We start from the raw sequence: 72,089 nt of genomic DNA, 5'->3' as shown, positions 1-72,089 counted from the left end.
CTATTAGAGGTCTGTTGAGACAACGATAGGTGCATGTGGGCCCGATTTCTTAGGAGGTTCTACCACAACCTCCTGGACACCACTATCTGTCCTGCCAAACATACTCTTCATCATCTTCTTCTTCATAATCGGCCCAGTTCTGATCAACAACTCGCTTTCCAAGCCGTTCATGAATGCTTCTATTTTTTAAGCATCGATCCACATCATTGCATTGATATTCAATTCGATCATGGATAGACCGATGATTGACTTAAGATTGCCTAAACTCCCAATATTGTTTATTACATTCTAGGCAATTATTCCTAGTAGGTGTCGGCACAAAAATGCGTCGACGCACGACAAGCCACAAGGATCAGCTTGATGGAGCTGGAGATCTGCTTGGCTTCAACGCAGGGGTAACTGATCCTACATATTCCTCCTAAGACGTGACAGTCAATTTGACCCTGCAATTGACAAGGATAGAAAGTTTATCAGTAATTTAAGGTGGAACATATTGGACTTTGCCTAGACAGTTTCAAGTGTGCCGCTTTAGGAGCAGCCAAAGGAGAAAATTGACTAAATAGCCGATACGTACAGAAATCGGTTGTTACGGACAGTAGAGCTCATGGATCGTGATTGATTTTATGTTGATAAGTACAATGCCTAAAGATGTAAATGAGATCATCAGCTAGGTGGATATTACCAGTGTGAATCATTGAACTGATGAATCTAATCAAGACAGGATAAAACATGCAAACAAATCGACTATCTGATACAAATCGATCTACAAACGCTCTGAATCTAATCTGTTACTATCAATAGTGAGGTTCGACTAGATCGATGGCAGCTATAATGATAATAACAAACTAAAACCTTAGAATCCATAGAACCATCTATACTTTAACATGCTTTCCGAAAGACATGCTATATGTGAAGGCTCAGGCGAATCGACTAAAATAGCCGATTCAGGTGAAAAGTACCACAGCATGTGAACAATCAACTATTTCACATGAACAAACCTATGGACTCCTTAGACTTAACCTGCTATCTCTAATAGTGGGGTTCGACTGGATCGATGCAGCCGTGAAAAAGACAATGAATCAAACCCTTAAAGTACACATAACTATTCACACTTAACAGAATCGTGGACGCACACTGTAGGCGTTAACGCACAGGTGATCGGCTATTTAGCCGATGTAGGCATTGCAAACAGCTAAGGTCACGCCTAATCAGGAACAAATCTACTAACTAGCATCCTCCAATCTATAGTGCCATCAGTGGGGATCAATCGGATCGTTACAGCCATAATGGTGAACTATAAACTAGATTTAACTAGCCAACAAACCTCTTCAAGATTATACATGCCTTAACTGTCTACTATGCACGATCAAGATCAAAATAGAATGGTCTGATAAAACATAACCCATCACTCGAAGTAAGAAACATCGTGTTGTAACAAAGCAAACAATGGACTAAAAGGATATAAGGCTGATCTACATTGATCTTGACTAGGCGGATTGATGTTGCTGCAAACTAATAACAATGAAAACATCAGCAAGATCGGTAACTTAATGAATCTACCCGAAGGACACCACCCTTAGAAAGAGCCGATAACTTGACCTTAATCTAGTTCGAGTAGTAGAGGTTGCCCGGATCGATGCAGCCGTACTTGAACTGAGATAAGAGTCGATAACTAGCTTATACTAGAGTTCATAGTGGAGGTCAACCAGATCGATGCAGCCATACAAACCAAAGTATAAACCATGATGGTACTTACAGACAAACCGGAGGTTGGCCGGACCAATCCAGCCCTACTTGCTGAAGAGCTCACCTAGATCTACTCTACTCCTACTCCTAAGGGTTGCCCAGAGCCAAAAAAGGTAAATTGTATTTGATTGATTGGATCTGTTTTTATAGTAGCCGGGGTCCAGTTATTTATACCCAGAGCCTAAGCATAAATCCTACTCAAGTACAACTCATTACAATCTTTGGTATAAAAGAAAACATTCCTATCTTAAGATAACTTGGACCCTAATCTTTCCCTTTTTGTAGAGTCCAATATGTATTTCCCGACGCCAACTATGGCTCATTATTGTTATCTGCTGACGTCATTCAAAGAGAGTTGATTCTAGTATCGCATCTAAATCAGCTGATATCAATTCTTATGCAATCGATTCCTTGATTGGCACAATTTTGGAAGCTTTGAGTTCCCGCGTTCTTCTTCCCAAATTCTCGTGTAAACACATGTCCTCGAATTTTGGTATAAAAATTATTTTATTCCAAAATTCCTATTTATCTATTTCCCACGCCGCAGCTATTTCCTTTCGAAATATACGCATGACTCCTGACTTCCTAGTCTGAGTTTTATATAATATCCCAATAGTGTCTTTTCCAACTCACTTGGCCCATTTGCTTTCCCCTTCTTTCTCGAGCAAATCCTACTAGCCAACGCCGCCATCACCAAAGCCTCAACCCTAGCAAATCTTCTGCCCCATTAAGCTTTTATTTGAGTGATCTTCCTTAGATTCAAATCCATTTTGGCTACAATGGCGACCAGCAACCACGTCCCTGAGCTATGCTTCCAAGTCTCCATATTCCAAGTACTGGTCGCTACCTTGTATTTCCTTTCTTCTCAAATTTATTTCATCCGATTTCTAGGAAATGAGGAACAAAATCTAGATTCCATTAGTTGTTGCTCCCAATGTTTATTTTCTTGGGCCCATGGGTGTCTCTGATCCATCTAATTTTATCCATCAATAAACCAACCAAATCCCCTTCAAACAATCTATAGTGGATTCATCCTCCTAGAGCACCAAAACTTCCTTCAGAAACTAGAACAAAATGCCTAAGGGATGGAGAGACTAGTTTCGTTGGGTATCCAAGAAAAAGGCTAGAGATTGGGAGGTTTATGATTTGAATCAATGTTTGACACTCTCATTGTCTGGAATGGAGAGGAATGATTCACTCCTGATTTCTGCATCTTACTTCTGGTCCAATACCCTAAACCCTTTTGCTTTTGGTCATGGTACAATGACCATCACTCTGGCCGATGTTTACATATTGACCCGCCTTAGAATAACTAGACTAATGCAGCCTTATGATTACTTAAGTGCTAGGTTCCAAAAAATTGGCCAAGATATCAGACTACACAGGATGGGCAAGTTACATTCTGAACCATATTGGAGACGGATCAGTTGTCAGCAAAAGAGAATATGTGGCTTTTCTAAACATGTGGCTAGAGAGATTCATCTTCTATGGGTCATCTTGCGGTCCTACTCACAGTCACAAACTCATGGTAGAGCATCTGGCAGTAGGCAAGGATATTCCTCTTGGAAGGTATCTGTTAGGAGCTGCTTATCATCTGATGCACCTAGGTGGCTGCTCAATTGCTAAAGAATGAACCAGTGCATGCAATTAGTGGCCCTTGGTGGTTGATACAGCTATGGCTAAACCTATATATGCATAAGATTATATGGCCTGATCTCATAAACCTGAGTTCTTCTTCCTCCAACTTTGATAAGGAATATAGAGACGAAGAAAGAAGAGCCCATCAGTGCATGAGCAATGGCAAGGCTACATCAGCCATAACAATTGATGTCGATGTTGGCCATCTCTTCAAAAAGTTTTATAGAGGATTTGATGCAAATATATTGACTTGGCTACCCTATGATGAGGACAACAACAATGAGCTTGTCCTCCAATTCATATTTTGATTTGAATAAGACTGTTTAGATGAAATGGCAGCTACAATATTTAATTCCTTTATCAAACCTTGCGTTCTTCCAGCTGAATTTTGTCATGGCCATGGTAAAATGGCTACAGGTTCCTTCCTTCCAGGCAACCTTCCAACTTATGAGTTTTACAATCCGTCCTTTGTAGCTCATTAGTTTGGTCAAGGTCAACTCCCCCCTCAATTGTTCTTCAAAAACACATTGAAACCAAGAGAAGGTATCAGTGAGGTGATGGAAGCCTCTAGAGTCTTTCAATTGGGATCAGATCTTCCTTCCCTTTGCTTGCATGACTGGATCAGAGTCAGCTTCTCTTCCACTCTCTTTGACTCCTGGTGGCAAGAATGGCACTCCCATCTTTTCTATGGGTTGGTCCACCCTATGTGTATAGCTCTAGATGGGGAATTTGCTTCTGACAGAGAGATAACTTACCATTTCTTTTAAGAAAATTATTCGATGAATTCTCTTGCCAACTGTTCTAACCGACCCTTTCAGGACACTGAATTCGATTCTCCAAGCTTGGATAGGAAGGGGCATCCTATAGATTATCAGCCACCATGCCCAGTTTCAAGAATAGGATCGGCCGCACCTTCACTAAAGAAATTGATGAAAACTCATGCTGCCCCCACGATCGTGATGTATTAATCTTCAAAGCGCAAGGCGATCCAAGGGGCAACCCAAAAAGTCGTTACTAGGAAAAGACTTTGTAGACCAAGACCATCAGCTGCTTAGGTAAACAATCCATATTCTTCTCAAACTAATATTCAACTTCTAATCCTATTTCTTCATAGTTATCAAACATTGGTCCCAATCTACTCTGGGTGCAGAACTGCTGTCCTAGGTGTTTGATTCAGCACCAACTGGACCTTCATCGGCCAACCCTCAAAAGGAGCCAATTTTGGTTGAAATAACTGATGCTTCTAAGACAACAGAAGATGTAAGTCCTTCCATTTCACCCCCTGATGATGCCAAGGCATTTTCTTTAACTTCTTAATATTATTCATTTTTGCCCTTCATCTAACCATTTATCATGCTAGATACTCTTTGAGGAAACACCCATGAAAGAGCAGGAGTTTGGCAGTCCACCCATTGACAACAATCTTGTTGACATTGAGAATGATCCTGTTGTTGACACTCATACTGCCGATTCTGTAGTTCAGCATACAACTGATGGTAAGAAAATCATATATCCCTTCTATCCTTCCACAATAATAATGAACTAAATTTTTCCTTGATATTTGTAGATACCAATGTTGAAAGTTCAGAGCTGATTCAACTAGATATTATTGATGCATCATCAGTTGTTCCTCCTCTTTAGATAGAGGATGCCATAGAAAAGGTATTGTATCCACTTCACCGTTCATTTTGTTATAAACTGATCCAAACCTCCTAATCAAGACTCTCTTATACATAGGCACTCAATCTTCCAGCTCTGAGCTACTCTTTCAATCTTGAGGAGTATCTAGATGAAGATGAAATCAGGTCATTAGCCACCTCCTCTAAGGAAGCTTTGTCAAAAGAGACCAGAAATCGGCTAAGGGATATGTTGCCAATGTTTGAGAAGAATATAGTCGATTTGGTCCAAGACACTGATTCAATGCAGAGAGTCTTCTTGGCTATTAAGGGTAATCCATCCCTAGTTCTCTCTAGAGTCTTGTCACCTTTATCCATTATTAAGATCAAGACCTAAAGGTGAAAAAGGCTCAGAGGAATCTATCCGACCATGAAGCTTTATTGGCCAAGAGGAACTCCAATAGGCAAGAGGCTAAGAGCTAACACAGTTGATTGATGATTTGAAGAACTCCCTCAGGATCGACCCAGAGTTGTCCCAATTGGAAATCAAGCATGCAGAACTTGAGAAGGAGCTAGAGAACATGAAGGCTATCATTGATCGCCATAAGTCCAACTGGCTCAAATACCCAATGCCATCAAGCAAAAGAAACAAGAACTACTAGACAAAGTTAGAGAAGGCAGGGCCATTCGCAGTAGCCTCAAGGATATTCCTAGATTAGCCAAAGATGACGAGCAACAAATCACAGAAGTTGATGCTATCCAACAAGAATTGAAAGTAATCCAGGATGTTCTAGACTTATGATCTGTATATCAACGTGTATCTTGTGTAGAATCAACGATAACCATACTTTTTGTCGCCTCATTGTATTTCTTGTTTTTGGCTAAAGAGTTGATTTGAAAATAGCCGATTCCAGACTTCCAACCTTAATCTAATTAAGTCTAAAAACACAGCCTTTATTAAGAGAACCCCTCGATCTTCTGTCCTTAGTCACCCAACGCCGTAATCTCTTCGGCATTAGTGAGGTGGCACTTCGCCTTCTATTAATTACAGTTGCCTTTTGCACGTCTCGAGGCATCCACCTCCTCGCTCCGTGGCTTCAAATACTAGCCGAGGGCTCCAGCCTCAAACACATATATACTCACAACCACTCCTATTTCTTTTACACTTCTCCGCCCTCGCAAACTCTATAGCATCCTTTTTCCCTTATTGTAGATTCAATGGCCAGCAAGGATAGCCGAGGCAAGTGTGCAACGGAGGAGATTCTAGAGGAGAATATACTAGTGAACCAGCGCCTTCGATGCATGAAGTGAGATTGACATCTTCTGTTCATGATGATGAACTATTCTGACTTGTCTATAGGTTTGTTTTGAATGACAGTCTTTGTCCTCTTCCCAGGGCCGGCGAGCCCTCTAATGCTGCATCTTCTGCATCAGCTTCATCGTCGGATTCTTCTGATTCTTACAATGGCAACGACGCTCGGTGTTTCCTCTGAGAGTAGAGGGCATCCTAAGACTGTTATTCCAAGGCAACTTGGGAAAATGGCCAGCTTGAGATCCGCCTTGGGGTTTCTCAAGCCGCCCTTCATGCCAGCCAAAGAAGAGGCCAGTGCTGCACGGGCGCGGATAGCCAAATCCGATGCCATGGTGGTGGGTAAGATGGGTTCTAGGTACACCTTCATTCTAACTTCCACGGTCTTTATCTTGATAGTTCTTCTATTTTTGTGATCGCAAGCCCTGACGGTGCAGTTGGAGTCCCTCCAACTAGCGGTGAACGCGGCCATGGATGCTGTCAATGCTCGGAGCCCCCTCATCAATGCTCGCCTCCATGACAGTTCCAGCCCACATCTAGGAGATCACCCTTCATGGCGTCCGTCATGGTGCATCGGTGGCACTGGCCATGGTGCAGGTCTAGAATAGGGATTGGCTTCCCAATGGGCAACGGCCCTGAGGAGCATGAGGATCTGATCGAAGAATTTGTCGTCGTAGCAGAGGCCATTGTGGACATCACATCTGCTTAGGATGTTGTGAACAAGGTCTTTGATTAGTTTGTATTTTAGGGCAAACTAATGAATAAAATCTTTTGCTCTTCCATGACCGTGTCTCAGTGCAATACACTCTTATATGTCATGATTGTCTTCTTTTTTGCTTTTGCTCTACAGGCGATACATATCGTATCGGCTTTTACATCTTCGGGTTTATTTTTGAACTAAAGGCGATACACTTTCCGGTACCGGCTATTAGAGCCTGATGACTAAATGAATCGGTTGTCAAGTGTTGATCCAAACACTAGGATAATATCCCTTCAAACATTTTTCATCTATCGTTGTTGATAGGTTGCACCAGAACTTTTCAGACCAAAGATTAAACATTCGATCGATCTAAGCCAAGCATCTCATCAAGTAGAACAACCTCTAATAAATTTATCAACTCTAGCTTGTACTCAGGATCCAATTTAGCGCTTACACATGTCGGTCTAGGCTTATCTTCATGACCAATGTTTATTTCCCTTAATCCATCGGTCGACGCGAAGCCATGATTATCCATTAAAACAAACACTAAGAGCTGATTGCTTGGATTGGCTATTGGCCTTCATTACTGATCTTAATGAAGCCTCCTTCCCATAGCTTGCTAGAAAAACACTCAAAGTCTTCGAGCACCCAATACACTAGATCAGTTGTTGCGATACTCAGGGATTCATCAGCGCTGATCCAGCTCAACATCATCTCCTATGCCATTGAATTAAACACTGATGCATGGTTGATGGTACACAGTAGTTTGCATGAATCCAATCATGACCAAGGAGTAAACTATATGAACCTTTTCCATCGATGACGAAGAATGTGGTGAGCAAAGTCTTACTCCCGATTGTCAGTTCGACATTCATTGCCCCCTAGGTCTTAGACGTAGTACCCCCAAAATCCTTAAGCATCATGTCAGTCTCAATCAAATCTTGAGATCCCTTGCCAAGTTTACAAAAAGTGGTGTAAGGCATAAGATTGATAGAAGCACCTCCATCCACCAACATCTTGTTCATCGGCTTCCCATCAACAAAACCTTTTACATATAAAGCCTTTAAGTGCCGATGCTTGACTGGTTTATCGAATATAGCCTGTTGTATAACTATCAACTTGGCAACTATCTCCTCATACTCCAATTCATCAAAATCTGAGTAAACTTCTTGATCTGCTGGAGTTCTTAGTTCTGATGGCAACAGAAAATCCATTTGAATATTAGCCGATGGTTGCCCTCTATCGGCTATACGTTTAGCACGCCACACTTGAGGTCTACCAGATGCTTAAGCCTATTCTAGCTCTCTGTTTCTTAGGCATTCCACTCTTCTTTTCTAGCTCCTTGTCAGACCTCCTAGACACCATTGGCCTTCCTGCCAAACATATTCTTTCTCATTACTTTCTTCTTCAGAATCAGCCTAGTTCTGATTAACAACTCGCTTTCCTAGCCGATCATGAACACTTCTATTTTTTAAGCACCGATTAATGTTATTATGATGGCACTCATCTTGAGCATGGATAGACTAGTGGTTGGCTTGAGATTGCCTAAACTCCCAATATTGCTCGCTGCAATCTGGACAGTTATTTCTAGTAGGTAATTTCAAACCTTCGTTCTAGCAATATCTGAAGAAAGGACAATTCCAATGCGATTCATCTTGCTTTCTTTCATACCTCTCTTTTTCTTACTGATGCTAGTATTCTTGCTCTTCTAACCAACACTGATAATCCTTTTCTTTCTGCCACTATCATTTGTTCAACAAAATTCAAGATGTAACATGAGGCCTTGTTGCCCCATCCTTCAATGTCTATCACTACTCATATCGGCTCTTATGTTGATCACGACACCTTCTAATTTCTCTATATTCATTCAGCCGATATTTGCATTTCAGAATCGACTGTTCCAGTTTCTTTTTTATCTAACTGATGTTAAGACTTTAGTCTTCCCTTTAAGCAACCTAGCATCAACCATGTTCTGATCTCTTGGGAAAGAATTATCATCAACTTTCATCTTACGAGGCATATCAAATTTAAGCCTTCCTTGCTGAATAGCCCTCTATATATGTTGTCGGAAAACTCTACACTCATTAGTGGAATGAGAAGTGGCAGTTATGGAATTTGTAGAACTTCTTGTTCTTCAACTGATTAGGGGGCAACACAACATGATCAGGGGGCAACTTGATTTGTCCCTTATCGATCAAGAAATCAAAGAGCTTGTCTGATTTTGTGATGTCAAAGTCATAGCTCTCTTCGACTTCTCTTCCCCAAGGATTTGGCACCATTACTGTCTTCTTACCACAATTCCATTTGGCCGCAGCAACCTCTTCTTCATCATCCTCATAGTTGTCATCGACTGAATATGGATTATAGGCTTTGGCCATTGTGGTACTTTTCTGGATCTGGTATCTCTGTGTATATTCTAGGAATTGGCAATTGAGCGCTGCCACTCGTTGAGCCAACTGACCTAAATTATGAAACTCTTGTCCCAGTAGCTTCTGTCTCCACGTTGGCAACATTCCTTGAACGATCAAAGCAGCAAGTTGATCATCAGGTCAAGTTCAATGAGAAGCACAAATTTCTAGTCTCTCAGAACCTCTAAAGAAACTCGGTGCCCAATTCAATAGTTCTATGCCTTATGGTTGTCAGATCGGTAATTTTCTTCTCTCTAGTCCTAGTATAAAAATATGTATGAAACTTCTTCTCTAGGTCAGCCCAATTGGCAATGGAATTAACTAGCAGAGATGAAAACCAAATGAAGGCTGGTCCTGATAGAGACAAAGAGAAGAAACAAACTCGATCAGGCCTCTTCAATGGATGCTTTGCCCAACTGTGTAAGATACCGACTGACATGTTCTATTGTGCTTGTGCTATCTTGGCCAGTGAATTTAGCAAACTCCTGGGAGCCTATAATTCACCTGGAAGAGCGACCAAATCATACCATTCTAGATATGGGCGTTTGTACGAGAAGGTCTACCCCTTTGGCTTCAAACCAAACCGATTCTTCATCATCTCGGTCACTCTAAGCAACAACTCATCAGCATTTGAATTTGAATCTCTCTGCAATTGCTGACCCATCTATATATTAAAATTTCGAGTACCTTGATACCCCAGATTTGGAATCATGTGAAGGATGTTGTAATCTGTGCCATAATGATACCCTTGTGGGATCTCTATCTGTGGGTCCTTTGTTGGTTTGCTGCTTGAAGCCTCTAGTTGTAGATGTTAGGATCTATATCTCTATGAATCATTTGAACTGATGGCGCTATTTTTTGAGCCGACGATAGTATCTACCCTGATATGCCAAAATTGACCATTTGATTCTGAACTTGCCCTATCGGCTATTGCACATGCTATTCTGATGATCCAAGATTATACTATATCTGATTAGTAGTAGCACCCTAAACTTGCTCAGATGAGCTCTGAACCACCTAGACATCATCATTACCAGTTGGTTCTATTTCTTGATGGCTAGTACTGGCTTGATTAGTCCCCTGAGTCAACAGATGTAGAATGTTGTAATAAGCTAGCCCTGATGTAGACTAGGCCCGATCTTCCGATAGGTATGATAGCGTCGATTGATGGAGACTCGATGTTCATGATCTAGGCTTCGAACCAAGACTGATTCGGACCCCTGCAACTGTTACACCACTGCTCCATTGGTTATCAACCACGCGAACGCGATTGACCTCGCCGAGAAGGTTTTCCTGCAAGCGAATCAAGAACACAAGCAAGAATGGGATGAATGCAATCTGAAATTGCAAATAAATATGAGGCTTATGAAAATAAGAAGGAGTTCAAGTCTTTATTCAAAAGGACTAATCGCCATAGGCGAACAAGATCAAGAACTGGGGGCCCTAGTTCACAGCAAGCGGCCTTGGCGGCGATAGTTGCAGCAAAACAACGTCTGTTTCACGAGAAAATCAAGAACTAAACAAAACCCCAAACCCTAAGGAGAGTGACGGCTAGTATTTATATAGTCTTGGGCATCACCTCCATGGACGCGCCCCCTAATGGGCCCAAACACGATACACGGTCCAACGGACAAAAAGACGGTGTCGCAGCACCCTGACAGATTCTAGATGCTGACTTGTTTCGACGATTCATGTTGATTCCGAAGGGATTTTGACATGAGACCAATTGGGTTGGCTTCCTTATCCAATTAGCTTTCCATCCATATGTGGATCATCAAAAACGGAGTCCGGATGCATCCTGGGTGACCAGTTTAAGGCAGATTGGTCCGTGGAGCCCGAGCCGGACTCGAACTTGAGTTGGACTGGACTTCCACCATGAAAAAGATGAATTGGACACCCATGCTGGACCTCCTCCTCTCCTTGGCTTGTATGTGATGAAGTAGTGATGTCCTCATCATCCTCCCTTTCTTGAATTGAAGTCATCCTCGACTGAAGTAGATCGTCTCCTCCATTGGATGACAACAACGATGGTTCCGAAAGAAGACGTTCATCTTGGCGCCCCATCCTTCGCAAAGGCGGCTGCCAAGGTGGCTTCCCTATTGGGAATTCATCCTCCTTCTCCTGCAAAAGGTTAGTACCAACAAGAGGCATAGCACTAGGAGTAGGACCAAGTGGACATACAGGTGATGTACAAGTTAAAGCATAACAAGGTTCATCATGATCAGCAAGAACAGATTTAAGAGCAAATAAAACTTCTTTCATGTTACTTGATGATTCATTTGTTGGTTTGCTAAAGTCTTTATCATGGCATTTCTTTTTCTTTTCAGCAAGTTCCTTTTCATATTGCAAAATTTCAGCAGGTGTTAAAGGAAGTAAAGCAATGGTCTTTCTTTTAAACATAAAAGTATATCTATTTTGCCTACCATGATGTACAACATTATTATCATATTGTCAAGGGTGGCCTAACAAAAGTGAACAAGCTTGCATAGGCATGACATCAAAATTCAGCATAATCATGGTATGACCCGATAGAAAATTACACACGAGCAGATTGTGTTACCTTTGCCTTACCACTATTGTTGAACCACTGAACATGGTATGAATGTGGAAGTGTACATGTAGATAAATCAAGAGTCTTGACAAGCTCAGAACTTACCAAGTTATTGCTGCTCCCTCCATCAATTATAGCACGAACACTGGAAATTATTGACAATGAGGAACATTCGAAACAAATTATGGCGTTGTAGCTTGTACACTGGCTCAACTTGTGTACTCAAAACATGCTAAACAAGGATTGATTTGTAGTCTGCAGTGCATGCCACACTATCAATTATCTCATCAGGATCTTCAGCACTATCTCACAAATTTATCTGCATAAAGATCAGTTGCAAGTGCAAATTCATTCTCTTCATCACTAGCACTAGCATACCCACCATCATCAGTAGCAATATATGCGCAGTTTGCTAGGGCATTATTTAGCAATATGTCCCATGCCCTTGCAGCAGGTGGCACACAACTTTAGAAGAGTTGCTAGAGGAAGGTGTAGCAGGTCCACTAGAAGAAGGTGTGATAGGAGAATTCTTCTTTACAGGCGCTGGTGGTATTTGCACATTAGAAAATTTACTCACCTCGGTTGGACGTGAAGGAATGGATGGAGTCACGGATGGAATCATGGATCACCTAGGTTGTCATCCCTGTACTTCCCTTTCAGCTTTAATAGCATAATGATATAATTGGGAAAATCTAGTCCATTCTTTATAGTCAAGAACATCCTGTATTTCACGACTGTAAACCTCCAAAAATCTAGAACACTTATCCATATCATCCTCTTGTATGTTACTATGTGCTAGACCAATTAAAAGCTCCTGATAATATTCCTCAATAGTTTTACTACCTTGATTTAAACATTGCAGTTTTAATCAGTAGATCACGCTGATAGTATAGAGGAACAAATCTTGATTTCATTCGTCGTTTAAGTACAGTCCAGGTTTGAGGTATTTGAGCATTAGCATTAGCATTATTGCAAATATCATTCCACTAGAAAAGAGCAAAACTAGTAAACTCGCTAGTAGCAAGTCTAACTCTATATTCTTCAGGTACTTGATGGGAGCTAAATTTTTATCTTCAGCCATCTCCTAATCTAAATATGCTTCAGGATCAGCAGAACCAGAAAAAGGAGGTATCTTAAACTTAGTTTTAGAGAAAGGATCATTATTACCTTGGTTGTTACCTCCCATACCGCGTCGGTTAAAGTTCAACCGATTACGGTTATGTGCATCCTCAGCACATCGGTGAGCTTCGGCTTCAACCTCCGCGTCGCCATCGTCCTCCTCAAAGAGATCATCATCATCTTCTTCAGGTGTGGTTCAGGATGTCGTTGTTCAACATCTTCAATCCTCTTGGCCAAATTGGTGATTTGTTGAAGGATCTCATTGAACTTGTCATCAAGAACGACATGAAGCTTATTCTTAGAAACACAGTCATTAAAATCTGTAGGTGCGTCCTCGTTTCCTTGGCTGCTGCCTCTGGCTTTTCCTGACAAGGTTAGTAGAAAGGAAAAGACAACACAAATAGTATTATCCCTACCAACTACTTAGGTTGTGGACAAGGAAAAATAAGGCACTCAACTCTCAAGCAGTCTTACCACGGTCTTACAAGTGTTCTTACCAAAGTAACAGGCGGTGCAATCGGTTGGTGACTATGATACCATTGTAGCTTGAGTGTAACAGTTGCAAGCGAACATGTACTTGGTTAGAAGAAAGTGGAGCTTGGACAGGCACAATATAGTAGCAACAAAAAAGAATATTTGCAACTGAATAACAAACCTGAATAAGTATCCCAAGTACTTGTCTTAGTTGCTGGCCTACTCATGTTCTAAGTACCAGATGTTTCAAGTGATGTGAACAGCAAGAATATGATTAGGAACAAGGTAGAAATCAACACACGCAAACACAGCTCAAATGACGCTCTCTATGTGCTCCTCTAGATATTGTTCCACTTTTGCCCCTCTCTTTTTTCTCTATTTTTGGGCTATCAGTTGTTTTTTGGGATTCTTTGACTTTTTCTTTTTCTTTTTTTATATTTTTCCTTCACTTAGGAGCACAAAAGAAGTAACCATAGAAAATATGAGCTTAAACAAGTGAAAGACGTGACCTATGGAATTTTCAGAAGACGTGCTCGAAATCGACAAAGACCTTGTGACCACGAAATGAGGATCTTGTGACCAGTTTTTGACCAAAATAAAAATCTCTAACCCCGACAAAATGGGGATGGACGGATCTGAAATTTTTTTCTAATCGATTTTGATATATGGAACGTCGAAATCCGAGTTCATATGCAAAAACTAGACCAATTTTAAAAACAAACTCTGAATTAGCGGACAAAACAGGAACAATGCGCGCAAAATTGGTCACGACAGCAAGGATTTGATGGAAACAGTGAAGACAAGTGTAACAAATAAGATGGCGTGGACTAGGGTTTGATGAATACAAAGGAAACTCAACAAGACTTGGAGATATTCACGGATTATGATGAAAAACAAAGGGGAAAACACAAACTGGACTCAAAAACGATCTAAAACCAGCAACAAGAACTTGACCTAGGGCACAAACTCAACAACGCGAAATAGAGACAAAATTACACGACACAATGAGGCTATAGGACAGGGAATATGTGATGATGTATATATTTTTTTTGGCTTTTTGTGGACTATAGGTAATGCAAAAATAGTAACAATCTAAAGGGGAAAACAAAGTTATACCTAACAGACAACAAGGTCTCTATACCACTTGATGTAGACTAGGCCCGATCTTCCAATAGGTATGATAGCGTCGATTGATGGAGACTCGATGTTCATGATCTAGGCTTCAAACCAAGACTGATTTGGACCCCCGCAACAGTTACACCACTGCTCCGTTGGTTATCAACCATGCGAACGCGATTGACCTCGCCGAGAAGGCTTTCCTGCAAGCGAATCGAGAACACAAGCAAGAACAGGATGAACGCAATCTGAAATTGCAAATAAATATGAGGCTTATGAAAATAATAAGGAGTTCAAGTCTTTATTCAAAAGGACTAATTGCCACAGGCGAACAAGATCAAGAACTGGGGCCCTGGTTCATAGCAAGCGGCCTTAGCGGCGACTAGTTGTAGCAAAACAACAGTCTGTTTCATGAGGAAATCAAGAACTAAACAAAACCCCAAACCCTAACAAGAGCGATGGCTGTTATTTATAGAGTCTTCAGCGTCACCCCCCTAGACATGCCCCCTAATGGGCCCAAACACGATACACGGTCCAACAGACCAAAAGACGGTGTCGCAGCACCCTGATAGATTCTGGATGCTGACTTGTTTCGACTGATTCCCATTGATTCCCAAGGGATTTTGACATTAGACTAATTGGGTTGGCTTCCTTATCCAATTAGCTTTCCATCCATATGTGGATCATCGAAAATGGAGTCCAGATACGTCCTGGATGACCAGTTTAAGGAAGACTAGTCCTGGAGCCCGAGCTGGACTCGAACTTGAGTTGGACTGGACTTCCACCATGAAAAAGATGAATTGGACACCCATGCTGGACCTCCTCTCCTTGGCTTGTATGCAATGAAGTAGTAATGTCCTCATCAAGCCCAACCTGATCAACTAGAAACCCATGAAACACCTCTTTCATGGTGTTGTGAAATATGTTCAAGAAAACTTCATTATGATTCGACATGGCATCATGAACAGACTTGTTTATAGCTTCTACGAAAAAATGCCTATCTTCAGCTTCATCTGCATCTGTCTAGCCCATGCAGCAGAACTTTTGGTAGTGGATATTTCTAAACAATTATATTGGCATGTGTCTTGGTGTAGGACAACAAACACTTGTTCCAAAATTCTTCTATAGCTTTGCTGATGACATCTTTATCTTCATCAAGTAGGTCTTCATAAGGCACCATAAGGATGTCATTGTTGTTGTAAGCTGCCATGATGATTGTGGGGTCCCACCGAGCATGCCAAAACTTGTGTCAGCACAAAAATGTGTTGACACACGGCAAGCCAGAAGGATATGCTTTATGGAGCTAGAGATCCGCTTGGCTTCAACACAGGGGTAACTGATCTTACGTATTCCTCCTAAGATGTGCTAGTCAATTTGACCCTGCAATTGACAAGGAGAGAAAGTTTATCAGTAATTTAAGGTGGAACATGCTGATCTTTGCCCAGACAATTCCAAGTGTGCCACTTTGGGAGCAGCCAGAGGAGAAAATCGACTAAATAGCCGATACGCATAGAAATCAGGTTGTTACGGATAGTAGAGCTCATGGATCACGATTGATTTTATGTTGATAAGTACAATGCCCACAGATATAAATGAGATCATCAGCTAGGTGGATATTACCAGTGTGAATTATTGAGCTAATGAATCTAATCAAGAAAGGATATAACATGCAAACAAATCGACTGTCTAATACAAATGGATCTACAAACGCTCTGAATCTAATCTATTACCATCAATAGTGAGGTTCGATCGGATTGATGGCAGCTATAATGATAATAACAAACTAAAACCTTAGAATCCATAGAACTATCTATACTTTGATAGGCTTTCTGAAAGACATGGTATACGTGAAGGCTCAGGCGAATTGGCTGAAATAGCTGATTCAGGGTGAAAAAGTACCACAGCGTGTGAACAATCGACTATTTCACATGAACAAACCTATGGACTTGTCAGACTTAACCTACTATCTCTAACAGTGGGGTTCAACCAGATCAATGCAGCCATGAAAAAGACAATGAATTAAACCCTTAAAGTACATAGATCTATTCACGCTTAACAGAATCATGGACGCACACTGTATGCGTTAACGCATAGGCGATTGGCTATTTAGCTGATGCAGGCATAGCAAATAGGTAAGGTCGCGCCTAATCAGGAACAAATCTACTAAATAGCATCCTTCAATCTATAGTACCATCAGTGGGGATCGACTGAATCGTTATAACCATAATGGTGAACTATAAACTAGATTTAACTAGCCAGCAAACCTCTTCAAGATTATATATGCCTTAACTACGTACTATGCATGATCAAGATCAAAATAGAACGGCTGATGAAACATAACCCGTCACTCGAAGTAAGAAACATCATGTTGTAATAAAGCAAACGACAGACTAAAAGGATATAAGGCCGATCTACATCAATCTTGATCGAGTGGATTGATGTTGCTACAAACTAATAACAATGAAAACATCAACAAGATCGTAACTTAATGAATCTACCCAAAGGACGCCACTCGTAGATAGAGCCGATAACTTAACCTTAATCTAGTTCGAGTTGTGGCGGTCGACTGGATCGATGCAGCTGTACAAACCAAAGTATAAACCATGATGGTACTTATAGACAAACCAGAGGTCGGCTGGACCGTTGCAGCCCTGCTTGCTGAAGAACTCACCTGAGATCTACTCTAATCCTACTCCTAAGGGTTGGCCGGAGCCGAAAAAAGGTAAATTGTATTCGATTGATTGGATCTCTTTTTACAATAGTCGGGGTCCAATATTTATACCCAGAGCCTAAACATGAATCCTACTCAAGTATGACTCATTACAATCTTTGGTATAAAAGAAAACATTCTAATCTTAAGATAACTTAGATCGTAATCTTTCCTTTTTTGTAGAGTCCAATATGTATTTCCCAACGCTAACCATGGCTCATTATCGTTATCTGCTGACATCATTCAAAGGGAGTCGATTCCAGTATCGCATCTGAATCAGCTGATATCGATTCTTATGCAATCGATTCCTTGATCGGCATAATTTTGGAAGCTTCAAGTTCCCGTGTTCTTCTTCCCAAATTCTGGTGTAAATAGTAGGCAATCTCAAACCTTTGTTCCAACAATGTCTGAAGAAAAGGCAATTCCAATGTGACTCAGCTTGTTCTCTTTCATATCTCTCTTCTTCTTGTTGACGTTGATATTCCTTCTCTTCTAACCAGCGCTGATAATCTTTCTCCTTCTGACGTTGCCATTTACTCACCAGAATTCGAGATGTAACACGTGGTCTCATTGCACCATCTCTCGATGTTTCTCCCTGCTCATATCAGCTCTTTTGTTGGTCACAACACCTTTTAATTTCTCTATATTCATCAGCTAATATTTGCATCTTTGGATCAACTGTTCTAGTTTCTCTTGCCCAAGCTGATGTTAAAACTTTAGCTTTCCCTTTGAACAACTTAGCATCCACCATGTTCTGATCCTTTGGGAAAGGATTGTCATCAACTTTCATTTTCTAAGCTATGGAATATTGTAGTAAGCCGGTCTAACTTGATCAAGTGGAAATCCATGAAACACCTCCTTCATAGTATTGTGGAATGTATTCAAGAAAGCTATATTATGATTTCAACATTGCATCATGAATAGATTTGTTGATAGCTTCTATAAAGAAACGCATATCATGAGCTTCGTCTGTATCTAACTATCCATGCATCAAAACTCTCGGCAGTGGACATTTCTGTACAACTTTATTATCACGTGTTTTGGTGTATGACAACAAGCACTTGTTCTGAAACTCCTCTATAGCCTTACCAATGACATCTTTATCCTCATCAGGTACATTTTCATAAGGCGCCATAAGAATGTCCTTATTGTTGTGAATCGCCATGACGATTGTTGTCCCACTAGGAGTGCCAAAAAGTGTGTTAACATAAAAATGTGGCGATGTGATCAACACACAACAAGCCAGAAGATCTGAGTGGAACGAGACCAGAGATCTGCTTGGCTTCAACACAGAACCAGCTGATTCTAAAAAACCCAATGATGTGCTAGTCAATTTGACCTGCAATTGATAAGGAGAGAAAATATTATCAATAATTTAAGGTGGAATATGTCGGTGTTGCACCAAATAGTTCCAAATGTATGGCTAGATAGCCGATTCAATGAGGCTATCGACTAAATAGTCGATATCGAGCGTATCCATGAAATGAAGATATTTAAATCAAGGATTATTGGCTAATATTAAACGATAATGATACGAATCAAAATAACTGATGCTCATGGAACATCAGAAAGCATCATTAGCTAAATGGAACATGATAGATATAAAGCATCTAGCCGATAAGTTTGATTTGAAGAGTATAACATGCGAATAAATCGACTGTCTAATATAAATAAAACTACAAATAGTTTTGAGTCTAATCTATTATCATCAACAGTGGGGTTCGATCGGATCGATGTTGCTATGATAATGGAAACAAACTAGAGCTAAAGAATCTATAAAATCATCTATATGTTGACAAGTTCATGAAAACATGCTATATGCATGAGAGTATAGTCAAATTGACTCAAATAGCCGATGCAGTCATAGCAAACAAACAGAGTACATATCTTAATCATGAACAAGACCACTAATTGATAATTTCTAATCTAAAGTCTTACAGTGAGGTTCGACCAGATCAATGTAGCTATGGTAGTGTCATTAGATTAGATCTCATTAACTAGTGAGTTTATTCAAGATTAAAACATGTCTTTAGGATGCATACAATGTTTGATTGGAATAGAGATAAAACAGCCGATCTAGCGGAATTAAGCCATCAATTATAAGATTTGAAGCGTCACCAAATCAGAGGATGACCAATTAAGATGATATGATGCCGATCTATCTCTATCTCAATCGGGTGTCATAATTAATAAAAACATTAATTATAGCAAGATCGATAACTGGTGAATCAACCAAAATTAGCAAGGAAAATCTTACTAATCTTAGCAAATTCGATAATTGGTGATATTGTATTAAACAACAAGTTATTTAACACGAGATCAATAACTAACTTATATTATCGCTCATAAAAGAGCAATCAGCTGATGCAGCTTTACAAGCACAATACAAGTCATGACGGAACTCACAAGCAAGCCGGAGATCAATCAGTCGATGTAGCCCTGTTTGCTGAAGAACTCACCATGATCTACAGTACTCCTACTCCTAATGCGATGGCGAAAGCAAGAAAGATTGTATTGATTGTGTGTTCATTTTTTTATAATAACCAGGGTCTAATATTTATACCCGGAACCTAGATATGAATCCTACTCAAATACGACTCATTATAATTCTTGGAATAAAAGAAAACTTCCTAACTTAATAATAACCATGGATCCCAATTTTCCTTATTTGTAGAGTCCAACACATCTTCCTGGCGCCACTCAAGTATAGCCCATTGACGCCGTCTGCTGACATCATCCATAAAATAGCCTATTCTGACATCACATCTAAATCAGCTGATATCGATTCACATCTAATCGATTCCTTGATGACCCAATCCTAGAAGCTTTGACTTCCCACATTCTTCTTCCCAAATTTTGGTGTAAACACATGCCCCCAATTTTGGGATAAAAATAATTTTATTCCAAAATTCTTGTTCATCTGTTCACCATGTTGCAACCGCTCATTCCAAAATAAACACATGGCTCTTGATCTCTCGGGCCAAATTCTATATAATACCCCAACAGTATCATTTCTAGCTCACTTGGCCTGCTTACTTTCCCCTTCTTTGTCAACCAAACTTCAACAGTCAAAGCCACCACTGCCAAAGCCTTAACCCTAGCAAATCCTCTACTCTACCAAGCTGTCGTTCAAGTAACCTTCCTCAGATTCAGATCCATTTTGGCTACAATGGCAAGCAGCGACCACGTTCCCGAGGTATACCTTCAAACTTCTATCTTTCAAATGTTAGCCACTACTCTGTACTTTCCCTTTTCTTAAATTCATCCCAACTAGTTTCTAGGAAATGAGGAACAAAATTTTGACTCCATCAGCTATTGTTCCCAATGCCTATTATCTTGGACCCATGGGTGACCCTGATCCATTTGATTTTATCAATCAAGAAACCAACCGAATCCCCTTCAAACAATCTGTAATAAATTTGTCTTCTTAGAACATCAAGACTCCCTTTAGAAACTGGCCCAAAATACCTAAGGGATGGAGGGATTGGACCCACAGGGTATCAAAGAAAAAGGCTAGAGATTGGGAAATTTATGAATTGAATCAATGCTTGACACTTTCACTATCTGGAATGGAGAGGAATGACTCACTTCTGATTTCTTCATCTTACTTTTGGTCCAACACTTTGAAAGCTTTTGTTTTTTGTCATGGTCCAATGACCATCACTTTGGCCAATATTTACATGTTGACCAGCCTTAGAATAATAGGATCAATGCAACCCTATGATTTCTTAAGTGCTGGGTCCAAGAAATTAGACAAAATATCATACTACATAGGATGGGCAAGCTATATTCTGAACCATATTAGGGGATTGATCGATTGTTGATGAAAGAGAGTACGTAGCTTTCCTGAACATGTGGCTAGAAAAAATTATCTTTTGTGTGTCATCTTGCAGACCAACTTATAATCACAAATACATGGCAGAATGTCTTGCAGCCGGCAATGAAAACCCTGAGTACTCGATTATACTCAGCATCACTTACCTAACAGGAGGAAAATAAAGACTCCAAGGATATGCAAGGCTTATTTGGCTTGCTAGTTTTTGCCTTTGCAGGAAGCATTACTAGTGGTACATCCTTATGTTCCAAGTTTTAGCAGTTGTTTTTAGTTACTGTTTATACCAAAATTTGGGAAGAACGATGCAGGAACTCAAAGCTTCCAAGATTTTGTCTATTAAGGAATCGATTGCATGAGGATCGATATCAGCTGATTTAGATGCGGCACTGGAATCGGCTCCCTTCAAATGATGTCAGCAGATAACAACAATAAGCTATAGTTGGTGTCAGGAAAGACATGGAGGACTCTACAAAAAGGGAAGGATTAGGGTCCAAGTTAGCTTAAATTAGGGATGTTTTCTCTTATACCAGAAATTGTAATGAGATGTACTTGAGTAGGATTCATGCTTAGGCTCCGGGTATAAATATTGGAACCTAGCTATTGTAAAAGGACATCCAATCAACTAATACAAGTTACATTTTTTCAGCTCCGTGCCAACCCTTAGGAGTAGGAGTAGAGTAGATCTCAGTGAGTTCTTCAACAAGCAGGGCTGCATCGGTTCGGCTGACCTTCGGCTTGTCTGTAAGTACCATCATGGCTTATACTTCCGTTTGTACGGCTACATCAGTTAAGTTCGACCTCCACTATGAACTCTAGTATAAGATAGTTATCGACTCTTGTCTAGTTCAAGTATGGCTACATTGGTCCAGCCAACCTCCACTGCTTGAATTAGATCAATGTCAAGTTATCGGCTCTACCTAAGGATGGCATCCCTTGGGTAGATTCATTAAGGATGGCATCCCTTGGGTAGATTCATTAAGTTACCAATCTTGCTGATGTTCTTATTGTCATTAGTTTTTTCAACAACATCAATCTGCCTCATAGAGATAGATCTAGATCGGCCTCATATCCTTTTAGCCCATCGTTTGCTTTATTACAATATGATGTTTCTTACTTTGAGCAACGCATTATGTTTCATCGGTTGTTCTACTTTGATCTTGATCATGCATAGTAAGTAGTTAAGGCATGTCTGATCTTGAAGAGGTTTGATGGCTGGTTAAATCTTGTCTATAGTTCGCTATTATGGCTGCAACGATCTGGTCGATCCCCACTTATGGCACTTTAGATCAGAGGATGCTAGTTGGTAGATTTGTTTTTGATCCGATGTGACCTTAACTATTTGCTATGTCTACATTGGCTAAATAGCCAATTGCCTATGCTTTAACGCCTACAGTGTGTCTCCATGATTCTGTTAAATATGAATAGATATGTTTGCTTTAAAGGTTTGATTTGTTGTCTTTATCACGGCTACCATCGATCCGATCAAACCCCACTATTAGAGATAGCAGGTTAAATCTTATGAGTTCACAGGTTTGTCCATGTTAAATAGTCGATTATTCACATGCTGTAGTTCTTTTCCCACCTGAATCAGCTATTTTAGCTGATCCACTCGAGCTCTCATGCATATAGCATGTCTTTAGAAAAGCCTATCAATGTACAGATGGTTTTATGGATTCTTCAGTTTTAGTTTGTTATTATCATCATAGTTGCCATCGATCCAGTCGAACCTCACTGTTGATGGTAACAGATTAGATTCAGAGCGTTTGTAGATCCGTTCGTACTAAATAGTCGATTTGTTTGCATGTTATATCCTTTCTTGTTAGATTCATCAGCTCAATGCTATACACAAATAATACTCACATAGCTGATGATTTTACTTGCACCTACATGCATTATACCTGTCAACATAAAATCAATCGCGACCCGCAAGCTTTACCGACCGTAACAGCCGATTTCTTCGTGTATCGGCTATTTAGTCGATTTTCCCATCTGGCTGCTCCCGATGCGGCACACTTGGAACTGTCTGGGTAGGACCAGCTTGTTCCACCTTAAATTATTGATAAAGTTTCTCTCCTTGTCAATTGCAGGGTCAAATTGACTAGCATGCCTCAGGAGGAATATGTAGGGTCGATGGGTCCTACATTGAAACCAAGCGGATCTCTGGGCTCATCCTAAGCAGATCCTTCCAGCTTGCTGTGTGTCAACATTTTTGTGCCAACACACATTGTGGCACACCTAGTGGGACACCACAATCATCATGGTGGTTTACAACAACAATGGCATCCTTATGGTGCCTTATGAAGACCTACCTGATGGAGATAAAGATATCATCCACAAAGCTATAGAAGAATTTTAGAACAAGTGTTTATTGTTCTACACCAAGACATGTGACAATAAGGTTGTTCAGAAATATCCACTACTAAGAGTTATGTTGCATGGGCAGATAGATGTAGATGAAGCTGAGGATAGGTGTTTCGTGGAGGTTGTAAACAAATCTTTTCATGATGCCATATTGAACCACAATATAGTTTTCTTGAACACATTCCACAACACCATGAAAGAGGTGTTTCATGGATTTCTAATTTATCAGGTTGGGCCGGCTTATTACAACATTCCACATCCGTCGACTCAGGGGATTAATCAAGCCAGTACTAGTCATCAAGAAGCAGCACCAGCTGGTAATGATGATGTCCAGATAGTTTAGAGCTCATCTAAGCCAGTTCAGGGTGCCACTACTAATCAGATACAATATAATCCTAGATCACCAGAACAGCATGTGCAACAGCTGATGGGGCAAATCTAGGATCAAATGGTCAATTTTGGCACATCAGGCCAAATACTGTCGTCGCCTCAAAAAATAGCACCATCAGTTCAAAGGATTCGTAGAGATATAGATCCTAACATCTATAACCAGAGACTTCAAGCAGCAAACCAGCAAAGGACCCAACAGATAGAGGTTCCATGAGGATATCATTATTGCACAGATTACAACACCCTTCACATGATTCCAAATTTGGGGTATCAAGGTACCCAAAATTTTAATCCACAGATGGGTCAGCAATTGTAGAGAAATCCAAATTTAAATGCAGATGAGCTATTGCTTAGAGTGACTGAGAGATGAAGAATCAATTCGGTTTAAAGCCAAAAGGGCAGACCATCTCGTACAAACACCCATATCTAGAGTGGTATGATTTGGTCGCTCTTCCTATAGATTATAGGCTCCCAGAGTTTGCTAAGTTCACTAGCCAAGATAGTACAAGTACAATAGAACATGTTAGTCGGTATCTTACATAGTTGGGCAAAGAATCCATTGACGAGTTCCATCGAGTTCGTTTCTTCACCTTGTCCTTGTCAGGACCAGCCTTCACTTGGTTTTCATTGCTGCTAGTTAACTCCGTTACCAATTGGGCTGACCTAGAGAAGAAGTTTCATACATATTTCTACACTAGGAAATGAGAAAAAAGATTACCGATTTGATGACTATAAAGTAGAGAACTAATGAATCGGGCATCGAGTTTCTTCAGAGGTTCCGAGAGACTAGAAATTTGTGCTTCTCATTGAACTTGACTGATGACCAGCTAGCTACTTTGGCTATTCAAGGAATGTTGCCAACATGGAGAGAGAAGCTGCTAGGACAAGAGTTTGACAACTTGGGTTAGTTGGCTCAATGAGTGGCAGCGCTCAATAGCCAATTCTAGAATACGCGCAGAGATACCCGATTCTAGAAAAGTACCGCAATTGTCGAAGCCTATAATCCATATTCAGTCGATGACAACTATGAGGGCAAAGAAGAAGAGGTTGCTACGGCTGAATGGAATTGGGGTAAGAAGATAGTAATGGTGCCAAATCCTTGGGGAAGAGGAGTCGAACAGAGCTATGATTTCAATGTCACAAAATTAGATAAGCTCTTCAATTTCTTGCTTGAGAAGGGACAAATCAAGTTGCCCGATAATCTTTTTATGTTGCCCCTGATTAGTTAAAGAATAAGAAGTTCTGCAAATTTCATAACGCTACTTCTCATTCCACTAATGAGTGTAGAGTTTTCTGGCAACATATACAGAGGGCTATTCAGCAAGGAAGGCTCAAATTTGATACACCTCAAAAGATGAAAGTAGATGATAATCCTTACCCAAGAGATCAGAACATGGTTGATGCTAGGTTGCTCAAAGGGAAGACTAAAGTCCTAACATCAACTAGATCAAGAGAAGCTAGAATAGTCAATCCTGAGATGCAAATATCGGCTGATGAATATAGAGAAATTAGAAGGCGTCATGACCAACAAAAGAGCTGTTATGAGCAAGGGAGTGACATCAAGGGATGGCACGACAAGGCCACGTGTTACAACTCAAATTTTGTTGAATAAATGGCAGCAACAAAAGGAAAAGGATTATCAACATTGGTTAGAAGAATAAGAATACCAGTGTCAACAGAAAAAAGAGAGGTATGAAAGAAAGAAAGCTGAATCACATTGGAATTATCCTTTCTTTAGACATTGCTGGAACGAAGGTTTGAAATTGCCTACTAGAAATAACTGTCCGGAGTGTAGCGAGCAATATTGGGAGTTTAAGAAATCTCAAGCCAACCACCGGTCTATCCATGCTCGAGAAGAGTATCATCATGATAGTATGGATTGGCCCATAAAAAATAAAAGTGTTCATGATTGCCTTGGGAAGCGAGTTGTTGATCAAAATTGGGCTAATTATGAAGAGAAAAGTAATGAGGAAGAATATGTCTGGCAGAAAGTCCAATGGTGTCCAGGAGGCTTGATAAGAAGCCAAAAAAGAAGGGTGCAATGCCTAAGGAATAGAGAACTAGAACAGGCTCAGATATTTGGTAGACTCAAGTGTGGCATGCTAAACAAACACCCGATAGGGGGCAACCATCAGCTAATATTCAAATGGCTTTCCTATTGCCGTCAGAGTTTAGAGCTCTAGCAAACCAAGAAGTTTATTCAGATTTTGATGAATCAGAGTATGAGGAAATAGTTGCTAAGTTAATAGTGATATAGTAGGCTATATTTGATAAGCCGGTCAAGCATCGGCACTTAAAAGCTTTATACGTAAAAGGTTTTGTTGATGGAAAGCCGATGAGCAAGATGTTGGTGGATGGAGGTGCTTCTATCAATCTTTTGCCTTATACCACTTTTTGCAAGCTTGGCAAGGGGCTAGGAGATTTGATTGTAACTTATATGATGCTTAAGGATTTTTGAGGTAATGCATCCAAGACCAGGGGGCAATGAACATTGAATTAACAATCAGAAATTAGACTTTGCTTACTACATTCTTTGTCATTGATGGAAAAGGTTCATATAGTCTACTCCTTGGTCATGACTAGATCCATGCAAATTGTTGTGTACCATCAACCATGCATCAATGCTTGATTCAGTGGCATGGAGATGATGTTGAGCTGGTTCGCGCTGATGAATCTGTGAGTATCGCAACAACCGATCTAGTATATTGGGAGCTAGAAGACTTTGAGTGTTTTTTGGAAAGCTATGGGAAGAAGGCTTCATTAAGATTAGTAATGAAAGCCAAGAGCCGATCCAAGTAATCGGCTCTGAGAGTTTGTTTTAATGGATAATCTGATAGATGGCACAAGTGGTAAGCCAGGGCATGGATCCGTGTCGACCGGTGGATTAAAGGAGATAGACATTGGTCCTAGAGATAGGCCTAGGCTAATGTATGAGAGCACTAAGTTGGATCTTGAGTACAAAGCAGAGCTGATATTTTTATTAAAGGAAGTTCAAACACTATTTTGCTTAATGAAATGCTTGGCCTGGATCGATCAATTGTTTAATCTTTAGTCTGAAGAGTCCTGATGCAACCTATCAAGAAGCGATCAATGGAAAATGCCTGAAGGAGTATTATCTTATTGTTGGGATTGATGCTTGATAGCTAGTTCATTCAGTCATCGGCTCTAATAGCTGATACCAGAAAGGTATCGCCTCTAGTTCAAAAATAAACCCGAAGGGGTAAAAGTCGATACGATATGTATTGCCTATAGAGCAAAAGCAAAAACAAAGACAATTGTGACATATACAAAGACATTACATTAAGACACAATCATGGAAGAGTAGAAGATTTTATTCATTAGTTTGGCCTAAGTACAAACTAATCAAAAACAATGTTTATCACATCCTGAGCGGATGTAATGTCTACTATGGCTTCCGCTGCATCGATGAACTCCTCGATCAAGTCCTCGTGCTCCTTTGGGTCATAGCCCACTAGGAAACCAGTCTCCATGGTATGGAGCTCGTACCCAGTCTGGACCTACATCATAGCCAGTGCCACTGATGCACCATGATGAACATCTTCAAGGATAATCTCCTGGATGCGGGCTAGGAACATCGTGGAGGTGGGTGTTGATGAGGGGGCCCCGGGCATTGATAGCCATAGTAGTCGTGTTTGCCACTAGTTGGAGGGACTCCAACTACACCATTTGGGCTGGTGATCACAAAAATAGAAGAACTATCAAGATAAAGACAGTGGAAATCATAATAAAGGTGTTCCTGGAATCCGTCTTACCCACCACCATGGCATTGGACTCGACCAGCCATGCCCAAGCAGCACTAGCCTCTTCCTCGACCATGTGAAGGGTGGCTTGAGAGACCTCGAGGTAGATCTCAAGCTAGCCATTTTCCTGAGTTGCCTAAAAATAACGGTCCTGGGCTACCCTCCACTCTCGAAGGAAACATTGGGCGTTGTCGCCGTTACAAGAATCGGAGGAGTCTGACGACAAGTCTGGCACAGAGGATGTAGCATCAGAGGGCTCACCGAACCTGGGAAGAGGATGAAGGCTATCATTCAAGACAAACCTATAAACAAGTTAGAAAAGTTCATCGCCATGAGCAGAAGATGTCGATCTCACCTCATGCGTCGAAGGCGCTGGCTCATCGGCATGTCCTCCTCCGGAACCTCCTCCGCCACACATTTGCCTTGGTTATCCTCACTAGCCATAGAGTCGATTGGATCTATGAGAAGGGGGAAGGAAACCTCTATAGAGTTTGCAAGGGTGGAGAAGTGCAAAGGAACAAGGAATAGTTATGAGTATAAATGTGTTCAATGTTAGAGACCTCGATAGGTATTTGTAGCCACAAAACAAGGTGGTAGACATCTCGGGACGTGCAAAGGGCAACCACAATTAATAGGAGGCGAAGTGCCACCACACTAATGCCGAAGAGAATGCGACGTTGATAACTAAAGACCGAAGGTCAAAGGGTTCTCTTAATATAGGCCCTGGTTTTCAGACTTAATCGGATTAAGGTTAGAAGTCTAGAATCGACTATTTTCAAATTGGTGCTTTAGCTGAAACAAGGAAAACAATAAGGTGATAGGAGATATGGTTATCATTGATTCTATGCAAGATACATGTTGATATATAGATTACAAGTCTAGAATATCCTGGATTGCTTTCAATACTTCTAGCTGGATAGCATTGACTTCTGTGATTTGCTGCTTGTCTTCTTCGGCTGATCCAGGAATGTCCTCAAGGCTACTGTGGATGACCCTGCCTTCTCTGACCTTGGCCAACAATTCTTGTTTCTTTTGCTTAATGGCATCAGGTATTTGAGCTAGGTTAGACTTATGGCGATCAATGGTAGTTTTCACATTCTCTAGTTCCTTCTCAAGTTCTGCACGCCTGGCTTCTAGTTGGGTCAGCTCTAGATCGATCCTAAGAGAGGAGTTCTTCAAATCATTGATCAGTTGTGTTAGCTCTTTGGCCTCTTGCCTGTTGGAGTTCTTCTTGGCTAGTAAAGCTTCACGGTTAGACAATCTCCTCTGAGCCTTTTTCACCTTTGGATCTTGATCTTCAATGATGGACAAAGATGACAAGACCTTGGTAAGAACTGGGGATGCATTACCATTAAAGGCCAACAAGACTCTTTGCATTAAATCTGCATCTCGGACCAAATCGGCTATATTCTTCTCAAGCATTGGCAATATGTCCCTTAGCCAATTTTTGGTCTCTTTTGATAGAGATTCTCTAGAAGAGGTGGTTGATGAGCTAATTTTATCTTCATCAAGATACTCTTCAAGATTGAAAGAGTAGCTTGAAGCTAGAAGATTAAGTGCCTATATATAAGAAAATCTTGTTAAGAGGATTGAATCAGTTGATAATAAGATGAACAATGAAGCAAGTATAGTACCTTTTCTAGGATATCTTTTATCTAAGAAGAAGGAATGACTGATGATGCACCAATGGTATCTAATTGAATCGGCTCTAAACTCTCAACATTGGTATCTGTAAGCATCAAGGAAGATTTTTAGTTCATGAATGCTATAGAAGGATAAAATAAATATATTACTTTCTTACCATAAATTGTGCACTAAACTTGGGAATCGATAGTCTAGGTATCAACAACAACAGGATCATTTTCAATAGGAAGACTATCAGACTCCTGCTCTTGTGTGAATGTATCCTCAGGGAGTGTCTAGCATGGTAAATAGTCAGAGGAAGGTGAAAATTGAATAAAATGAAGAATTTTGAGGAGATACCTTGGCAACATCAGGGATTGAAGTAGAAAGGCTCTCATCTCAAACAGTCTTAGAAGCATCGGTTGGCTCAACCTGAAATCGGCTCCTCCTAAGGAACAACCAATGAAAGTTCAGTTGATGCCAAATTAAATGCCTAGGACAACAGTTCCACACCCAGAGCCGATTAGGATGCAATGGTTTAGAACTATGAAGAAAGAGGATCAAAAGTTGGAAATCATTTTGAGGAGAAGATGAATTGTTTACCTGAGTAGCTGATGGTCTCATTCTGCAGAGTCTTTTCCTAGTAATAGTTTTTTGGGATGTCCCCTGGGACCGCCTTGTGCTTTGAAGATTGATATGTTACAATTGTAGAGGAGGCATGGGTTTTCATTAGCTTCTTTAGTGGAGGTGCAGTCAATCCTATTCTTGAAACTAGGCATGGTGGCTGATAATCTATAGGATGCCCCTTCCTGTCCAAGCTTGGGGGATCGAATTTGGTGTTCTGAAAAGGTCTGATAGAACAGTTGGTAGGAGAATTCATCGAATATTTTTTTGAAAAAGGAATGGTAAGTTACCTCACTATCAAAAGCAAACTCTCATTCCAAAGCTATGCATCTAGGATGTATCGGCCCACAGAAGAGGTGGGAGCACCATTCTTGCCACCAGCAGTCAAACAGGGTGCAAGAGAAGTTGACCCTAGCCCTAGTCATGCAAGCAAAAGGAAGGAAGATCTGCTCCTAGTTGGAAGACTCTAGAGGCTTCTAGTACTTCACTAATATCCTCTCTTGACTTTAGTATATCCTTAAAGAACAGTTGAGGAGGTAGTTGACCATGGCCAAACTAACAAGCTACAAAAGAAGGGTTGTAAAACTCATAGGTTGGAAAGTTGCTTGGAACGAAGGAACCTATAGACATTTTGCCATGGCCATGATGAAATTCGGCTAGAAGAACACAAAGGTTTGATGAAGGAGCTAAAGATTGCAGCTGTCGTTTCGTCTGAGCAACCTAATTCAAATCAAAATTTGAATGGAAAGACCAGCACACTATTCTCATCCTTATCATAGGGTAGCCAAGTTAGGGTATCTACATCAAACCCTCTATAAAACCTCCTGAAGAGATGGCCAACATCAACAACAATTATTATGGCCGATGTGGCTTCACCATAGTTCATGCACTAATGGGTTCTTCCCTCTTCATCTCTGTATTCCTCATCAAAGTTGGAGGGAAAGCTCAAATTCTAGAGATTTGGCCTTACAATCTTATGCATATACAAGTTTAACCACATCTATATCAGCCACCAAGGGCCACTAATAGTGTGCACTAGTTCATTCTTTAGCAACTGGGTAGCTACCTGGTGCATCAGATGATAAGCAGCTCCTAATAGATACTTTCCAAGGGGAATCTCAATGCCTACTGCTAGCTGCTCCTGCCATTAATTTATGATTGTAAGTTGGACCACAAGATGACACACAGAAGATGAATTTTCCTTGCCACATATTCAGAAAAGCCACATATTCTCTTTTGCTAATAGTTGATCCGTCTCCAATATGGTTCAGAATGTAGATTGCCCATCCTGTGCAGTCTGATATTTTTTCTAATTTCTTAGAACCAGCACTTAAGTAATCATAAGGCTGCATTGATCCAATTATTCTAAGGCCAGTCAACATGTAAACATCAGCTAGAGTGATGGTCATTGGGCCATGACCAAAAACAAAAGTGTTCAGGGTATTGGACTAGAAATAAGATGCAGAAATCAGGAGTGAATCATTCCTCTCCATTCCAGACAATGAGAGTGTCAAACACTAATTCAAATCATAAATCTCCTAATCTCCAGCCTTTTTCTCTGATACCCTACGAAACCAATCTCTCCGTCCCATAGGCATTTTGGGCTAGTTCCTGAAGGGAGTCTTGGTGTTCTAGGAGGATAGATTCACTACAGACTATTTATAGGGGATTCGGTTGGTTTCTTGATGGATAAAATCAGATGGATCAGGGTCACCCATAGGCCCAAGAAAATAGACATTAGAAGCAACAGCTGATGGAATCAAGATTTTGTTCCTTATTTCCTAGAAATCGGATGAAATAAATTTGAGAAAGAAAGGAAATGCAGGGTAGCGGCCGGTACTTGGAGAATAGAAACTTGGAAGCATACCTTAGGGACATAGTCGCTAATCGCCATTGTAGCCAAAATAGATTTGAATCTGAGGATCGCTTGAATAAAAAGCTTGATGGGGCAGAGGATTTGCTAGGGCTGAGGCTTTGGCTGATGGCGGCATCAGCTATTAAGATTTGCTCGAGAAAGAAGGGGAAAGCAAATGGGCTGAGTAAGTTGGAAAAGATACTGTTGGGATATCATATAAAACTCAGACTGAGAAGTTAGGGAGTCACGCGCATATCTTCAAAAAAACAGTTGCGACGTGGTAAACAAATAAATAGGAATTTTGGAATAAAATCATTTTGTCCCAAAATTGGGGGGCATGTGTTTACACCAAAATTTGGGAAGAAAAACATGAAACTCAAAGCTTCCAAGATTGTGTCAATCAAGGAATCGATTACACGAGGATCGATATCAGCTGATTTAGATGCGACACTAGAATCGGCTCCCTTCAGATGACATCAGCAGATAACAACAATAAGCTACGGCTGGCATTGAGAATGACATGGTGGACTCTACAAAAAGAGAAAGATTAGGGTCCAAGTTATCTTAAATTAGGGATGTTTTCTCTTATACCATAAATTGTAATGAGACATACTTGAATAGGATTCATGCTTAGGAGTTACTTTTTTTTGGCTCTATGCCAACCCTAAGGAGTAGGAGTAGAGTAGATCTCGGTAAGTTCTTCAACAAGCAAGGTTACATCGGTCCGGCCGACCTCTGGCTTGTCTATATGTACCATCATGGCTTATACTTCCATTTGTATGGCTGCATTGGTTAAGTTCGACCTCCACTATGAACTCTAGTATAAGCTAGTTATCGACTCTTGTCTAGTTCAAGTATGGCTGCATCGGTTTGGTCGACCTCCACTGCTTGAGTTAGATCAAGATCAAGTTATCGGCTCTACCTAAGGATGGCATCCCTTAGGTAGATTCATTAAGTTACCGATCTTGCTGATGTTCTTATTGTCCTTTGTTTTTTTTAGCAACATCAATCTGCCCGATCGAGATCGATCTAGATCGGCCTCATATCCTTTTAGCTCAGTTGTTTGCTTTGTTACAACACGATGTTTCTTACTTTGAGTGGTGGGTTAAGTTTTAATCGGTTGTTCTACTTTGATCTTGATCATGCATAGTACGCGGTTAAGGCATGTCTAATCTTGAAGAGGTTTGCTGGCTGGTTAAATCTTGTCTATAGTTCGCTATTATGGCTGCAACTATTCGGTTGATCCCACTGATGGCACTTTAGATCAGAGGATGCTAGTTGGTAGATTTGTTTTCGATCTAGCGTCACCTTAACTATTTTCCATGCCTACATCGGCTAAATAGCCTATCGCCTATGATTTAACAGCCTACAGTGTGTCTCCATGATTCTGTTAAATATGAATAGATCTGTTTGCTTTAAAGGTTTGATTTGTTGTCTTTATCATAGCTGCCATCGATCCTGGTCGAACCCCACTGTTAGAGATAGCAGGTTAAATCTGATGAGTTCATAGGTTTGTCCATGTTAAATAGTCAATTGTTCACATGTTGTAGTCCTTTTTTTCACCTGAATCAGCTATTTCAGCCTATCCGCTCGAGCTCTCACGTATATAGCATGACTTTCGAAAAGCCTATTAATGTATAGATGGTTTTATAGATTCTTCAGTTTTTTTTTTGTTAATATCATCATAGCTATCATCGATCTGATTGAACCTCACTGTTGATGGTAACAGATTAGATTTAGAGCATTTGTAGATCCATTCATACTGAACAGTCAATTTGTTCACATGTTATATCCTTTCTTGTTAGATTCATCGGTTCAATGCTTTACACTAATAATACTCACATAGCTGATGATTTTACTTGCATCTGCATGCATTATACTTGTCAACATAAAATCAATCATGACCCATAAGCTTTACCGATCGTAATAGCCGATTTCTTCGTGTATCGGCTATTTACTTGATTTTCCCGTCTGGCTGCTCCCGAAGCGGCACACTTGGAACTGTCTAGGCAAGACCGGCATGTTCCACCTTAAATTACTAATAAACTTTCTCTCCTTGTCAATTGCAGGGTCAAATTGACTAGCATGCCTTGGGAGGAATACGAGGGTCGATGGGTCCTGCGTTGAAGCCAAGCGGATCTCCGGGCTCATCCTAAGCAGATCCTTCCGGCTTGTTGTGTGTCGACATTTTTGTGCTGATAGTTACTTAGCTAATCATTCTAGGTAAGCACATATGCTACTTTCAAGCATGTGGATAAGCAATCAGAACCATTTCATCCCCTTCTAGTTCTTACTATGGTGCTAGACCATAGTCAAGTCATATCGTCTCACAGAAACAGTGATTTGCGAACCAATGTATCCCAGTTGGGTACCCCAAAACATATGCATCGCTTGTACCCTAGGCACAAATGAGACCAACCCATTCCACTCCTATTGAGGGGTCTAGGTCCCCATCCAAACTTGGACTCCAAGCCCCACACTTGAGACTCGGTCTTAGTATGGTGCTTAGACCGCCACCTTTCCCCGTCTCCAATCAGTCGGTCTGGAAAGAGCCAGAACCCATGACAAGAGGATAATAAGTCTATGACCTGACTACCATCCACAGCAATGGACGGTCCTCAATGGACACAGGTGGAACAAATGCAACCCGAGCCTCGCTTGAATGCCTAACCAAGTCTAGATCCAAAGTACCATTCCGCCTGGTCTCCAATTATCATCCTGATATATATATTCCATGTGATAGTAATATGATAATAACAACAATAATATCTTTCCTATCTCTCATGAGTGACAGGTAATCACTCGACTTCTGTTGGAATCCTTAAGCATAGCAATCTACATGATCCTGACATACTAGTAGGACTCATAGGATAAGGATATATATATATATATATATGCAAGTGGGTTTCATTCAACTCCTTAAAACTTAATGCACAAACAAAAGATAAAGTGTAAAATAATAGGGGTTGTGCACCGGGGCTTGCCTAGGTAAGATATAACCAAAAGTTAGCATTCCATCGTGGCGACACGATCACCAAGGCATCATCTTTTCTGCTACTACAGATGACTCTGGAATCCATCGTTGTTCCTATAATATACGTGGATGCAACACAGAGGCATAATTAATCAACGACAACTAATACTCTCAAAAATATGATTACCCTCACAAGCTAATGAGCTAGCCCTAATGACCAACATACTAGGCTACAGATCCATGTTGTTGAGTAAGGCGTCGTTTCCTAGAAAATGTTCTAGTTTTACAATCCTATGGTGTTTTGGCATCTTATCAATTAAACTTCTATATATATTTGAACTAGAACTCATTTAGCTACCTTAGCAAACTAATCATTATGGAGCTACAAAAATTACCGTGAGCACCTAATAATGTTAGGAGTTTATTGTGAAAGTTTCAGAACCAACACTATCACCACTTTATCACAACAAATCCTACAAGTTTATATTTTAACAATATTAAGCACCTAAAATTAATTAGATCACTCTTGAAAATACTTATGAAGCTATGTGAACCAATTATACTAGTAGATAGATCATGATTTTAGGAACCTAACAAATTTAGTTTCACAATTTTTGGTTAACTACACAAATTTATATTGAATTTAGAAGTTTACCTTAAAAACTAAATTAGAAAACAGTTTAGAAAAAGAAAAGGGTTGGTGGCCATCGATTTGGCCTAGTAGCCTAGCACGGGCGCGGCCGCACGTGCATCTCAATGGCCAAATGCAGCCAAAGGCCGGGGAGCCCATGCGCGATGATAGTTTTGTAGAGAAGCCCCTAAGCTTCGAGGTAATAGTATGACTACCATGTGTACTATTCCTATCGGAAGTGGCTTTGTGACCAAGCCCTTGGTAGTTTTCATCCTCACCACGGGTAGGTCCCTGGAATCCCTGTGCTCGCTGGCGCAGCGGCCGACGACATAGGGAAGCTACACCGAGCAACCTAGGCTCACTAAGACGGGAGTAAGGGGTCGACCACCATCTATGGATAAACGCACATGGCTAGGTGGCGATTAGGGGCTCAGGGATGTACTAACACGAGCTGCGGCGGTGAGCGGTTATCGACGATGGCGACGCACCCATTCCGATGACCTAGAGTGCTAACGGATGGGTAGAGACGGTGGGGAAGCATCAGGATCTCACCGAGGACCGTGCTATGGTGATGGTTGAAACTGGGGAGTGCCGAGGTGATATAGACATGTGCGCCCAAACTGTGCGGTGGTGCTCCGAGTGGGGCACCGATGTGTCACCACACCATCATCGAGCATACTGGCCAAAGTAGCGCAAGCACCGGATGGAGGGAGTCAAGGTGAGATCAGGGTTACAAGCAATTGAACTGCTACCACTCCTACATGCCTTACCTCCCAACCTACCGGTTCGGCGGCACACATGACCAACAGCCGGGAGATACCAAATTTGACCAATATAGACAACGACTAGACTCAGTGTGAATAGGGAACCTAGCTAATTTTCTCTGCTACTCGCTAACGTGAGGAATTGGACTAGGAAGCCTTAGCTGGTGATTAAGAAAGGGGAAGGGAGAGTGGTGCACTGCCACCGCCATGTCGTGGGAAGCAGCCCTAGCAAAGGTGGCCCAGCCAAGACCCGACAAGGCATGGTAGCACAGGGATATGACCACATGAGTGAGGGGCAGGTGGTGCATCGATTAGCGCTTGGATAGAGCCATTAAAGGTGCACCCACATGTGGCCACATGCACATAGCAGCATAGTGTCGCGATGCAGTAGACTATGTACGACATCGAGCTCGGGCTTGGTAGGTTGGTTGTGCGACTGGGAACAAATGCTACAGCAATTGGGTGAGTCGGAGGGCATGGGACAGTGCCATGAGCAGCGGCACGGCTCGAGACATGAAGGGCAGCGGGTGGGACAACTGCGTAGTAGTTAGGCAGTAGCGCTAGAGGGGCGAGTGCCGAGACCATCGGCCAGTAGCAGGCGTCACAGCCAAAGGTGGCCAAGCCATGGCCACGCCGTAGCTAGGCCGAGGGCGGCCACCATCATCCTGCCCATGCATGTGCGAGGCTAGAGGCAGCCATGGTGCGCATCAAACGCAGTGACCACGCACTCCCGGCTGAACGGCCAGACACGTGCTAAGCATGAATTTTAAAGCATCAAAACCAACCGGTTAGAGCCCAGTTGAGATTAAAACAAGAGTTCAAGACTCTAGTAGCCACTAAGGGCTTCTCATCCAAGCAACAGGCATGGCTGGAGAGTGAGCATCGAGGGAGATAGAGAGGTGCCAACATGAGCTCATCATGCTGAACGCCAGTTCATGACCAAAGCCCGAAACAAGATCGACACCACGTTCTAACAAAGTTAGGGCAATTTCTACGATGCCACGACAACTCCAACTCATCTGTGGACTTCACCATGCTAAAGTACTCACTTAGGGGCAACTAACACTACAAAATCATGGAGCTAGTGTTTCAAAAATACTTTTGAACAACATCTATTCACCAGAACAAAAGTTGCATTTTTATCTACTAAACTTGTACTTTAAATCTTATCAAAATACTAAATACAAGTTATATTTTATCTTTGTTTATAAAAATTGCTTTCTAGGCTTAAGCCATTCACTATTCATTTGCTAGAATTACTATTAGGCATTTTCAAGCACTTTCTTCATGCCTTTTCCAAAACAAACCCTAAACAACCTTTGTTCATAGGATTATTCGAATGTTTTTAAGCCCAAGATAAGTGGATCGGTAACACTTAATTGGTTCCTTTATTCATGAAGTAAGTCACACACTAAAAACAGTATTCAAAGGGATTTATTAGGCCTTGACCTCTGAGCTAACGAAGGTGATAACCCCAGGGGTGTTACACTACCTCCTAGACCTACCTTTTAGGATCCAAAACACAGGCGGCATTCTTCTAGATGGAGCTAGAGCACCTCATCAATTGCGAGGCGCCAGCGAAGCGCCATCCTCTTTGGCATGGTGGGGAATGATGTCCCATCCCTATGTAGCTTCCTTGAGATCCTTTCGGGAATGACTCAGAGTATGACTCCAACTGACATCGACTACAATGCCTCTCCACGCATGTGCTACCTCATCGATGGTGAGGTTCTACCCGAGGAGGCACCTGGGCTCATGCCACTAGACTAGAGTCCTCAGTAGCTACATGGCCTACCTTCAGTAGAAGGAGGACCACTTGCAAGCTCGGTAGGTGGACTTGGAGACCGCTGAGGCAGAGCATGAGTGCCAAAGGCAGGACTTTGCGAGGCAACAAGACATACACCCATTCATTGATGACGACAATGCCCGCACGGGGGCTCCCAGTGGCCTCTGCTTCCCCCTACATGGCATACAACATGGGGTCTGCCGCCTACCGCCTAGAAGATATCTCTGACAATGCTAGACCCAAAGACTAACGAGCGGCTAAATGAGGCAAAGCGGCTCCTCTGCATCACCCTCGAGAAGTAGGCCCAGAGCTTGGCGTCCTAGCATCACACCATGCTCTCTCGGCCATCCTAGATGATGGCTACTCCCAGGTAGGGGGAAGCAGCGATAATAGTTTTGATCGGCCATGCACTTAGAGCGCCAAGCCCCTGGTAGGAGCGAAAGCGTGACCTTTCTCCTCGGCATCCCCGGCGCACCACCAGATCGGTGATGACCGCAACATCTGTGACACCATTGAGGCTAGGCACCATGCTTAGGCATAGTCCTATACCCCTGAATGGTGGGGCAAGGGCGCCATCCTAGATCACTTCTGCCCCCCGACGTTTGGGGCAGTGATCTGGGCGGCTCCCTACCCTAGGCATTTTCGGCCACCGACACACATCTCCATGTATGATGGTGAGACCAACCTAGATCACTGGCTAGAGAATTACTACCTTGCCATGAAGCCCAGGGGGTCGGATGATGACTTCATCATTTAGTACCTTCCTTTGCTTCTATCAAGTTTGACTAGAGCCTGGCAGCATCCGCTACTAGGGTGATCTCCGTTTGGTCTTCATTGGCCACTTCCAAGGTATGTACACTCAGCTCTAGAACTCATGGGATCTCTGCAATTGTAGGTAGAGGCCTAATGAGACCCTCTAGGAGTACATCTAGCGTTTCTTCAAGAAGCACAATGAGCTCCCCAACATCACTGATGCTGACATCATCAATGCCTTCATTTGTGGCACAACCTATAAGGTGCTCGTCCACGCGCTCAGTCGTGAGACCCTGTGCATGATGTAGGAGCTCCTAGACATCACCACCTAGTACACCACTGGTGAGGAGGGGGTCTAGGCCAACTTTAGTAGTAAGACCAAGGTCGTCGATCACCTTAGTGGAGGCAATGGTGGCGCCGACCCTGCCTCATCCCAACAACACCACGATAGGAGGAACAAGGATCAGAAGCACCATTGGGAGGAGTTGGTTGCCACGGTCGACCATGTCGCCAGACCTTAGTTCCATGGGCAAGGCACATGCTCGAAACACTTTGAGACAGTGCTCGAGGCCCCTTGCCCGTTCCACGGGGGGCAGGCAAAGCACCTCCTCAAGGACTATGCCACCATGAAGGGCTATATCTGCTACACCATTGGCCAATAGGGCAAGGACCAAAATCCTGCCCAGAAGGCCAGTGACCTGGTGGGAGGCGCCTAGGAGGAAGACAACGAGTTCCCAGAGGCCGAGCGCTTCCATATGATCTTTAGGGGTTCCTAGGCCTACAAATCCCACCAGCAGTGCCGCATCACCGAGCAGGAGGTGAATGTCATTCACACCCTCGCCGCTCTGACATGGCTCCAATAGTCCCAGACAACCATCACCATCGACTAGGAAGACCACCTCGATAGTGTCCCTCATCTGGGATGCTACCCGCTCATGGTCAGACTAATTGTGGGCACCACGCGCCTCACTAAGGTGGTGATGGATGGGGGTAGCGACCTCAACATACTCTACGCCAGCACCCTTGACAAGATGGGCATCCGTCATAGTAACCAATGCCCTAGCAAGGCACCATTCTATGAGATCGTGCTGGGGAAGGAAGCCATCCCCCTCGGGCGCATCTAGCTCAATGTCACCTTCGATAGCCAGACAACTTCTACAAGGAGCCACTCACCTTCGAGGTGGTTGACATCCTCAGCATCTATCATGCCCTCCTAGGTCAACCGTGCTTCACCAAGTTAATGGTCATCCCCAACTACACCTACCTAAAGCTCAAGATGCCCGACCCAAATGGGGTCATCACCGTCAAGGGGAGCTTCGAGCAAGCCTACTACTATGAGCAAGACTACGTCGCCCCCTATGATCCTGATGGCTCTGGCCATGACATGGGAAGGGCACTGGTGGAGGAAGTAGCCAAGGTAGCAGCTGCGCTCGATCGACCAAGCATTAGCGAGGTGAACAAGGTCACTGATGGTAGTGGTGGCCTAGCTATCCCCTCTATCCAGGCGCTCAGGCCCCCAGAAGGGATTGACCTAATCGAGGTGAGTTCTAACCTTTCCCCATGAGGGAAGGCCAATGCCAAGCCATCTGCCTAGAAGCATCATCTCCCGAGTCATGACCCACCTACCGACCTCCTTCGTCGGCCTACCTCTGCAATAACAAAAACCAAGATAAGTCCCATCCTCCAAACCCTCTTGCTTCGCTTGTCTCTATGATTGTCTCTTTTATCTTGAGCCACCTTAGTAGAAGCTTGGCTACACTAGAGGATCGACTAAGCTAACCACCTGCTGACCTTTCTGAAGGAGAATTATCATAGAAGGCCCCCGAGCAAGGTGAGGATGGGACAGATGAAGCGAGATGACTAGGAGAGGGATCAGCAACGCGCTAATAGAATAGCCCAGACCAACATGTTACCAGTTATGTCATCTTTCCCTTCTCTTATGTCTATTTCATTTTCTTTGTAGGTACTGCCTGTCTCCTGATCCTTCATTAGATCAGGCCACCCCACCACATGATGGTCTGGGGGCTAGAAGGGGCATTGTCAAGGGTTCTAAGGCTAGCCCACTAGGCTTCAAAGCCACCCGAAGCACCTAAAGTGCGAGGGACGCTTGGGAGATGAGCCCACGTGACTATGTTGGGATGCCCAAAAGTGTCCTGACCAGTCTGTACGAGCGATGTCTGACTACCGATCCTGAGCTGCTCGTGGTGACCTAATGAGGGAGGCAGTTAGTCCTAAAGCACCGATAGATCGGCTTGAAAACTATACAAGCGGCTTGATCGAGAAGCCAAGGATCTCCCCTCTAGGGGACATGACTAGGGCATGGAATGACCAAAACCCTAGGGTTATCACGGACTTACCTGCTAGTAGCATGGGTGGGGCAATCTTGGCCAATGAGGCCATCATCGTAATAGCCCATCCCAATGAGGGACGAAGCCTCTGAGCATGACTCAAGAGCAAATGGGATTACAAACAAATGTAATTTATTTTGTTAATTGTGAATGACCCAATTACAATATAGGGTGGCAAAACCTACTTTAATCTAGCATGGGGATGGCACCCCAACCCCATGATGATCTCCTCTCCTCCTTAGAGTGGGAGGAGAGCCTCAGTGGTGAAGGCCGGCTGGCTGATCTAGGAAGGGCCAACCTCCCAAGATCTTCTTAAGGTGCAAGCATAGGGGGGTCCACGAAGGGCAAGACGGTGAGACCCCACCCTAACCCCCTCCACAGGGCTCACACCACTAGGCTCCTAGGTTGAGGGCCCCCAAGGGTTTGGTTAGCCTCGCCGCAGATGAAGATTGGAGAAGATCGGCAGTGACCCACACTACATGAAGCGAAATCCGTGAAGCACCGTGGAATATCTCCTGCCACCTCATGTAGTTGTTGTGGCTGCCTCGCTGGAGTCCTTCCACCCTCGAAGAAGCAATCACCCAGCAAACCAAGATAGGCTCACCCAAAGGGAAGCGTCGCACTTCATCAACACCATCGCCGCCAAAGAAGATGGATCTAAGAAGAAGAGGAGGGGCCAAAGGAAGCGATTAAAGATGTCGCGTCCCCCAAGGCTCCCCTTTATAGCCCTAGATGATGTGCTATGAGTGGCTCTAGGCCCTCTGATCAGCCATCAATGGCTTGAAGGGGACCTAGGGAACCCACCTAGGTATCTCCTCAATCCCTGCAGCACGCCCCAGGGCGGTTGTGTGATGACGGCCATGCAATAAAGGCAGAGTTAGGGAACCACTAACGATGAGTCAAGTCCCCGCTCCACTTTCCTCCACGCACTGCCGCCCACTCCACGCACGCCTCCTCATGAGACTTGAGGGGACCTAACTCCCCTAGGGCCCACCGGCTACCATTGATGGCCTAGATCTACGTGCACCAAGTGTCATGGCTCCTCCTCCGCTAGATCTGTTCCACGTGGCCCCAATGTCCCATCTCCCAAACGAAGTGGGATGGTGTCGGGGTGCACTCCTTAACTCCTCCACAAGGAATGATGTCCCAGATGCCATCAACCGCTTGTGCAAGACATCAGCGAAAGGGATGTGCCCAGAAGCTGCCACTCCTGTTGGCAGGGAGGCCCTACAATGGCTTCAGGGGCTGCATTGACTCCCTAGATGGAGCAACCCGACCCCCGATCAATGGGCACTCAGGTCGAGCATCCCCCAAAACCAACCAACTCCCTAGAGTTGGGTCAGGGGCCATTGAGCAGTGGGCCCAAGGAGGGCCTCTATCCAAGGCTCGGCGTGCTCTCCGTACCCCGATCTATGGCCACAGAAGGTCAGACCTAGAAGGACAGGTTGAGAGGACTAGGACCTACTACCTATAACACCCTAGTGTTAAGCATGCATTTGGCACTTGCATTTTATGAGCATAAGCATAATCCAAGCATTCACGAGCATAGGCATGTGAAGTTTCATTTCATTCACCTTCTCTTTATCACATGTGATGTTGCTTATATACCAACATATGCTTGTGATCATGTGTGACCAATGTGAGAGATGGTTGTGAGGTCACAAAAACACCTTAGACATATTTAGGATGATAAATGGAATGATGTTTGTATTCATGACATGGGCCAATTTTGCTTCTAAGTCCTAGTTTACTCATAATGTCATTTTTCATGGTCCTACTTTGACCAAAGTTGGACTATCACATAGAGTATTTGCATGGTAGTGCACCCTTAATAAAAGTTGTAGCTTATCTTATGTGGAACAAACTTTGTTTAAGGGTCATGAGCTAATTCAGTGCCTAACATGTTCAAATAGAGCCCATAAGAATCAATCAAATGCTATTTTAGGGACATGTGAAATTTTCTGTCTTTAATGACTTACAGTTTCAAAGTATACCAGTTTAGAGTGTTGTAGTTTGAAAAGCCATTGGGAATTTGACTAAACTTTCTAAAATAAAGTTGTAGATCTCCTATAGCTCTACAAATCTTAGTAAGGGAGTTTTTGCTAATTCTGCACGGATTAGGAGTAACAATGGCATGAAGATGGCTTATCAGTCGACCTGATGGCTGGTTTGAACCTGGCAAGCCGCGCGCATCATGGCCAACTGGCGTCAGTGCATGCACGCTGCGTGGTGGCCATACGCCATCGCTGGCCCCAGTGTTGCTGTGCTGAAGAGGAGAAGAGGTCAAACGCTCACTCTCCACTCTCACTTGCGCTCTCTCGCTCTCGCTCTGCTCTCTCTCATACTTGTCGTGCCAGAGCGGCCACCGCACCCGCACGTTGTCGTCGAGCCTCCACCGGCTAGCACTCACCATCCTTGCTGCACCTCCATCCAATCCATCAGTGCTCATAGCTCCACCATCATCTCCTCTACCTCCCCAACCCACCACTACCACAATTCGAGCCAAGGTAAAGCGGCATTTGACGTCGCCAGTCGCTGCCATGGCCATGGAGCGTCGCCGAGCTCCAAGCTCACCATAGCTAGCCTTATCCACCGCTCCTCCTACCTCTTTCTCCCCTAGTTTGTCATCGTCTTAAGTCATAGTAGCTCACTGTCATAGCTAGTTTAACTGCTACAACCGCCGCCACAGTGGTATTGCGTGACCACACCACACGCGTCCACCATGGTCCGTGAGCTCAAGCTCACCATGGCCGGCACCGACTAGGTCCCGTCGTCCCACTCTAGCACGTGTTTCCACATCTCCATTAACCCTAGCACCATCATCGAAGATGGAGATCCATCATGGACCATTGTCTTGTCAGAACAGTGACCTCACCATCGCTGTGCTCGCGCCGTCATGCCGCCATGCACATGGTCATGCTCCTTCGATGCCGCTACTAACCCTAACCTTCATGCTTTAGCCTCAGCTAGGTTAGCTGCAGAGCTATAAGCAGAGCTCGCCTAAGTCTCTCATGGCCAGAGATGGCTGGTGTGCCGCCACGCATCACCGCCAAGACGCCATGGCCGTCGTCGAAGCTTGCTCCGGTGAGCCTCTGAGTCAACCGAGGGTACCCCTCAATGCGGCTTAACGAGACGAGTGTAGTGGTGGTGATGCTATCGCCGGAGACCTCACCGTCGGTGAGTTCTCATAGGTCAAAGCCGATGCTCTGCTCTGCCTCGCTGACGTGTGGCTCTCGTTGAACCATGGGGCCCAGCTATCAGTCAGAGTTTTAAATGTTTTCTTTATTTGTTTTCACAGATTTAAATGCAAACTTCAAAAATCCATATCTTGTGCTAGGAGTGTCCAAATGGGGTGATCCAAATTTTGCTAGATTCATCATGCTATTTGATAAAAATATAACACCTACTATTTGGGGTATTTTCTGGGGGGATTAAATTAAGCTAGTAAAGTGTTTTTAAATTTGTTTCTATGTTGTTAAATGCATAACTTTAGCTAGGGAAGTGGTAAAATTGTGATTCCAATTTTGTGGGTCTTGTATTGGCTAGCTATAGCTAGAAAAAATACTAAACCTATAGTGGGCATAATTGGAATGTGGTCTTTCTATTTCACCTTAATTAAATGCTAGTTTCTGGTGAAATTAATTGGGGTAAAAATACATAACTTATGATCATGCAAATTTCTACATAGTGTTCTTATGCTAGGATGAAAGCAAAGAAAATATAAAATCTGTTGTTTGTCACTTTTCACTAGGCTAAACTATTTTTGCTAAAATAAGCCTATGCAACTTGTCATTTTTGTAGAGGTTGCTAGAATTATCCAAATGGCATAAAATTTGTACAGTTGACTACTGAGTTCATATGTAACCTATTGTAATTTTCTCCTAATTTATTGATCATTGGAAATAATTATCCTCTAAATCACCCTATTATATAAGGAAATTAATAAATGTACATAAGTAAATTATTTGGGCTTAACCATGATGTTTTCTATGGTGCTTGTGATGCATATGATCTGTTGATATTAGTAGTTGTGCTTGGAATTAATTGGTTATAGGCAGCTAGTTAATTATTGCTTTATAATTCAGCTAAATGGTTGTATGAGTCATTTCTGTTGTGTTGACAGATTCATGATGATAGTGACATTTCCTGTGAAAATTGTTAATAACAAAGTTGTAGATAACTTAATCATCTTGCTTGTCCTAAAATTTTATAGTCATAGGCCTAATGGTTTAAGAGTTATAGCTACTAGAAGTCTGCTGTTAGATTTGCTTGTCCTCTAGACAAATCTGAAAGATTAAATTGTTTGACCTAGATAGATACTGAGTCATCTTAAGATGATTATAAGAAAGTTGTAGGAAATTTGATAAGATTTCCAGAAAGTCCACAACATTATTGTTTGGATGTGTATAACTCCAGTTATGGTCAAAACAAGTGGTTGTTGTCTTGCAGCCCAGAAATTGCTTAAATGGAAATTTGTTTAATTACTAGAGAGGAGATATGCACCTACTCAGTAAAAGAAAATTTATCTTGTTATCACTTTAATACATTACTGTTAATGATACTTAGGAGTATGCATTTTATCATATCATATCATCCATGTCATTATCTATACATCCATGATATCTTATTTCATGCTCATACATATAGGATCGCCCGAAGGAGTAACCCTACTGGAATTCGAAGAAGAGGCGGAGAAAATTAGGAGACACCCTAGCCCGTAGCTCCCAAAGGCAAGGAGTAGGCTCTAGAAGAACTACTAGAGTGCCCTGACCACCGACCCACTTCTTTCCTAAAGGGCAAGCCCCGAAGCATTTTAAGCCTCTTATGTTTTACAAAATATCACTTGAGTCCTTTATATTTGATGCATTGAAAGGATCAAGATGCCCAAGAGGGGGTGAATTGGGCTAATTTCCAAATTTCTTTTGCAATAATTAAGTCATACAGTTAGCCTAATTAACCCCTTGTGCTTAGAAAGTGTTTCTATTGATCTACCGCACAAACAGTTTAGCAACCCATGTTCCAATCCTACTCTAGCATGGCAATTCTATCAATGTAAAAGACAAGAATTGAATTGCTTAAAGTAAATGCTCAAAGTAAAGAGAGAAGGAGGAACGTGGCGATGTTTTGCTGAGGTATTGGAGAGTCGCCTCTCCCCACTAGTCCTCATTGGAGCACCCATGCAAGGGTGTAGCTCCCCCTTGATCCAGCGCAAGGATCAAGTGCTCTCTACAGGTTGATTCTTTGACACTCCAGTCATGGTGAATCACCCACAACCGCTCACGACTTGAGTTGGGTCATTCACAAGCTCCGCTGGATGATCACCAAGCTCCCAATCAACACCAAGCCATCTAGGTGATGGCGATCACCAAGAGTAACAAGCACGAACTCTCACTTGACCACGACAAGCCTAATGAGAAGGGTGGATGCATACTTTGCTACTCTTGCTTTCACTAATGAGGGCTTTCTTTGGGATTCTCAAATATCAATCACCTCACTAGGACCTTGCTCTTCTTGACACTCTCAATGGTTTTCTTGGTTGTTTGAATGAGCAAAAGGTACCCCCACACATGAATGGAGGAAGTATTTATAACCATGGCTAAAAACGAACCGTTATGTGCCTCTATGGGGTGACCTGGACGCTCCGATCATGTTGACTGGATGCTCCGATTAGTTCTCCCCTGAACTCCAGTGTTAAAGTGGTGACCGGACGCGTCCTATCAGTGATTTTCCCTCTCTAGAACCTTACTGGAGTCGATCGGACGCTAGGACTCAGTGTCCAGTCACTTCACCTCTTAGCGTCCAGTCGCACCAGATGATTTCATCTTGATCAAATGAACTGACCGGACTCTACTGCCAGCGTTCGGTCACTCTGGAGCCAGCAGTTCGATCAGTATTTGACCCTCCATTCGCTTCCAGCTCTCGATCATATGTGAATGAAGTTTGCTTCAATGGAGCTAAGGGCTTCTTAGGAGCTACCTAGTGCTAGATTTAGCAAGTGTGCACCACACCTAACTCACTAGACTCACCTAGGTCAAGCTACCCATCCATACCCCCTTAATAGAATGGCCAAAGGAAAAAATAAAGTCCTAAACTACTCTAAGTGTCTCTTCCACTCCAATTGATACTTAGAACTAGTCCATCCTTAACCATGTCATTCATCCATTGAAAACCAAAATGATTTATATCATAGGGGCATGACCATAATGATAGCCCAATCGATCTCCATTACCATGACCTAACTTAATTGCCTCTGCAAAACACAAGTTAGTCATAGTAATCACGTATTGTCATTAATCACGAAACCCAACTAGGGGCCTAGATGCTTTCAATCTCCCCCTTTTTGGTGATTGATGACAATGCCACCTCGAGTATGTGAAAGAGTTGAGGTTTTTAACATGCTTGGTTCATATAAGTTTTTGACAATAAGAACCAGGGAGTTAGGCAAGCTTATATGACCCAAGCCAACATAATGTACTCAAAAGATATGAAATAAGCATGAGTACAAGTAATATGACACATAAAAGATTCAAAGTAGAGAGCACACATGTCACATATCACGATCACGTAGATATCACTATCACATAAATATAGTTTGATGCATAAAAGTAAACACATGAATGCATAATAGTGTATCACACATAAAAACCAAATATAATAGAATACTAAGCTCCCCTAAGTCACTCCCCCTTAGTATAACATACTCGATCCCTCTCTCCCATTGGCGTCAAACACCAAAACCTAAGGGTCGGTCAGTGGGGCTACAGCGGACGAGTCAGGCAGCAGAGGTACGAGGAGCGAGCTAGAACTATGTGCCATCATCATCTGACCCTAAGCTCTGAGCTGTCTGACCCTATGTAGCTAGAAGCGATGCTAAAGTAGTCTAGGTCGAATCAGGGACTAGAGCCACCGTAGACTATGCAGGTATCACTGAAGCAAGCAGCTCTAATAATGCACCAGAAGAAGGGAGCGTCTCTATAGTCTCAGTAATAGGTGCAACTGTAGAAGGACCTAGGACATGTCAATATGGTGGAGTAGGCTGCCATGTCAACTCACTGAAAGTTGCTCCAAGGCTCCTAGAGACTGAGGTATCTGGCACTAGCAGCAAAGAACTATGAGCCGGTGTGAAGCCCATCTGAAAAGGTGTGAACTACGGGGCTAGCACTGGTGAGGCAAACCACTTGGACACCTACTCTGTAGGTGAAGCAAACTGTGCTGGTGGCTGTCCATGACTCTGAAGCCCACTAGGCTGTAATGCTAGAGTCATAGAAGTGGTGGTAGGCTGACCAAGCTAGGGTGAAGGCTATGGCGGTGGAGCCCCAATAGCTGTCACAACATGCTTCATAAATCCAAGTAGCTGCTGCTGCATGAGAAGCTGCTGCTGATGCATGGCCTACTGCTATTGTTGTATAGCCTACTACTCCTACTGGATCACCTGTTGCTATCGCTGGAACTCATCCTACCTAGTCTGAAACTGTGCAAAAGTGGCAGCTATCTCCTGAGCCTAGCGAGCCTGATCCTACCTCATCTGCTCAAGTATGGCAAGTAGAGCGAGGTCTGTCTGTGGTGCAGGTGGAGGTAAACTAGAGCTACTAGCCTCATGGTCATGTTGTCATGGAGGCATCTGAGGAATAGGCTGGTAGTCATCATCTGAGCTGTCAGCTAGGGTCGCTCGCAACAATCCCCTCCTGCTGAGCATCAAGCTGCTCCTCCTCTATAGCTGCTATGCCCCTAATGGTCTCATCCTGCTGAGCTATAGACTCTGGCACCTCTAGACATCGGCTTGGCTAGCTGGGTGTCCTCACTGCACTATGTCGGATCATCTGTGTCATGTTGTATATAGGGAACTCTATAGTAGCACCACTATACTCTGCCAGCATCTCAGGTGGCCTCACAGTAACTACCCTATGGATTAAGAATGTAATCCAGTGAGCATATGGCAGCTGCCTATGACCCCTAAACCCCTCTGTAATAGTATCCTCCATCTCTGATAGAAGGAGATCACAAATGTCAAACACTATCTGCTTGTATTAGAGAGTTCAGTAACTATAACTAGATGCGAGTCAAGCCCTCGTGATACCCCATCCTCAAAAGGAGTGTCCTCCTCATAATAGCATCCATCACTCTAGTTGTAGGAGCGAGATCACTAGGTGTCCTACTCGACCCCTCGCCGAATGGCTCTGTAAAGCAATGGCGGACTAGATCTGTAGGAGGCACAAGACCATCGTGAGGGCATCTAGGAGGCACCGTCTGTCCATAGCAAACCTCATGTAGCCAGATTGGCTGCTCCTAAAGTCTGAGTATCTCTCTGACCTTAGTGCTCATCAGCCAGTAATCTCTGCCTCTAAAAGCAAAGTGAATGAATCTGTGCTGCTGGGTCAATCTAGAGTGAAGCATAGAACTGACGGACCCAAGATAGAACATATAAGCCTATCTATCCAAGTAAATCTATCAGCCCTGGTAGGTAAGATAGGTAAGGGCAAATATGCTCTCCAGCTACTGCTACAATGGTCTCAATGTTGCACACCCTCTGAGATCTAAATATTGTCCCACTGTTAAGATATGTATTATAAAAATCTTCCTACAGAGGTGTGTAGAAACCCTCTGAAGCACGCTCATCCTGGCTCAGTGGAAACCACTGCTCAAAGTCCATAAATCTAAGCTGCTGAACCTGCTTGGCCATGGCGGCCCTCAAATCCAAGTGAGACATTAGAGGTGGACCCTGTGATCTAGGCGGTGGACATGAACCCCTACGCTGTGTCTCTGACCTCAGTGTGATTGGAGCACGGGTACGACTAGAGCAGCAAAGTTATGGCTAAGGTGCCTGCTCTATCTCCTTAGCCTGCTCTCCCTCCTAAGTCTGCTTTGCTGGTTGTGGCTGCTATTGAGGCTCCCCTGAGACTGACTCTCATCAATAGCGACATGCCAGTCCTCCAACCATGAGAGTCCTAGCTGGACCACCATGATGGCGCTCAACCTGCTCAAGTGCAAACCTCATAGATGGAGAAAGCTGAATCTGCAATAACAACACCACTCCGAGCACCTCCTCTCTCTGTGCAATCTATGGCCTCTGCAACTATGGCTGCTCTCACTGTATCTGCATTAGGGTACTTGCTGCTTCCTCATTGCTAGCTTCTTCATCGTCTTGACTTTTACATCTATAGGCTGGCGAGGTTGGGGCCTTGGATCCTTATCGCTAGGACCACCTCTGACATTCTTGACATGAGCCATATGACAAAGCTTAGAAGAGCAATTGCTGCTAAAAAGGATCAACTGTCACTCCTGAGGCTTGGCCTCGATCCATACTCGTGGGCTTGGCCTCGAGTTAATTGACAACTGCCAATGGGACCACAACGACACTGACTCGCTACACTGATAGAATAGATAGGATATACAAATAAATACAATATATCTAGAGAGATGAAACCCTAAGAAAGCAAGCAATGGATAAAAAATTGGAAACGAGGGCTTGCTACCTTACGTACCGGCAAATCGACGAGAAGAGGAACGAATTGGGGAACCACCTGGGTCGGCAACTGACCAACTAGGGTTAGGGTTGTGGCAAAATTTGGTGACCAAGCAAAGCAATGAGGGCACTAGATGCAGCGCTAAAGCAGGGCAGGGCCAAGGTAGGGCAAGGGCACGGCAGCAGCGCTGGTGCAGTGGCGCGGCTTGCTACGGGCAGCGAGCAGAGTAGTGCGGGCTAGCGGCACATGCAGGTGGTGCAGACAGTGGGAGCAGGGTGGCGCAGCTGTGGCATCATGGAGCTGTGGCACGGGCAGGAGCAGTTGTGCGGTGCGGAGCAGATAGCAGTGCACGGGCTCGAGACAGTGAGGTGTGGCACGGTGGTGCATGGGCTCGAGACGGCGAGGTGCGGCATGGTGGCGCATGGGCTCGAGACGGCGCGGTGGCGTGTGGGCATGGATGGCATGGGCACGGCAGCATAGGGGAGACATAGTAGTGCTGCAGTGGCTAGGTGAAAGGTCCTAATATGGCTAGAGGGGGGTGAATAGCCTATTTAAAAATCTACAAATCAACTAGAGCAATTTGATTAGTATGACAAATAGCAAAATGCAAACTTGCTCTAGCTCTACAAGGGTTGCAAGCCACCTATCCAACAATTCTAGTTGCAATGATTACTAGGCACACAACTTGCAATGTTACTACTCACTAAGAGCTCTCAATCTTGCTACTCTAAAGAGCTCCACTAGATGAACTTAAAATAACAAAGCAAGCTCTCAACTCTAATTACACTAAAGAGCTTGCCACAACTAGTTTGCAAGAATATAAATGAGTGAGTAGGGTGATTTTACCGCTGTGTAGAGGAGTGAACCAATCACAAGATGAATACTAAATCAATCACCAGGAGAATACCAAAGGACAAGAGACAACCAATTTTTCTCCCGAGGTTCACGTGCTTGCCGGCACGCTAGTCCCCATTATGTCGACCAACACTTGGTGGTTCAGCGGCTAAGAGGTGTTGCATGAACCTCATCCACACAATTGGACACCGCAAGAACCTACCCACAAGTGAGGTAACTCAATGACACAAGCAATCCACTAGAGTTACCTTTTGGCTCTCCGCTGGGGAAGGCACAAGACCCCCACGATCAGAGCCAGAGACAATCACCAACCTCCGCTCAACGATCCTCGCTGCTCCAAGCTATCTACATGGCGGCAACCACCAAGAGTAATAAGTGAATCCCACAGCGAAACATGAATTCTAAGTGCCACTAGATGCAATCACTCAAGCAATGCACTTGGATTCTCTCCCAATCTCACAATGATGATGAAACAATGATGGAGATGAGTGGGAGGGCTTTAGCTAAGCTCAAAAGGTTGCTATGTCAATGCAAATGGCCAAGAGAGTGAGCTTAAGCCGGCCATGGGGCTTAAATAGAAGCCCCCACAAAATAGAGCCGTTGTATCCATTCACTGGGCACAACACGGGGTGACTGGACACTCCGGTCAGTTCAAACGGACATAGGACCCTAGCGTCCGATCGCCCGATGCTTGCCACATGTCATCGGCTTCAAACGTCGATCGCCCAATCTCAACAGTCAAGTGATGATCGGAGTGTTAGTTCCAAAGTGACCGGACGCAGGACCCCAGCGTCCGGTCATTTCCACTAAGGTTCCAAACACAAAATTTCATGACCGGACGCGTCCAGTCATGCTTGACCAGACTCACCCGGCGTTCAGTCACTCCACGCTTCCTCTGTGCACCTCATGTCAGCATACGTCAGCACTGACCGGACGCACCCTACCAGTGTCTGGTCACTTTTAGCGCCAACATCTGGTCGAAGACCAAAACCACGCACTCACTGCTGCCACTGACCGGACACAGGACCCCAGCGTCTGGTCACAATATGACCAGTGTCCGGTCCACTCTGTGAGACCCTATCTTTTATGTATAGGGCACCGGTGGCACCATCGGACTGTCTGCACTCTACGGGCGGACACTTCACCGATGAAGTTTCTAACCCTTGCTCAAATTGCCAACCACCAAGTGTATCACCTTGTGCACATGTGTTAGCATATTTTCACAAATACTTTCAAGGGTGTTAGCACTTCACTAGATCCTAAATGCATATGCAATGAGTTAGAGCATCTAGTGGCACTTTGATAATCGCATTTGGTTCAATCTAGATTACTTGCAAAAGATATTTAACTTGGTTTGATCCAAGGACAAGCTTCTTCACACCTCCAAATAAGGGTTATCTTGTACCATGTTGAGTTAAACACTTATAGCTTATTTTCTAGATCAAACACTAAGTTTACAAGTCCACAAACATGTCATATGCTACCACTAGATCATTTCAAGCATACAAGCAATAGTGGTACCATACAAGCATCAAATTCATTTGATTTTCATGAATGAGCCTATTCAAATGTGAAATATGTCTAGATGCACTAACCTTGTCCTTAGCAAGAATGTATGTCATGCCAATCAACTTTTACCTTGGATTGCTCAAAGGAGAGGCATGCCATATAAGTAGGGGGTGCATCAACACATATTGGAGAAGTCAAGTATGTTCAATTCATTCCTTAGCTTGCAAAACCTCTTTTCATCAAGTGGCTCGGTGAAGATATCAGGCAAGTTGATCTTCGGTGCCCACACTCTCAATGCAAATATCCCCTTTTTGTTGGTGATCTCTTATGAAATGATGGCGGACATCAATATGCTTTGTTCTTGAATGTTGAACCGGGTTGTTGGTGAGCTTTACGGCACTCTCATTGTCACATAGCAATGGCACTTGCTTGAATTTAATTCCAAAGTCACTCAAAGTAGCCTTCATCCAAAGTAATTGAGCACAACAACTACCGGCCGAAATGTACTCCGCTTCAGTGGTTGAAAGTGCTACACTATTTTGTTTCTTTGATGACCAAGACATAAGTGATCTTCCCAATAGTTGACATGTGCTCGATGTGCTCTTTCTCTCAACTTTGCATCCTGCATAATCAGAGTCCGAATATCCAATCAACTTGAATCTTGCTCCTTTGGGATACCACAATCCAACATTTTGTGTATGCTTCAAGTACCTCAATATTCTCTTTGTTGCCTTCAAATGACTTTCTCTTGGTGAGGCTTGAAATCTAGCACACATACATACACTAAACATCACATTCGGCCTTGATGCGGTCACATAGAGTAGGCTTCCAATCATAGACCGATACATCTTTTGATCCACCATGTTGCCACTAGCATCACTATCCAAGCTTCCACTTGTCCCCATTGGTGTACTAAGAGCTTTACTATCATTCATCCCAAACTTCTTGAGCATGTCCTTGATATACTTGCCTTGACTCACAAATGTGCCATTCTTCATTTGCTTGATTTGAAGACCAAGGAAGTAACTAAGCTCTCCAATCATAGACATCTCAAACTCACTTGCCATCATCTTGCCAAATTCTTCACAAAAATCTTGATTTGTTGACCCAAATATAATATCATCAACATAGATTTGCATTACAAACAAGTCATTTCCAAGCTTCTTGGTGAAGAGAGTGGTGTCAACTTTTCCCATTTTGAATCCCTTAGAGAGTAGGAAATCCCTCAATCTCTCATACCATGCTCTTGGTGCTTGTTTCAATCCATACAAAGCCTTTCTCAACATGTAAACATGGTTGGGTTTCTTGTCATCTTTAAAACCGAGAGGTTGCTCAACATACACAAGCTCATTGATGTACCCATTGAGAAATGCACTCTTCACATCCATTTGGTACAACTTGATGTTGTGGGCACAAGCATAGGCTAACAAGATCCTAATTGCTTCCAATCTTGCAACCGGGGCATATGTTTCTCTAAAGTCAAGACCTTCAACTTGAGTGTAACCTTGAGCCACTAATCATGCTTTGTTCCTTATTACTATCCCATCTTGATCTTGCTTGCTCCGAAAGACCCACTTGGTTCCAATCACATTATGATCCTTAGGCCTCTCAACTAACTCCCATACTTGGTTTCTTATGAAGTTGTTTAGCTCTTCATGCATAGCATTGACACAATCAACATCCTTCAAAGCTTCATCTATCTTCTTAGGTTCAATGGATGACACAAATGAGAAATGCTCATAAAATGAAGCCAATCTTGATCTAGTTTGTACACCTCTTGAAATATCACCAATGATAGTGTCCAAAGGAAGATCTCTTGCAACATTGGTTGGTTGAAGCACTTGCACTTGATTGATCACTTGGTTGAGATGATGAACTAGCCACTTGTTGTTGATCTTGCACTTTGTCATCACTAGTTCTTGCTTGAACTTGATTATGAGAACCACTAGCTTGCACATTTGAGTTATAGAGCACTTGATTCTTGTCATCTTCAACATCAATCACCTCTCTAGGCCTTATATCACCAATGTCCATGTTCTTCATTGCATTGACCAATTGAGTGCCTCTTACATCATCTAGATTCTCATCTTCCTCTTGGGAACCATTTGTTTCATCAAACTCTACATCATGAACCTCCTCAAGAGTACCACTAGCCAAATCCAAACTCTATAAGCCTTGCTAGTAGTGGAGTAACCAAGCAAGAAACCTTCATCACATTTCTTTTCAATCTTGCTCAATCTAGTGCCTTTCTTCAATATGTAGCATTTACAACTAAAAACCCAAAAGTATGCTATGTTGGGCTTTCTTCCATTCAAAAACTCATAAGGTGTCTTCTTCATCATGGGGTGACAATAGAGTCAGTTGCTATAATAGCAAGCCGTGTTGATTACTTCGGCCCAAAATGAATGACTCACATTGTACTCACTCAACATTGATGTTGCCATGTCAATCAAAGTTCTATTCTTCCTTTCAACTAAGCCATTTGATTGAGGAGTGTACTTGGCCGAGAATTGATGTCTAATTCCAAATTAATCACACAACTCAACAATTCTTGTGTTCTTGAATTCACTACCATTGTCACTTCTAACTTTCTTGATGGTTGTTTCAAACTCATTGTGAATGCCCTTGACAAATGTTTTGAATGTTGCAAACACATCACTCTTGTCAATAAGAAAGAATACCCATGTGTATCTAGTGAAATCATCCACAATCACAAATCCATATTTGTTTCAACCAATGCTTGTGTATGTGGTTGGTCCAAACAAGTCCATGTGCATCAACTCAAATGCCTTAGATGTGCTCATCATGCTCTTCTTAGGATGTGTGTTACCAACTTATTTTCCGGCTTGACATGCACTACATAGCTTATCTTTCTCAAATGTGACATCTTTCAAGCCTCTAACTAAGTCATGCTTAATCAACTTGTTTAATTGTTTGATTCCAACATGACCAAGCCTTCTATGCCATAACCAACCCATGCTAGACTTAGTGATCAAACATGTTGTCAATTCAGCTTCTCTAGCATTGAAATCAACCAAGTATAGATTTTCATATCTGAATCCTTTGAATATAAAGTTAGAGCCATCTACACTTATAATCTCTACATCATCCACACCAAATATGCACTTGAAACCAAGATCACACAATTGAGCTACAGACAAAAGGTTGAAGTTTAAGCTCTCTACTAGTAGCACATTGGAAATGCTCAAGTCATTGGATATTGCAATCTTACCAAGACCTTTAATCTTGCCTTTGCTATTGTCACCAAATGTGATACTATCAATCCCATTGCTCTTGTTTTCATTGATTGAATTGAACATTTTTGGATCACCGGTCATGTGTTGTGTGCACTCACTATCAAGCACCCAATGCCTTCCTCCGACTTTATAATTGATCTACAAAAGAAGATCAATTCTTTTTAGGTACCCAAACTTGCTTGGGTCCTTGAAGGTTAGTTACCAAGGTCTTTGGTACCCAAATGGCCTTCTTCTTTGGGCCCACAATTGGTGTACCAATGAACTTAGCCTTCACACCATTGGCACCCTTAACAAGCATGTAACAAGAATCAAATTTAATTGAGGATACAATAGGTAGCTTGTTCTTGTTAATCTTGCAATATTGCTCTACATGCCCAACTTGTTTGCATCTATTGCAAAACCGACCATTGCCCTTCACAAAGTTAACTTTGGGAGTGACAAAGGCTGCCTTGCCTTTCTTGGGGGTATAGCCTAATCCCTCTTTATTGAGACAAAACCTTTGGCTACCGCATCTCCACCATAGGCATTGCCTAAGGCACGAGTGAGCTCATTCACCTCCTTCTTGAGGGTCTCATTTTCCACCATTAATGAGGCATCACAAGTGAGACCATCACTCCAAGGTGAAGTAGAAGTGGTAGTGCTACAAGAAGTGTTAGTGGGAGCAACTATAATGGGCTTATAAAAAGATTCATCAATAAGATCACATGTTAGTACCACATCACATGATACAATCACTTGCTCCTTCTTCGCTTCCTCTTTGACTTGCTTGATGAGAGAGGAGTGAGCTTTCTCAAGCTTAGAGTGAGCTTTGCCAAGCTTCTCATGGGCTTCCATTAGCCTCTCATGAGTGGCATTGAGCTCATCAAGGGATTGCTCAAGAAATTTGACTTTCTTGTTCAATTCCTTGCACTCCTTTCTCCTCATCTCAAAGCAAGTATGCACTTGCTCACACATGTCCATGAGCTCCTCCTTGGAGTACTCCTCATCATCATCATCACTCCTACAAGCATCACTTTCATATTCATCATCATCACTCACATCATATTTTACCTTGGTAGGTTTTGCCATGAGGCATGTTGAAGGAGTGTCAAAGATGGAGGGCTTATTGTTGATGGCGATGCTTGCTAGTGCTTTCTTGATAGATTTCTTGCCATTATCACTAGAGTCATCATTATCCGAAGAGCCATAACTATCCTAAGTGACCACATAGCCTCCACCCTTCTTCTTCTTTTGGAAGGTCATTCTCTTCTCCTTCTTCTCCTTCTTTTCTTTCTTATCCGTCTTGTGCTTCTTCTTCTCATCCTTATCATTGTCACTATTGTAGGGACAATTTGCTACAACATGATTGGCACTCTTGCAATTGTAGCATCTTCTCAGAAATTCCTTTGCTTTTAGTGTGATCTCTTCTCTTTCTTGCACCATAGCCCTTCTTCTTCATGAATTTTCCCATCTTACGTACAAAGAGGGCCATAGTTTCATCATCAATATCACTAAGATCATCATCATCACTTGATTCTTTCTTGGACTTGCCCTTGTTCTTGGATGATGATGAGCTAGCCTTGAATGGTATACTCTTCTTCTTCTTTTCTTCTTCTTCTTCCTTATTGTCATCCTTGTCATCCCCCTTCCTTTCCACACGGTATGTCTCTTGGGTCATGACATCACCTAGTACTTGGTTAGGGGTAATCTCCTTCAATCCTCCTCTTATGATAAGCAATCTCAACATCTCAAATCTTGGAGGTAAGCACATCAAGAACCGATGAGAGACATCATCATCCTTGATCTTCTCTCCCAAGGCCTTCAAGTCATTTACAATCACTTGCAACTGATGGAACATTTCCAGAATGCTCTCATCTTTCTTCATCAAGCTTGTCAACTTATCCTTGAGAATGTACAACTTAGCACTCTTCACCACCGGTGTGCCCTCATATGTTTCCTCCAATCTCCTCCACACCTCATTTGCCCTTTCACAATCCTTGATTTGCTCAAACACCATGGAATCAATGGCATTGTATATGGTGTTGAGAGCCATTGTATTGCATTGCTTGTTGGTCTTGCTTGGTTGGTGGGGTCATCAGGATCAATGATAGCATAGTCATTCTCAGTCACCTCCCATACATGATCATTGATTGAACCAAGATACATCCTCATCTTTCTCTTCCAATAATCATAGCATGTGCCATCAAAAGAATGGTGGTTTGCCCCCCACATGGTTGAACACAACTTGAGCCATAATTTGACACCGAGGTTGTTCAGCCTTTAATCAAATGGTGACCATGGCTCTGATACCACTTGGAAGGTCCTAATATGGCTAGAGGGGGGTGAATAGCCTATTTAAAAAAATCTACAAATCAACTAGAGCAATTTGATTAGTATGACAAATAGCGAAATGCAAACTTGCTCTAGCTCTACAAGGGTTGCAAGCCACCTATCCAACAATTCTAGTTGCAATGATTACTAGGCACACAACTTGCAATGTTACTACTCACTAAGAGCTCTCAATCTTGCTACTCTAAAGAGCTCCAATAGATGAACTTAAAATAACAAAGCAAGCTCTCAATTCTAATTACACTAAAGAGCTTGCCACAACTAGTTTGCAAGAATATAAATGAGTGAGTAGGGTGATTTTACCGCCGTGTAGAGGAGTGAACCAATCACAAGATGAATACTAAATCAATCACCGGGAGAATACCAAAGGGCAAGAGACAACCAATTTTTGTCCCGGGGTTCACGTGCTTGCCAGCACACTAGTCTCCATTGTGTCAACCAAACCTTGGTGGTTCGGTGGCTAAGAGGTGTTGCACGAACCTCATCCACACAATTGGACACTGCAAGAACCTACCCACAAGTGAGGTAACTCAATGACACAAGCAATCCACTAGAGTTACCTTTTGGCTCTCCGCTGGGGAAGGCACAAGACCCCTCACAATCACCACGATCGGAGCTAGAGACAATCACCAACCTCCGCTCAACGTTCCTCGCTGCTCCAAGCCATTTAGGTGGCTGCAACCACCAAGAGTAATAAGTGAATCCCATAGCGAAACACGAATGCCAAGTGCCACTAGATGCAATCACTCAAGCAATGCACTTGGATTCTCTCCCAATCTCACAATGATGATGAAACAATGATGGAGATGAGTGGGAGGGCTTTGGCTAAGCTCAAAAGGTTGCTATGTCAATGCAAATGGCCAAGAGAGTGAGCTTGAGCCTGACCATGGGGCTTAAATAGAAGCCCCCACGAAATAGAGCCATTGTACCCATTCACTGGGCACAACACGGGGTGACTGGATGCTCCGGTCAGTTCGACCGGATGCAGGACCCCTAGCGTTTGGTCGCCCGATGCTTGCCACATGTCATCGGCTTCAAATGTCGATCGCCCAATCTCAACGGTCAAGTGATGATCGGACGCGTCAGTTAGAAAGTGACCTGGATGTAGGACCCCAGCATCCTGTCGTTTCTAGTAAGGTTCCAAACACGAAATTTCATGACTGGACGCGTCTGATCATGCTCGACCAGACTCACCCGGCGTCCGGTCACTCCACGTTTCCTCTATGCACCTCACATCAGCATATGTCAGCACTGACCGGACGCACCCTACCAGTGTCTGGTCACTTTTAGCGCCAGTGTTTGGTCGAAGACCAAAACCACGCACTCACTGCTGCCACTGACCGAACATAGGACCCTAGCGTCCATTCATGATATGACCAGTGTCCGGTCTACTCTGTGAGACCCTATCTTTTTTGTATAGGGCGCCGGTGGCACCATCGGACTATCTGCACTCTATGGGTGAACACTCCACCTGGTTAAGTTTCTAACCCTTGCTCAAATGTGCCAACCACCAAGTGTATCACCTTGTGCACATGTGTTAGCATATTTTCACAAATACTTTCAAGGGTGTTAGCACTTCACTAGATCCTAAATGCATATGCAATGAGTTAGAGCATCTAGTGGCACTTTGATAACCGCATTTCAATACGAGTTTCACCCCTCTTAATAGTACGGCTATCTAACCTAAATGTGATCACACTCGCTAAGTGTCTTGATCATAGAAACAAAATAGCTCCTACTATTTATACCTTTGCCTTGAGCCTTTTGTTTTTCTCTTTCTTCTTTTCAAGTCCAAGCACTTGATCATCACCATGCCATCATCATCGTCATGATCTTCGCCATTGCTTCATCACTTGGAGTAGTGCTACCTATCTCATAATTACTTTGATAAACTAGGTTAGCACTTAGGGTTTAATCAATTAACCAAAACCAAACTAGAGCTTTCACTAGGGCAGGAGCGGTGTGTCGGCGTGATGCTGGATGTGGGTTAGGTCATGGCGTGGCCGATTATATGGGTCCCCCACCAGAATAGATAAGGAAACAGAGAAGAAACCGGATCCCATACATTTTCTACTAATCGGACGCTCTGGTGGCAGCGACCGGACGCTGCCACCCAGCGTCCGGTCGATTCCAGAGAGATCCAAAACCCCTAGAATCGCCACCGGACGCATCCGGTGAACCTCGACGGGATGCAGCTAGAGTCCAGTGCAAGCTGTCTCCTTCATCTTCGATCGACCAGACGCTGGATCGCCATCTGACCGGACGCTAGGAAAGCACTATTTCAGCGTCCGATCACTCCTTCTTAGTAGCAGTTCACCTCCTATGAACTGACCGGATGCTGGACTTCAGAGTTCGGTGCAGCATCCGGTCACTCTTTTTCCAGCAAATCTTTAAAGTCCTTCGTGCTGCTTGTTCCCAATCAAGTCCCAACTTCAATAAAATCCAAATAAACACCAATTGGGACTGATGTGAGTGACTTCTCTCAAACCCTCAAATGTTTCAAAATATTTTGCCTTAGGCTATAATTCTTTTTAAGAAAATAGGCAATAAGAGGGCAAATTGAAGATAAACGATAAAGCAACATTCATGCATATGCAATGCAATACTTGAAAGTAAATCTAGTTGCTTGTCAAGTTTGATCCAAAGTTAAGTTTCTTCACACGCTTTTCGGTGGTTATCTTAACCATGTTAGACAAGCCCTATATGCATTACCATAAAAAGTAAACATGTTGTATACTACAATGCAATGCAAGGGACAACACAAGCTCATTTTTTAGTGAAGTTACAAAAATCAAGAACATTGAGCTCATTCTGCAATCGACAAAAAGTCACCTCATCTAGCGGTTTAGTGAAGATATTCGTCAATTGATCCTCGGTCCTTACACCTTCTAATGAAATATCATTCTTTGCAACATGATCTCTAAGAAAGTGATGGTGGATATCTATGTGCTTGGTGCGAGAGTGTTGAACTGGATTATTTGCAAGTTTTACCGCACTTTTATTGTCGCACAAAAGAGGTACTTTTTCTAGAACTACACCATAGTCTAGCAAAGTTTGTTTCATGTAAAGTATTTGTGCACAACAAGCACCCATGGCAATGTATTCCTCTTCGGCGGTAGACAAAGCCACACTATTTTGTTTCTTGGAGGACCAAGACACGAGTGATCTACCAAGCAAATGGCACCCTCCAGATGTGCTTTTTCTATCCACTTTGCAACTGGCATAATCCAAATCGGAATAGCGAACTAATTCAAATATAGCTTCATTGGGATACCAAAGGCCAATGCTTGGTGTGTGCTTAAGATACCTAAGGATTCTTTTAATGGCAATCAAATGAGTTTCCTTAGGATTAGCTTGAAATCTAGCACACATACACACACTAAACATGATGTCAGGCCAAGATGCGGTTAAATATAACAAGCTACCAATCATAGAGCGGTAGACAGTTTGATCAACCGTGTTACCTCCCTCATCTAGGTCGAGATGTCCATTAGTTGGCATTGGTGTCTTGATTGGCTTACATTCATCCATCTTGAATCTCTTGAGAAGATCATTTGTATATTTCTCTTGAGAGATGAAATCCCTTCTCTCATTTGCTTGACTTGAAAACCAAGAAAGAATGTAAGCTCTCCAATCATTGACATCTCGAACTCCTTCAACATCAATTCACCAAACTCTTTGCAAGAATCTTCATTTGATGATCCAAAGATGATATCATCAACATACACTTGACAAATGAAGATGTACCCATCAAGCTTCTTGGTGAATAGTGTGGTGTCGACCTTCCCAATGGTGAAGCCCTTCTCAATGAGGAAGTCTCGAAGGCTGCTCATACCAAGCTCTTGGGGATTGCTTAAGCCCATATAACACATTGGACAACCTATAAACATGATTAGGATATCTAGGGTCTTCAAACCTGGGAGGTTGATCAACATAGACTAGTTCATTAATAAAGCCATTTAGAAATGCACTTTTCACATCCATTTGATATAGTTTCATGTCATGATGTGATGCATATGCAAGGAGGATATGAATGGCATCTAGTCTTGCAACCGGTGCAAAGGTCTCTCCAAAATCTAAACCTTCAACTTGAGAGAATCCCTTTGCAACTAGTCTTGCCTTGTTCCTCACAACTAATGCCTTGATCATCTTGTTTGTTGTAGAACACCACTTTATTCCAATGACTCTTGCACCTTTTGGCCGCTCTTCAATGGTCCAAACTTCATTGCGGGTGAAGTTGTTCAACTCTTCATGCATGGCATTTATCCAATTTGGATCTTGAAGAGCTTCTTCTACCTTAGTAGGCTCAAAGCAAGAGACAAAAGAGTGATGTGCAATAAATGAAGCAAGTTTTTGTGAGCGAGTCATTACACCCTTTGATGGACTCCCTATGATGACATCTTATGGATGATCTTGTAGTAGAGGTGTGTTTCTTCTATTGACCACTTGAGGAGGAGATTGTGGAGCATCAACATCTTGTGCTTGTACCACCATTTGATCATGGGAAACATGAGTCTCTTTATTTTCTACTCTCCCATCGTTATCACCATCTTGTGACACATTTGATGAAGAAGGTGGATCAATCACTTGTACATCATCTTCATCATCTTTAGGCTTGATGTCTCCAACCAGAATGTTCTTCATAGCCTCCCTCAATGGTTCATCACCTACATCATCAAGATTATCATGTGCTCCTTGGGAGCCATTAGATTCATCAAATTCCACATCATATATTTCTTCAACCAAGCCGGTGGCATGATTAAATACTCTATATGCTTTGGACTTCAATGAGTAACCAACAAGAAAACCAATATCACAACATCTTTGAAACTTCCCTAGGTGTTGCCGCTTCTTGTAGATGTAACATTTCCAACCAAACACCCTAAAGGAGATGTCCGGCTTCTTCCCATTGAGCAACACATAAGGTGTCTTGCCAAGAAACTTTTGAAGGAATAGGCAGTTGGATGCGTAGCATGTGGTGTTGATAGCTTCCGCCCATAGAGCTTCAGGGGTGTTGTACTCATCTAGCATTATTCTTGCAAGAGTGATCAATTCCCGATTCTTTCTCTCAACTATACCATTTTGTTGAGGAGTATATGTTGCGGAGACCTCATGCTTGATCCCAACTTCATCACAATAGTCTTATATGTTTGTGTTGTTAAATTCCTTCCCATTGTCACTTCTAATCTTCTTGAGCTTCACTTCAAACTCATTTTGTGCTCTCTTGGCAAACTTCTTGAAGCAAGATGCAACTTTGGATTTGTCATGAAGGAAGAATACCCATGTGTATCTTGAATAGTCATCAACAATCACAAGACAATAAAGATTTCCTCCCAAACTCTTGTATGTTGTTGGTCCAAATAAGTCCATGTGAAGGAGTTCTAGCACTCTTGTGGTTGACATGAAAGCTTTTGTTGGATGAGTATTTGCAACTTGCTTGCTGGCTTGACATGCACTACAAAGCTTGTCCTTCTCAAACTTCACATCCTTCAACCCTCTCACCTAATCATTCTTCATTAGCTTCTTGAGTGAGCTCATCCTAACATGAGCAAGTCTTCTATGCCATAGCCACCCAAGTGTTGTTTTGGTGAATAGGCATGTCTTCAAGTTAGCAGCTTCAAAGGTGAAATCAACTAAATATAGGTTGTTGTATCTAAATCCTTTGAATATCACTTGATCATCATCCTTCTTAGATACAACAACTTCCTTCTTGGTGAACAAGCATTGGAAGCCAAGATCACACAACTGTCCAATGGATAGCAAGTTGAAGCTCAATGAAGCAACATAGAGCATATTTGAGATAGAATGATCATTTGATATTGCCACTTTAACCTTGCCCTTTGAATTATCTCCAAATGTGATTCTTTCTGGTCCATCTACTTCTTCATCTAGTGAGGTGAACATATGAGGATCATCGGTCATATATTGTGTGCAACCACTATCAATAACCCAATGACTTCCATCGATCTTGTAGTTCACCTACACACAAGAGGTCAAGCTTTAGGAACCCAAACTTGTTGAGGGCCCTTCACCTTCTCAACAAGTGACTTTACAACCTAAATTTTCTTAGGCCTATTCTTGTTTGGAGGTCCTAAGAACATGACTTTCATCTTTCCACTAGAATCCTTTCTAAGCATGTAATGAGCATTGAAAGCAAAAGGTCTAGCATGCTTGGGCAAGGGTTGTGGTGGTGGAGTTTGGCACTCATGGGCAAAGTGGCCTTCTTGTCCACACTCAAAACACTTCTTTGGCTTTGGCTTTTATTGTTGTTGAGCTTGAGCCTTCTTCTCTTTGTTTGCCATGTACCCAATGTCACTTCTATCCATCTTTGTGACAGTGTTCATTAGTAACTCACTTTGAAGATGCTTGCCTCTTGTGAATTTACTCAATCCAATCTTGAGATGCTCTTTCTCCAACTTGAGCTTCTTGTTCTCTTCCTTGAGAGCATCATTATTTTTCTCTTGCTTGAGCTTCATGTTCTCTTCTTTGAGCTTCTCAATCTCAAGAGTTAAGTCACCATCATGATCACTAGTTTCAAGCACTATAGTGTTGGTGGTCTTGAGCTCTTTAAGATCTTTCTTGAGCTTTTCAATGTCATTCTTGAGCTTGACAAACTCATCATAATCATCAGCCTCAGCCACTTGCTTGCCCTTGCTACTAGAACTTTGCTCAATGCTCTCAATGATCAAATCATCACATGATGTAGCTATATCAATCTTAACAACATTGTTAATAGCATCATGTGGCTCATTGGATAGAAATTCTTGAGCAATGACAATATTATCATGATTAATCTTAAGAGTAGTATATTCTTCTTTTAGCTTGCTGTGGCTAGTGATGAGCTCATTGTGTATCCTTTCAAGTTTATCATATTTATCTTTAAGCTCTTTCTTAGAAGATTTGAGCTCCTTGAGCTTGGATGATATAGCATCATTTGCTTCTCTAAGCTCAACACTAGCCTTTTCGGCTATATCACATTTTGCTAAAAGTGAATCATTCTTAGCTTCTAGTTTTTCATTCTTAGCTCTACTCTTTCTAATGATCTTAGTGTATTGATTTAGCAATTTAACAAGATCATCATAAGAAGGTGATCCATATTCATCATCATCACTATCACTATCATCATTGCTAGCATGTTCATCACCACTACCATCATCATTTGATACCTTGCGATCACCCTTGGCCATAAGGCATAGGTGTATAGGGGATGATGGCGGTGGTGGCGGTGAAGATGATGAAGAGTCAATAACAATGGCGGCCACCTTCTCGTTGTCACTATCATCATCGGATGAGCCACTAGATGAATCAATGTTTGTGAGCCAATCACCGACGATGTATGCCTTTCCACTTTTCTTCTTCTTGCCATCTCTCTTCTTGTATGGCTTGTTTTTCTTCTTCTCATCTTCTTCTTCATTGCTTGAATCATCTTTCTTGCCCTTGTACTTGTTCTTGAACTTGTCTTTCTTGGGCTTGGTGCATTGGTGTGCTAGATGACCAAGTTCTCCACAATTGTAGCAATCCATCTCGGAGATTGGCTTCCTTCTAGAGCTAGTGAAGAACTTCTTCTTGCCATCAAACTTGATGCCACTCTTGTTGAGCTTCTTTAGCATCTTGGTGGTTCTTCCCACCATGAGAGTAAGACTTGCATCATCAATTTCATCATCACTTGAGCTCTCATACTCAAGCCTTGCTTTGCCCTTCTCTTGGCTAGCCTTGAATGCCAAGTCTTTGTCTTTCTTCTTGTTAGAGGATGAGCCATCTTGAGGTGTGATGTGTATGTATATCTCATGAGCATTGATCTTTCCTAAGATTTGTGTTGGTGTAGCGGTGGAAAGATCACCTTGATGAAGCACGGTCACAATATGTCTATATTTGTCAATGAGGAGGACACTCAAGATCTTTCTTACAACATTGGATGGTTGCATTTGAGTGAGTCCAAGCCCATTGACTTCCTCTACAAGAACATTCAAGCGTGAGTATATTTCATTAGCACATTCTTTAGGAAGCATCTCAAAAGAGTTAAGCTTTTTCATGACAAGATGATAGTGTTCCTCACGCTCACTCTTGGTTCCCTCATGGAGCGCACAAATGTCCGACCATAGTGCATGGGCGTCTTTGTGGTTCCTCACCCGGTTGAACACATCTTTGCAAAGGCCTCTAAAGATGGTGTTTTGAGCCTTTGCATTCCATTTTTCGTAATTCACCTCATCGCCATATAGGTGTGTAGCATCCTGAGGTTTTGGGAAGCCTTGTGAGGTGGTTCTAAGTATTCCAACATCTAGAGCTTCTAGATACACCTCCATGCGGATTTTCCAATATGGAAAATTATCCCCCTCAAAGATAGGAGGAGGTCCATCCCCGTGAGACATCTTTCTCTAGGCGGTTAAGCCTAAATACATGAGCATGAGGCTATAATACCAATTGAAAGGATCAAGATGCCCAAGAGGGGGGGTGAATTGGGCTAATTCTAAATTTCTTTTGCAATAATTAAGTCCTATGGTTAGCCCAATTAACCCCTTGTACCTAGAAAGTGTTTCTATTGATCTACCACACAAATGTTTAGCAACCTATGTTCCAATCCTACTCTAGCATGACAATTCTATCAATGTAAAAGACAAGAATTGAATTGCTTAAAGTAAATGCTCAAAGTAAAGAGAGAAAGAGGAACACGGCGATGTTTTGCTGAGGTATCGGAGAGTCGCCATTCCCCACTAGTCCTTGTTGGAGCACCTATGCAAGGGTGTAGCTCCCCCTTGATCCACGCAAGGATCAAGTGCTCTCTATGGGTTGATTCTTTGACACTCCGTCGTGGTGAATCACCCACAACCGCTCACAACTTGAGTTGGGTCATCCACAAGCTTCGTCGGATGATCACCAAGCTCCCAATCACCACCAAGCCATCTAGGTGATGGCGATCACCAAGAGTAACAAGCATGAACTCTTACTTGACCACGACAAGTCTAATGAGAAGGGTGGATGCATACTTTGCTACTCTTGCTTTCACTAATGAGGGCTTTCTTTGGGATTCTCATATCTCAATCACCTCACTAGGACCTTGCTCTTCTTGACACTCTCAAAGGTGTTTCTCAGCTGTTTGAATGAGCAAAATGTACCCCCACACACAAATGGAGGAAGTATTTATAACCATGGCTGAAAAATAAACCATTATGTGCCTCTGTGGGGTGACCAGACGCTCCGATCATGTTGACCGGACGCTCCGGTCATGTTGACCGGATGCTCCATTCAGTTCTCCCCGAACTCTAGTGTTAAAGTGGTGACCGAACGCTGGACAGCGTCCGGTCAACACTGACCGGACATGTCTGGTCGTGATTTTCCCTCTGTGGAACCTTACTGGAGTCGACTAGACGCTGGGACTCAGTGTCCGGTCACTTTACCTCTCAGTGTCCAGTCGCACCAGACGATTTCACCTTGATCAAATGAACTAACCGGACTCTACACCAGCGTCCGGTTAGTATTTGACCCTCCATTCACTTCCAACTCTCGATCATATGTGAATAAAGTCCTAAACTACTCTAAGTGTCTCTTCCACTCCAATCGACACTTAGAACTAGTCCATCATTAACCTTATCATTCATCCTTTGAAAACCAAAATGATTTCCATCATAGGGGCATGACCATAATGATAGCCCAATTGATCTCCATTACCACGACCTAACTTAATTGTCTCTGCAAAACACATGTTAGTCATAGTAATCATGTATTGTCATTAATCACCGAAACCCAACTAGGGGCCTAGATGCTTTCAATTAGGTTGTAAGAATTGATTTGGAAACACTTGATGCATAGAACAACCTTGTCCAGATATATATACCTTTAACCCTGTATAGGTCTAGGATCGAATATATGCTTAGCAATGCTTAGACCGGTAGAAGTTGGGTGATTTCCTATCACCTATGAGATACAGGAGGATACCAGAGCATGGTTGGCTACATTTGCTATCGTGGAACAGAACCATAGGGTAATGTAACTGGAGGCTGGACGGAGTCTATGTCTAGGTTAACTCATATGATTCCGTTTGTGCTGATTAAGGACCGCATCATTGGAGGCCCTCTTGTCATTTTGAATGCATGCCTCTCATTGGCTGACTGGATAACTCATTCCGACCGCAAAGACGAGTAGCTCAACTCAAGCTGAGCCTCGTTTCGTTAGAGTGTGCATAGTGGAGGTAGTAAGCATGTGTGGGGAGCCGGTGTGAGGTAAAGGGCAGGTTAGAGTCCTGATTGACCTAGCATCCAATAGTGTCCCTGATTGTGCGGCGCTGATCAAACCTGCGAATTGGACCTAAGTTGTACCAAAGGTGACCGTTGATCTGATCTACCTGGGTTTGTGTTAGGAATACTGCCGAGCTAGATGCAATCGATTCGAATCGCCGTCTCTCTTAGATAGTGAGAAACTTGATAGAGCCCCTTCATCGTAGTAATTGGGTTATGGAATATGATGGTTCTGATGAATATGAAAATCTTACATCGGCTATGGTTACTATTGTTATGCTACTAAATGATATACCACATGTTTGGCACATGTTAGTTTCTAATCCAGAGATGAATAGCTATAATTAACTTGATGACCAAATTATAAAATGTATAGCCGAATTAGTGGCTTTTTATGCAAAATAGTGTTAAGCTAGCTCCACTTATAAAGCCTTGCATGATCCTTGGAGTCACTTTATTTTTGGTTTATGACGGGTAAGTCTAGCTGAGTACCTTCTTGTACTGAGGGTTTATTTCCCACTTGTTGCTGATAACACAGTCTTTCATGGCTATTGTAAGAATTATTTCTGTCCCACTATGGATGAGGAGTAGGCCACGGGAAAGGTGCTTCGACTTATATATCTTATCTATGATGCTTTCATGGGTGGTGATCACAGACTGGCAAGTATTTGAACAATGGTGTGAGATGTTGGTTTAAAAACTACTTTGCTTCCGCTACTACTTTATTTGAACTTGGTTTGTAATAACTTTAATCACACTCTGATGTATGGCAATGTATTTGTGAACTCTATGTAACATGTGGCATGTATGTTAAATCATGTACGATATTGGTTGTATGTTGGCAATGAATCGAGACCCTTCGTGGTACTCGATAGACTATCGGGTTTATATGGGATCAAGTATGATAGTGCGACCACTTGCGGGCTGCTATTTTACTTGTGCTCTTATAAATTGGATGGTTCTGTTACACTACCATAGCCCTCAAAAGGGTGTGGCGCTCCGGATGATCAGTTGGCCTTGAGCCAGAGCCTAGACACTCTTGATCACCTGACCCATGATAGGCCCCTATCAAAAAGGAGGGCTCCCCCAAGCCTAAACACGGTAACTCCTAGATGAGTTCAACAAGCCATCGCTTGAGTCGAAGACCTGTGTGACATAGACTCACAATAGGATCGACACCATCATCACCTGGCCTCAATAGCCGAGCGACAACCAACACATGGGAGAAGAAGGCCCCAAGCAGGGCACATCACCCTTGTCAGCGGAAGCCACCCCCGCCAAGGAGGGTTCAGTCACCAAAAGATCGAATTCAGCCCTTCATCGCCATCACACCAAGTGAGGCCATGAAGGGCTCGGGGGCTCCTAACGAGATCCTAACATATGGGTATGTTAAACCTTGGGTCCAATGGTTCCCAGATGAAGAAGGACCCCCGACCGACCCCTTGTTGATAGAATATGCTCAACAGTCCACCGAGGGGTATCCCGTGATGGTAGATTTGTCAGTGGGGGTGCGCTGAGATCAGGAACCGGATGGTGACACAAGGCGCAGAGATAGCAATTTAGACAGGTTCGGGCCATCTGATCGATATAATACCCTACATCCTGTGTCTTTGGTGTATTGTATTGATCTGTATGTAGATCCGATCTGATAGATCCTATCTGCTAGGGGACCCCTACCTCTCCTTATATACTCTGGAGGAGGTAGGGTTACAAGTAAAGTAGCATATTTGGTACTATATAATGTCTTGTGGTGTACGCCGAGCAGCGCTGTGCATGCCTTAACCTTATGGGCCGGGCCACCCCTGGGGGTGTAGCCCATGTCTTGGGGGCCATACCCCCACAGCTAGTCCTCGAGCCTGATAGTAGGTGACACAGCCACTATGGTGCTAGGGTCATAAAGTAGAAGACCAACCGAGTAGGCAGCCAGTCCTCGGGTGTAGCCTCGAGATGAGAACAAGCACATTCACCACAAGGTGAAGTGTGCCCACTTAGTCCCCGAGCCTGCTAGAAGATGAAGAATGAATCTTATAGCAGGGTCAAAGAAAAAGAAGTCTGAAAGCTTGCTGACGTCGTCTGATATGTGCGTATCAAGACCCTAGATGTGCTGCCCAAGATCAGCACCCTGATCCGAACAGCATGGAGCAGCTTGATAGCACACCAATGAGACATAGCAAGATTCGAGCATCGAGGAGTCCCCGGCATAGCTGGCGATGACCGAGCACCGAGGAGCGAGGAGTGAGGAGTCCTCGGCATAGGCGGTGATGACCAAGCGTCGAGGAGCGAGGAGTCCCTAGCGTAGGCAGCGATGACCGAGCGTCGAAGAGCGAGGAGCAAGGAGTCCCCGGCGTAGGCGACGATGTTCGAGCACCGAGGAGCGAGGAGTCCCCGGCGCCGCTGGCGATGTCCGAGCACCGAGGAGCGAGGAGTCCCCGCCGTCGCTGGCGATGACCGAGCACCGAGGAGCGAGGAGTCCCTGTCGTCGCTGGCGATGACCAAGCACCGAGGAGTCCCCAGCGTCATGGGCGATGACGGCGTAGGCGGTAATGTTCGAGCACCGAGGAGCGAGGAGTCCCCGGCGTCGCTGGCAATATCCGAGCACCGAGGAGTGAAGAGTCTCTGGTGTCGCTGGCAATGACCGAGCACCGAGGAGCGAGGAGTCCCCGGTGTAGGCAGCAATGTCCGAGCACCAAGGAGCAAGGAGTCTCTGACGCCGCTGGTGATGTCCGAGCACCGAGGAGTGAGGAGTCCCCGGCGTCGCTGGTGATGACCGAGCACCGAGGAGCGAGGAGTCCCCGGCGTAGGTGGCGAGGTTCGAGCACTGAGGAGTCCCCGGCATAAGCGGCGATATCCGAGCATCGAGGAGCAAGGAGTCCCCGGTGTAGGCGGCGAGGTCCGAGCACCGAGGAGTCCCCGGCGTAGGCGGCGATGTTCGAGCACCGAGGAGTCCTTGGCGTAGGCAGCAAGATCCAAGCACCAAGGAGTGCCCGCACGTAGGCGGCGAGGTCTGAGCACCGACGTAGCTAACGATGTCTGTGCGGTGAAGTGTGCCCACTTAGTCCTCGAGCACGAAGAATCCGAGGGCCGAGGAGTAACCGGCGTAGCTGGCGATGAAGCACGAGCTGGCGAACAGTCCGATCAACTGGTCAGCGATGGAGTCCATGAACCAAGCGGTCCGACCAGTTGATCGATGGAGAAGTCTGAGCACTAGGTGGTCCAATCACCTGGACGATGATCCTGCAATGCAAACATGTAGAACGGGTAGTACATGACGCACAAATAAATAAACTCCGGAGAAAAATCAGCAATGGTGATGAAATAATGTATGCAGTTCGGCGATCAGTTGATGTGAAAA

The 72,089-nt window shown here is 43.1% G+C and overlaps 1 protein-coding gene across 1 annotated transcript; it reads right to left on the bottom strand.

Moving 5' to 3' along the window:
* Nucleotides 1-28,604: 28,604 nt before the first annotated feature.
* Nucleotides 28,605-31,875, bottom strand: LOC136548522 (uncharacterized). Its single transcript, XM_066540015.1, has 2 exons — nucleotides 31,849-31,875; nucleotides 28,605-29,294 (listed from the first exon to the last, which is right to left on the bottom strand). Exons 1-2 carry the CDS (start codon nucleotides 31,873-31,875, stop codon nucleotides 28,605-28,607), a joined length of 717 nt encoding a protein of 238 aa, XP_066396112.1.
* Between the last annotated feature and the right edge of the window lie 40,214 nt (nucleotides 31,876-72,089).

This window comes from Miscanthus floridulus, chromosome 4 (assembly GCF_019320115.1).
Source record: "Miscanthus floridulus cultivar M001 chromosome 4, ASM1932011v1, whole genome shotgun sequence".
NCBI lineage: Eukaryota > Viridiplantae > Streptophyta > Magnoliopsida > Poales > Poaceae > Miscanthus > Miscanthus floridulus.
The sequence above is the reverse complement of the archived record's forward strand: the minus strand, read 5'-3'. Positions and strand labels throughout refer to the sequence as shown.

What these genes read in the sequence shown, in the direction of transcription:
- LOC136548522 (XM_066540015.1), bottom strand. Translation starts at nt 31,875, where the DNA reads ATGGCGATTAGCGACTATGTCCCTAAG. An exon ending in TTAGCGACTATGTCCCTAAG is followed by an intron (nt 29,295 to 31,848) that starts GTATGCTTCCAA and finishes TCTTATATATAG; the next exon opens with GCACTTAATCTTCTAGCTTC.